The 72,089-nt window shown below is 42.0% G+C and overlaps 4 protein-coding genes and 1 long non-coding RNA gene across 8 annotated transcripts; all 5 read left to right on the top strand.

The window, feature by feature from the left end:
- The first annotated feature begins 16,898 nt into the window (after window positions 1–16,898).
- On the top strand, window positions 16,899–23,377 carry LOC309691106 (uncharacterized protein). Of its 4 annotated transcripts, XM_082508653.1 has the most exons (4): window positions 16,899–17,065; window positions 19,300–19,387; window positions 20,108–20,265; window positions 20,691–23,377. In XM_082508653.1, the coding sequence occupies exon 4, from the start codon at window positions 22,246–22,248 to the stop codon at window positions 23,233–23,235; it is 990 nt and encodes a 329-aa protein (XP_082364779.1). In that variant the 5' UTR covers window positions 16,899–17,065; window positions 19,300–19,387; window positions 20,108–20,265; window positions 20,691–22,245; the 3' UTR covers window positions 23,236–23,377. The 4 variants fall into 4 exon arrangements, with proteins under 4 accessions (XP_082364779.1, XP_082364778.1, XP_082364780.1 ...); XM_082508652.1 differs by lacking the exons at window positions 16,899–17,065; window positions 19,300–19,387 and having other exon boundaries at window positions 19,746–20,265; window positions 20,691–20,748; window positions 21,687–23,377; XM_082508654.1 differs by lacking the exons at window positions 16,899–17,065; window positions 19,300–19,387 and having other exon boundaries at window positions 19,746–20,265; window positions 20,694–23,377.
- A 152-nt stretch (window positions 23,378–23,529) lies between these two features.
- On the top strand, window positions 23,530–26,996 carry LOC309716804 (TBC1 domain family member 2A-like; the record flags this gene model as incomplete). The annotated part of the gene is made up of 7 exons (XM_082550846.1): window positions 23,530–23,568; window positions 24,652–24,852; window positions 24,963–25,150; window positions 25,238–25,358; window positions 25,443–25,628; window positions 26,253–26,374; window positions 26,704–26,996. 7 exons carry the CDS (start codon window positions 23,530–23,532, stop codon window positions 26,903–26,905), a joined length of 1,059 nt encoding a protein of 352 aa, XP_082406972.1. The 3' UTR covers window positions 26,906–26,996.
- An 11,957-nt stretch (window positions 26,997–38,953) lies between these two features.
- On the top strand, window positions 38,954–41,516 carry LOC309690202. The gene is made up of 3 exons (XR_014271661.1): window positions 38,954–39,244; window positions 40,303–40,390; window positions 41,111–41,516. It is a non-coding gene; the product is annotated as an uncharacterized lncRNA (long non-coding RNA).
- Window positions 41,517–41,694: 178 nt separating this feature from the next.
- Window positions 41,695–45,421, top strand: LOC309690193 (uncharacterized protein). Its single transcript, XM_082507120.1, has 2 exons — window positions 41,695–41,751; window positions 42,690–45,421. Exon 2 carries the CDS (start codon window positions 43,250–43,252, stop codon window positions 44,237–44,239), a length of 990 nt encoding a protein of 329 aa, XP_082363246.1. The 5' UTR covers window positions 41,695–41,751; window positions 42,690–43,249; the 3' UTR covers window positions 44,240–45,421.
- Window positions 45,422–61,934: 16,513 nt separating this feature from the next.
- On the top strand, window positions 61,935–65,822 carry LOC309716792 (TBC1 domain family member 2A-like; the record flags this gene model as incomplete). The annotated part of the gene is made up of 5 exons (XM_082550837.1): window positions 61,935–64,056; window positions 64,155–64,275; window positions 64,360–64,545; window positions 65,170–65,345; window positions 65,525–65,822. Exons 1-5 carry the CDS (start codon window positions 63,698–63,700, stop codon window positions 65,820–65,822), a joined length of 1,140 nt encoding a protein of 379 aa, XP_082406963.1. The 5' UTR covers window positions 61,935–63,697.
- Window positions 65,823–72,089: the final 6,267 nt, after the last annotated feature.

Below are 72,089 nucleotides of genomic sequence, written 5' to 3'. Positions count from 1 at the left end.
CCACTTTGCCTGAGGGTAAGAAGACAGTGGGGGGTAGATGGGTGTACGCAGTCAAAAACAATGTTGATGGATCTGAGAAGTACAAGGCACGTTATGTTGCTAAAGGATATAGTCAGAGGATAGGTGTGGATTATGAAGAAACATTTTCCCCTACTGCTAACCTGACTAGTATCAGAGTGTTGATGCAAAAGGCAGCACAAGAAAACATGCTTTTACACCAGATGGATGTTAAAGCTGCCTATCTTCATGCACCAATAGATTGTGAGGTATTCATGGAACAACCTGAGGGTTATGAGGTAAAATCCGACACAAATGAAAAACTGGTGTGCAAGTTGAAAAAGTCGCTATATGGGCTAAAACAATCAGGCCGGAATTGGAACAAGTTGTTGCATGAATATCTGAGTGAGAACGACTTTGTGCAAAACCCCGCTGACCATTGTGTTTACACAAAAATGACAGAAAATAAGAAGGTGATTCTGATTGTATGGGTAGATGACCTGATCATTGCTGCTAGTGATGAAAGTGAACTAACTGTTGTGAAGAAAATGCTTGCAGCAAAATTCAAAATGAAGGATTTGGGTAAACTGAGACATTTCATTGGTATAGATTTTGACCAGAGTGATAACTGTGTAAAAATGTCACAAAAACAATATGTGGAAAAAATACTTGAAAGATTCAACATGCAGGATTGTAAAGAAAGACAGACACCTTGTGAGCAAAAACTGAACTATGCTGATGATGCAGAAAAGATGAGTGATGTCAAAAGGTACAGAGAGGCAGTTGGTAGTCTGATCTATTTGGCTACATGCACAAGACCGGACTTGAGTTTTATAGTCAGTAAACTTTCACAGTACTTTACTGAGCCAACTGAAGACAAATGGACTACAGTAAAACATGTACTGAGTAGGGCTGGGCCATATTATACCGTTCACGGTAATACCGGTATAATGTTAGGCAACAATAGGAAAATGAAATATCGCGATAGAATATGAGTAAAACGCGCATGCGCAGTGCCTTTGTTTTCATACGCACATGGCCGATTGTTGAGTGAAACAGATGAACCAGAATTGGTTTGTAAAAATGGTGCAACTTCAGTGATGTGGAACTGGTTTGGTGTTTGTCCATCAGATACACGACAAAGCACATTTTTTTGCAGAACATGCAAGCGGCCGTCGTTATTGTCGTATTTGTCGGACTAAGATGCTCTTAAATCTGGGAGTAATCTGGGTCCTAAACTCCTTAATTCTTCAGTTCAAACGAACACTGCAGCATCACTGAGCGTTAAAAACTGTCTAAATTCTTTCATCTTTAATAAAACGATCAGCATTGCTGCTTTACCAGGTGTAACTATGAAGTTTAACTTCCAGGCATCCATTAAAACAAAATTTATTACATTTAACAGAGTTAGAAGTTAGCGGGAAGCTAGCGGAAGTTAGCTCGCTAGTTACCTAAGCATGATATTGCATGTTCTGACTGAGAGATTTCTGAAAAAAATCAAACGTACAGCTCTGCTATCACTTCCAACATAAATGAAGACAGGAAACTAAACAGCAGTGACGTTTGTAGGGTTACTGAAGTTGGGCTAGCTGGTATATAATGATGTGCTATGTAATCGCTAGCGACACAGCTATGTTAGCATAACATAAACAGGGAAGCTGGAGGACAAACACTAACACTTTTCCACTTATAAAAGTTAACGTTAAGGTTCCTCATGGTTAGAGACAAATGCAATCGCATGGCAGGGTGCTGTAAACGGACCAAACTTCAGTCAGGAGAACAACTGAGATAATCCATCCACAATACGAGGTTAGTCATTAATATACTGCAACAACATGGGAATAGAGCAGCTGCCAGAGAATTCAACATTAATGAATCAATGGTACAGAAGTGGAGGAAGCAAGAAGAATGAGTTTAATAAAGTTTGATTTATCTGACTGCTTTGTTTCGCTTGATGTGCGTTATAATCCCGTGCACCTTATGGTCCGAAAAATACGTATTGCATACTGCAGTTTAATTTTGCAAAGCACCTCTTTTTAACTTCAGTGGATATTATATATGGTTATGCTCAGGATATGTCAGCCCATTTCTACTGGAAATGCCTTTTGATTAAACTTTCAGCAAGGAATTTGTATTTGCACTGTTACATTTTTATAAAGCTTTAATGTACATAAAAACCAGCTTCTTATTTAAGTGAAAATAAATGGAAGGTTTTCTTTTTGCGCTAGTAATGTTGTGGAGTTGTATTTTGTCTCGCATCAATTATATCGTCAGTTATATCGTTATCGCAAATTTTCAAATATATATCGTGATAAATATTTTTGGCCATATCGCCCTGCTCTAGTACTGAGGTATCTGAAAGGGACAACCGAGAAAGAACTGTGTTACAGGAAATGTGACAACAAAGAACTGAGGTTGTGGGCATACAGCGATGCTGATTGGGCAGCTGATGTAACAGACAGACGGAGTACAACTGGTTATTGCATAAGCTTGTCTGTAGATGGTCCTTTAATCTCATGGAAAACCAAAAGACAACCTACTGTTGCATTATCTACCTGTGAAGCGGAGTACATGGCTTTAGCTGCGACCCTACAAGAAGTTTTGTACCTAATGCAACTGTTACAAGGTATTGATGGACAAAAATATGCACCGCCAAAAGTTCATGAAGATAATCAGGGTGCAATTGCGTTGGCGAAGAATCCTGTGACGAGACAGAGATGTAAACATGTTGACATAAAGTACAACTTTGTGAGATCAACTGTGAGTGCAGGAAAAATAACTCTGGATTATTGTTCAACAGAAGAGATGGTTGCAGATGTAATGACAAAGCCTGCAACAAAAGTTAAGCTGTTCAAGTTTGAGAAGTTTATGTTTGGGCATTAACATGGTATACGAACATGTATACAGTACTGAGGAAGAAACCTTTTGTTTGTTGTTTTTTTTGTTTACTTAAGAGCATCATAATATGAGAGCAAGTGGGGGTGTTGAAAGAAGAAGAGAAAATGCTCTCAATTATGGAGACAGTCAAATGGTTTATTTATGTTTGATGTGTGCTTTACATTTGTGTGGCTGTTAATAAAGTTAGCGCGCTCTAGGGGGCGTATGCGTTCATCAAAAAATGGCCGAAGGCTGATGTGTGATTATTCCTCCCAAAATGTCGTTGATGAAGTTAGCTATGCACGTTAGATTTTACTGCGCATTTTCATACCTCTGCCAACAGAGTGCTTTATCCGCACCTGAGCACAGGTGGCTCCTCCTCCTTCCTGTTGGGAATGCTGGCGAGCACTCAGTAATCCTGTTCTGTTTCCAGCTGTGTGAGAAGAGTCGGACAGCTCCTAATCCTGCCTCCAGGCAGGTCCAGCTGGACCTTCACCGAACCCTGACGACCAATCAGCACTTCTCCTCGCCGTCCAGCCCCGCCCTCCAGCCCCACCCTTCAGCCCTGCCCTCCAGCAGCTCCGCCGCATCCTTCTGGCCTTCTCCGGGCATAACCCTGCCATTGGCTACTGCCAGGTACTCAACAGGTCAGAACAAAAGTATAAATTTTATATCTGAGTTCTTATGTGGACCCGCCTTCCAGGCAGAACCTCACCTTCCATCAATGTCCACAGGTTAGCGGCCCTCGCTCTGCTGGTCCTCCAAAGTGACGAAGACGCCTTCTGGTGTCTGGTGGCAGTGGTGGAAGCCATCATGCCTCAGGACTACTACACCAAGAATCTGGTGGCCTCTCAGGTCAGCAGACACACTCACCTGCTTGCCTGCTGTGATCTGTTTTAGTGATCAGTGAGGCTGATCTCTGTGAGTCTTTGTGCTCAGGCGGACCAGCGCGTGCTGAAGGACTTCATGGCGGAGAAGCTTCCTCGCCTGGCATCTCACTTTGAGGATCACAACATTGACGTCTCTCTGGTCACCTTCAACTGGTTCCTGGTGGTTTTTGTGGAGAGTCTGCCCAGCGACATCCTGATGCCTCTGTGGGACGCCTTCCTGTATGAGGGTACCAAGGTACCATACACCCGAACACACCATGACAGAAATGCAGACAACACTTGAATGCACCACAGTAGTGTCCATGGAATAGGGCTGAACGATTATGGAAAATAATCTAATTGCGATTTTTTTGCCCCAATATTGCGATTGCGATGCGATATGCGATTATTTTTTAAGGTCTTTGTCTTCTGTATTATTAAACAAAGACAAGCAATACATCATATAGTATGGCCAATACTATATTACATTAATTTTAAACTGTTCTTTCCTGGAAGACAGACCTCTGTTATGATGACATGAGGTGATGCATGAATTGATGACTGACATTTTTATTTAACTTCTTCAATCACAACAGTATATTTGAACATACACAATAGTTTATTTTTAGCTTACAAACATCTGAGCATAAAGTGGTGACAAGGAACCCTGGTGTAAACATTAAAATGAAAGTCAGTACAATGTGCAGATTGCAGAAATATACATAAAAAAAATCAGTGGCTTTACCACACTCAGTTTTTCGACATCTGTGAACTACTAGACAGTCATTCAATTAAAAAATAATATTAAATAAATAAAACTAATAAATAAAAAATACACACATCTTACTGATCTCTGCAGTCAGTAACATTACACATAAAGTGCAAACATAATAGCAATTGTATAAACACACACACAAACACGCCTTTAAAGTTTAAAGGCGTGAAATTGGACGGTCTAGTTCTGATTAGCGTCACCGCTGTCTCGGTGGAGTTTAATAAACTCGGCCGTCTGCTTCTTGCTATCTAAAATATAACCAGACACTGGTGTAAATTCTCGACTGTCTCATACTTCTGTTTAATAAGTTTTCTGTTTGACGTTTAGTCAGCTGTGTGAAAACCAAGGAGGAACCCACCCGGGGGATTAATAAAGTTTTATTTTATCTAATCTAATAACTTTAATCTCAGCCAAACCGATTTACTCACGAACAAACAAAACACTGAAAAAAGCCCAACAATAACATTTTTAGGTTGTCTAAGTGACTTATATATTACGTTTAACCCGAGCAGCGAAACTCCGCGGTGATCTGAAAATGATGTGCTGGGAGTTGTGCCGTTCTCGGCCGCATCAGTAACCCTCGAGCTCCCGGCTAGCTGTCGAGCTGGTGGGTAGCAGACGCCTCTGAAAACGTCGAAGCACTTTTGCAAATATGGGATATCTTGATAAACCGAGCAGATATTTGATGTTTACACAACTACTTTCTCGCCTGAAAATATGTTAAAAGTTTATTTTGTGACCCAGAAAGATTAGTATGAGTAATTTTAAAACTTAGTAGCGGCCGCCATTGCTGGAAACTGGAGTTTGGCTGGGCCGCGCTATGAATTCTGGGATATGGTAGTAATTTGGACAGCCTTCGGCGCGTCGCTGTGACGTAATCGGTCTACAAATGCAGCCTCAGGAGGATGCAGCCCATGAATTTGGACATGTCCAGAGTATAATCGCAGCCTTTGCGGTTAGAAAATTGCACTTGATCATGTCGCGATATTATCGCAAATGCGATATATCGTTCAGCCCTACCATGGAAACAAAAATGATTTTGTTTTCACCTTTAGATGTCTTTATTTACATTTTAGGAGTAATAAGACATTGTTTACTAAGCATGGGGAACTGTCATGTGACATGAAATAGGAGTGGGAAAGCAGATCATTCTAGTAACGACCTCACAGTCTACCACAAGCAGCGTAAATCCAGACGATGAGCGGGACAATGGCTTTGGGCTTGTTTCTGCAATGTGACAAATGCAGCACAGCTTTTACATCGTTTGTCTCAGGAAATAAAATCACAGTTCAGACACAGAAATATATACCACACAGGGATAAATGCTGACAACAGCTTCAGCCACGTAGATCCAACCCAAAAGTTTAATTTAAACTTAAAGCTCAACTACCAAGTAAGTTAATATTATCTGGCAACTGAGGAACCAAGTGGCTTATTGGAAATCGATCAGAGCTGTAATGAGTAAAGGGCCCAACTGCACCACAACTGAAAGAGTAATTTTATGACTCACCTCCTCAAAGTTTCCAATTAATTGTGTGGCGTGAGTGTCCTGTTATGAAATGCGTGTCTGTGCTGCAGGTGATCTTCAGATACACTCTGGCTCTGTTCAAATACAAAGAGGACGACATCCTGAAGATTCACGACAGCGTGGAGATCTACCAGTACCTACGCTTCTTCACAAAGAGCGTCTCCAATGCCAGGTACGCACTCGCCTCCACCCGCCTTAATCTACGAGCTGTTACACTCTCAGAAGTGTAGCGGATGTAGCTGTTGAATCTTTGAGCTTCAAACCCTTTTTACTGAAATTTTGTGAGAAGTTTAAATTTCCCTGATCACAGTAACAACAATTTAAAGATTTTTAAGTATCTGCAGCTCTCGGATACATGTGGTCCAGTCAGTCCAGTATTTCCTGCTCAAACTGCAGTACCTGAAGTATCAAGCAGCATAAAACAGAAACACTCAAGCTGATCAGTTTCCAGTTCCTCTGTGTTGGTGATCGAGTCCTTTCCACCTGCGTGTGTCCATGCAGGAAGCTGACCAGCATCGCCTTCAACGACATGAACCCATTCCCCAGCCGGCTGCTGAGGAACCGGCGAGTGCTCCACCTGGAGCGCCTGCAGGCGGAGCTGCGTGAGCTGGAGGAGCAGCACAAGGAGTTCATCACCGAGAGCGTCGTACGGAAAGACAAAGAGCTCGACGTCATGGTGAGCGAGGACGACGAGGACCTCTGATCACACGGGACGCTTCAGCTGCTCACTTCGAGACGACGATGAGTTTTCCATGAGTTCAAGAGAATTTTACTAAACCGGCTGTTAACTGGTTTCCTTCACACCAAACACAGGATTGTGTCAGGTTCACCATCTCTACTAACACTACAAGGAAACAGACGCATACAGATTTAACTGCATCACATCTCTGAAACAAGCTTGCAGTAAACAAATGTGTACTGTGTTCACGTGTGTAATAAGTCAGGCTGCAGAAATGTGCAGATGTATTTCAGTGAATTCATTTGGATTAATATGTGATAGCTTATTTATTTCATTGCATCTTTTGCTTTATACCTAAAAATGCGTGACATTTCTAAATGTAGTCACATCCCTATGAAACATGGTTGATTATCAGCTGTAGTCACAGCTGGTGATAAAGTAATTAAAATGTCCAGCTATTCAAAAATAGGGCATTCTGCACAATGAGTACTTTTTGGTACTTGAAGTATATTTTGATGCTGATGCTTCAGGGCATTGTGCTGCATTGTCGAAGCTCTCTGGGCTTCCGGTTAGAACGACCTCACAGTGTTTTATTTTGATCTGGTGTAAAGTGCATTGTGCAGAAATGACAGCATGATAGTCACATGATAAAACTGACTTTTCTTTTTTTTTTTAATTTTACTGGGTGTGCATCTTGTTCAAATGTCTTTTTCAGCATTTGTACATAAATATTCTGTATATAAATATTTGATTTTCATTTATTTTACAGAGTCCTTTATTTTGTTTCACAAATATGACATTCATGTCAAATGACATCTGCAGACTTTATAATGACCAGCAGGGGGCAGTGTATTGCAGTCTATGAGAACATTTACTGAGACCTGTTTCATGCACTAGTTTCATGTCTCATTGAATCCAACATGATGTTGATTTTGTAAATTAAGGTCACATCTTCATCACATCTAATTTCAAAACACTGATCAATTTTTTTAAAAAATGAATTCCATACCAATTGCAGGAATAAAATAGGAATAAATAACAAACGAGAAATACATACAAAACAAGAGAAAGGCACACATGAGAGAACAGGTCACATGACAGCACAGCATTATCTACCCACAATTTGAACTAAATAACAGATAGCACAGGCAATGAAAACAAACGGAAATCAGAATAAATTTAAAAACTTTTATTGATGTTAACTTGAAGTGCTGAATTAGCCCTGTTGTCAGTTCAAATCACTTCAATCTATAGCGCACTTTAAGGTCTTTAGACCTTAAAAAGTAATACACTGCAAGGTAAGCTTGCAGCATCTTACTTTAAGGTCAACTGTGAAACTTTGTGGAAAGCCTGAGACAAGTTGATGAGTCAGTGAAGCGCACTTCCTTCTGATGACGGCTATACTGAGGTGAGTTTTTAAGCATATCCTGAACTTTATTCATTATTAGACTTCTGACACCTGGCAAATAAACTCTCATGCGATATGAGAACATAACAGCAAAAAGCCAGTAGCTGGTACATGAATGGATAAAAATTGGATCCCTCAGGGAGGCGCCACCACTTGATCTTCTCCACCGTCGTGGTTGGTGTTCTTCGTCGTCGTTGGCCAAGGTTGAGTCGGAGATCCATCACAAGTAGCCGATGTTGAGGGCCAATATTGGTTGATGGTATGACTTTTACGTTCGTGACTAGGCTGAGATGGGGTCTTCGGACTAGCCAGTAGTCGATTTGGGTGTCTCTGCCGCCGCTGGAGTACGTGATGAGGTGTGCCGGCTTCTTTTTGAAGAAGGTGTTGGTCACGGCAAGATCGTGGGCCTCTGCGTAGTCCAGTACCCGGCAACCCTCGTCGTTTCTGGTCCCAAATCCTTGGCCGCCATGGAATCGGTGATATCCGTCTCTCCCCTTGCCTACATGTCCGTTTAGGTCGCCGCCTACCGCCACGTGTTCCTCAGGGCTAATGGTTTGCAGGTGGTCGTCGAGGGCGCGCCAGAATTCTGTCTTCTCCTCGTCGGGGCAGTTGGTCTGTGGTGCATAGCAGGAGATAATCCGTAGGACGGTCGGGTCGGCGTCGATCTTCACTGACATGATGCGATCCGATATGCGGGTAACTTCGACCACGTTGTGCCGGAGCTTTATTATTAGACTTCTGACACCTGGCAAATAAACTCTCACGCGATATGAGAACATAACAGCAAAAAGCCAGTAGCTGGTACATGAATGGATAAAAATTGGATCCCTCTTAGATTGAATTGGTTGCCCTCTTATATTACGTTGTTTTGAACCTAACCGCATCCACTGAATTAATGCAGTTTTCAGGACAGTAAAAACAGAGAACTCTGATATACACAATTTCTGATTGCTGATAGTGTTTCTTAATGCAAAATGGGCTTCCATTTAAAATGCAATTGCTTTATGTTCGATCTTTAGTGAAGAAGGGTCATTTTTGATTCTGTGGACAAGGGATGCAAATGGAATGTGAAGGCAACAGGTAGTAGGGTGAATTAGGGTTTCGTGTGGTCTTCAGTGCATGAATTTTATTGCCACTTTATTTCAACTTTTTATTAATGTACTCAAAAGAAAAACAAGAACCACAAAGGAGATTCTTGTGATTCTTGTTTGTGCTATCTGTTTGTGAAAGAAAGCACATTTTACCACATCATACTGTGTTTGCTGCCATTTATTTTACTCGTCCTGCCTGAGTGTCTGGGCTGCGTTTGTCTGTGCACCTTTGTTCTGGCCTTCTGCTGATGGGTTTCACATGCTGGGCTTTCCCTCTTGGTCCACACCCAGCAGCCTGCTGCTGACCACACACAGCCTACAAACTGATCCATCCATGCATGCATGGCCTGGTTATTGTTGAGTTATCACCTCCAGCTCCTTGCTCATAACCAGGTAGATACTGGGCTGGGCCTGATCTCTGAGCTCAATAACAATGACAAAAATGCCAAACACTTTACTCTTCATGGTAAAAAATGTTTATAATACAGTAAAAACTGGATGTAGCCAAAATCAGTGTTTTATATACAGTGTAAGTGAACAACATTGCTACACTGCTGGTGTTTGATTGATAGAGGCTTTCTTTATAAGAACTATGATATCATTTCTTTTGCTGATTAACAGTTTTTATATAATTTTTATATCATATATAGCTTTCAAGAAGCCAAAGATCACTGGACGAAAAGACTACAGACCTGTGGCTCTGACATCTGGTCAGGAAGTCTTTTGAGCGCCTGGTTCTCTCCTATCTTAAGACCCTCACGGCCCCCCTCCTGGACCCCCTGCAGTTTGCATACAGAGCCAACAGGTCTGTAGACGATGCCATCAACATGGCCCTACACTTTGTCCTGCAGAATCTATGCTAGGATCCTGTTTGTGGACTTCAGCTCTACCTTCAACACCATCCTTTCAGACCTTCTTCAAGGATTGCTTTCCCAGATGAATGTGCCTGATCCCATCTGCCGGTGGATCACTGACTTCCTGATGGACAGGAAGCAACCAGTGAGGCTGGGGAAGAATGTCTTGGACTCCCGGACCATCAATGCGAGCTCCCCTCAGGGCTGTGTTCTTTCTTCTATGCCCTTCTCCCTGTACACCAACTGCCGCACCTCCAACCACCAGTCTGTCAAATTAATTAAGCTTGCAGATGACACCACCATTATTGGACTCCTCTCAGACGGGGATAAGTCTGCCTACAGGATGGAGGCTGAACATCTGGTGTCCTGATGCAGCCGCAACAACCAGGTGCTGAATAAGTGTTATTTTCATTTACCACTGGCCCAAGTACATTTTTATTGGCTTGTGAACAAAGCTGTAGTTTTTGTATTTTTAAATATTAACGCAATTTAATTGAGACATTATTTATATTATTTCACTTTCAATGTGAAAAATGCTGTAAAAACGTTGAAAATAATGGTCACCCCTGTTCGCTGCAATGTAAAATAGTACAACTGCTGTCAGCCTTCATTAAGTTGCATCATTTGAACATTTGCATATTTTTATTCAACTTCTGCAGGATGCTTTGATGAAAGACTCCCTTTTCCCAAGTAGAGGCTTTACTAGAGGTCACAGGAACAGCGCTGCTGTTTTGGATGCGGAAAAATGTTGTCTTTCACTCTACCTGAGCTCAGTGTTTCAGTAAGGGCTCCGCCTCATTGTAGCTGACGCTGAAATGTTTGTGTGGGTTGCCATGACAACACCAGAAGTGCATCTGAGATCGTGTCCAAATTCATGGGCTGCATCCTCCTGAGGACTCGGTGTTCTGACAAAACGTCTTACTTTGGCAAAACGTCCTACCGTAAGTAGTTCATGCGTTCTCGGCGGCTCTAGTGACCCTCGAATTCTCGGCTAGCTATCGAGGTGGTGGATAACATACGTCTCCCCCACAAGAGCACGAATCTACAACTTTTCTACTACTGGTTTTACAAGGCGTACACGGTAAAAACATTATGCTGTTATTTGTTAAGCACTTGTGCATCTTGTGAAAAGAAATAAGTGGCTGAGATGGATGTCATATGTGCTATTGATATTATTTTACTCGTTTCTAGTTTTCACGGTGCTCCATGATTGTGAGAGGAATAAAAAAGAATTGTGGACATCAGTACGAAGCATGGATTCTTTTGACCAGAGTAGATACACTGGTCCCTTGAATATACTAATCTTTTTGAGGTGGGTGACTGTTCCTGTGTATTTACAGAAACAATGGTTGTGATAACCTCAGCTGTTTCAGAGGGTGACTGTTCGTTGCTTTGCGCACTTTTAAATCTGTATACAATGGTTTGTTCCCTTTTTGTGTTCTGAGGTTTAAACAAAGATGTACTAGATGTATTATACCGGTCCCTCGAATCTACAAATCTTTTAGATGTGGATGACTGTTCATTTTCATCTGTGTTTACAGAAACACTGGGTGTTGGAACGTCAGTAGTTTCTTTTTGGCTGACAGACTCTGGAGCTGTACAAGAGGAATAAAGAGCTGCAATGCTTTTGTGAACCTGACCTGGGAAGGGAGAGAAATATATTTTTGTTTTGTTTTTGTTTGTCTTCTTGTTTTATTTGATTCCTTGTGGGATTTGGATCCAACAAGTAAAGTATGCATATTATGCACACACACAAACACACATGCAGCTATTACCATTTCTTGTATTCTTGAATAAAGACATTGATCTGACACATTTAAAATGCAGCCAATTGTTTTTATTGTTATATTATTAAGAAAAAAGAAAAGGTGGGGGGATGTAAAGAAGAGCTTAAAGGAAAGGGCTAGAGGAGAGAAAACCCCAACAATTAGCAGGGCATTTTTTTACTTGGACAAATTGTTAATAAAGTTTCCATATCTGTAACAATGATGACAGTATAATTGTTTATAAACAATTATATTTACAATTATATGTGTCCAGTATGTTGGCTCATTTTCTTTTACTTTTTGCATTTGAAAGTAAAAGTTGGGCTGATTTTGACACCATTACAAGAAGTGTTGTTAATGATTCTTTTTGAATTAAAATCAGGTTACCACAAATTGTTTTTTAATTTAATTTCATTTGAAATGTTTGTCAGTGGGTAAACAATTCGTAATGCAAAGTCAGAAACATCGAGTTATTCTTGTACTGCATGCTTGCAATAAATAAGTTGTCCTAACAGTCAGTCAAAGGAGCTTGAAAAGAAAAGCGTCTGGACTTCTTTGAGTTGAAGTGACTGATATATATATTTTTTATCTGTTTGTTTTGTTGGTTTTTGTTTTTTGCCCTTTATCACCATTCCTCTTCCCTGCTGTTTTTCTTTCCCTCTTTCTTTCTCCCCTTTCTTTCCCCCAGTCATGTCTGTCCTATGTGTAGCAAGTGAAAATAAAATAAACAATAAAAACAAAGGTGAATCAAATAGACCAATACGGCAAGGCCGGGATGGTCCATTTGGTAAAGTAAATCCGTTAGTTATATTTAACATAATGTTAAATGGCAACATTCTGTTTACAATGTTACCATTTCACATTATGTTAAATGGTAACATTCTGTTTACAATGTTACCATTTTACATTATGTTAAATGGTAACATTCTGTTTACAATGTTACCATTTTACATTATGTTAAATGGTAACATTCTGTTTACAATGTTACCATTTTACATTGTGTTAAATGGTAACATTCTGTTTACAATGTTACCATTTTACATTGTGTTAAATGGTAACATTCTGTTTACAATGTTACCATTTCACATTGTGTTAAATGGTAACATTATGTTTACAATGTTACCATTTACATTATGTTAAATTGTAACATTATGTTTACGATGTTACCATTTTACATTATGTTAAATTGTCAGTAGGCCTGGTACCGGAACCGGTACTGGACCCCCTTTTACTTTCAGCCATCAGAAGAGGGTACACTGTGGTCATAACAATACTCAGACTGTAGCATTTAAAGGTCCCAAAGTGTACCAGGAAAATATCCCCCGCACGATTACACCAGCAGCCTGAATTGTGAATGTGAGGGAGGATGGATCCATGCTTTCATGTTGTTCACTCCAGGCTGATATAAAAATGATATAACTAATACTACTTCTACTAATAATGACAATAACAACAAAATAATAATAATAATGTCAAAAATACCAGTAATAATAATAACAATAACAACATAAACAACAACATTACTACTAATAATAATAAAGATAAACAAATGTATTAAAAAATTAATAATGATAATAATAATAAAACTGATCATAACAGTAACAATATCAATCATAACAACAACAGTACTAACAACAATAATAACAATAACAATGAAGGTGTTGCTGCAGATCTGAGTCCCGACTCTGCTGCCTTTCTAGTGCGGCAAAGAAAGTAAGAAATAGAAAAAGAAAAACACAAATAAACTGAGTGTGAGGGTTTTTCTACAAGTTACACTGAATATTTGCACAGACATGCAGACTGTTTGCTGGGAGACGTCACCTGTCTTTTATAGAATAGCAGGTAAGCTGTTCTCTGCCGCTGCTCACACACAGACTCACACGTGGTCTGGCAGACCAACTCGTCATCGTACGTGAGCCGGCTGTCTGTAACGTCGTCTCTTCCGCTCATCTGGTGAACGCCGTCACAGACGTAATGTCCTGAGAGGAGAAGGCGCACTTATTAACGTCTCATAAACTTTCAAAGCTGACCTGCATTCAGCACGTGTCTGAAAGCACCCACTCACCGCTGTAAGCTGAGGAGCCCAAACGACTGATCACGCTGACCAACAAATAGCGAGCAGTTTACTGGGAGAGGGCAGCGGCACCACCCGTTAGCTTAGAAATGGGCTCCATCCATACTTGAAATGAAAGGTGTGCCTTTTCCCTTACCTCTTCAGTAAAGGCTGTGTCCTGGCTGATCACCAGCTGCTGTGTCAGAACAATGGGGCTGTTCTTCTTCTCCACGGTGAATGATGGAGTGAACGTAAACCACTTCAGCTGGAAGATCAGCACACTGAAAGAGATGAGACAAAGAGGAGAGGCTCAAAGGAAGACGCAAGGAGGACATGACATGAACAAAACTGACACCGACTGAACTGTGGTGGTTTGAGGCCTTTGGGGACCGATTTGAGGTTACTCACTTTGGCAGGTTCAAGAACAACAGCTCCTCTTTGATCTTCTTAGCTCCGCACTGGCATTCGTAGTCCAACAGGCCGCCCTGCAGCAGGGAGCAGGAGGAACAGGTGCATTAGAGTTAAACTCTTTTACAGATGAATTCACATATTCGTGGGAGCAAGCCTGTTCACAGAATAGAGTCTAAACGAGCTCTTACTTTCAGACTCCAGCCCCGCCCTTCAGCAGCTCCGCAGCATCCTGCTGGCTGGCACAACCTTGCCATTGGCTGCTGCCAGGGACTCAACAGGTTAGAACAAAAATATAAATATTATATCTGAGTTCTTATGTGGACCCGCCTTCCAGACACAATGTCACCTTCCATGAATGTCCACAGGTTAGCGGCCCTCGCTCTGCTGGTCCTCCAAAGTAAGAAAAAATGAGAAAAAATAAGGAGCAGACCAAGCAAAAGAGGGTATTTAAAGAGACAGTGCTCTTAAGGTTCATTTTTGGCGAGTTTTATTATCTAAATGTCATTGTGTCACTTTCTTATGAGGCTTCAGTGAACTGAAAAAGCTTCTGGGATGAGAAGCGAAACGTCTTCAAAAAAGTTAAAGAAGTCCGGTTGCTTTTTTCCCCCAAGCTCCTTAGAGTTCTCTGAAAATGGTCAGGTAGAAGGACTGGACTGAAAATGAGTAAAAAAGCAGCCAAAGCCCAAGGAAGTTGAAAGATTGGAAACTATTGCTGAGGTCATGTCAGTGTAAAAAGTTACCTAAGTCTGGCACCTTGGAAGCAAAACATAAAGAAATAAGGTGTAAGGCCAAATGTTTGGTCCTGCAGCCAACCGGACCATGAAATATAGAGCACAGGTGAACAAAGTGAGGCAGCAGTTTGCTGATTTCCACCTTGTGCCTTTCATGTTGATCAGCTTAGTAGTTTGCCAGCTTTCTAGCTGTTAAAGACTTTTGGCGAGAGGTTATTCATATTTGAACTCTAATTGAACCCCTCTTTTTTACTGTTTTTTTGTTTGTTTGTTTTTGGGGTTTTTTGTTGTCTTAGATGGCCTGACTCAGCAGGTGGGGGCAGTTTCTGAGTTCACCTTCGTTCAAACAGTGCAGAAATGGTTTCGCTATGCTCCAGACCGGATGGGTGGTGCAGGACGCCCGATATCCAGCCCCGTCATGGAGTAAACTAAAAACAGTAAATAATACATTTAACAAACAAGCAAGCTCTAAATTCAAGCGGAGAGACTGCAGACGTAGCCGCACCATTCCAGGGATTTTTGGTTAGCATGAGGGGTCTAGCCAGGACTCTTACTGGATACTTGGTGGGAATCGAACGTGCGACTCCAAAGATGTGTAGTATTACCACTACACTATCCAGCTGCGCTACACTATCCAACAAAAAAAGTTTTTAGAAAATTTGATAAAGTCTGATGCTTAATATTGTAGGGATATTAATATCCCTACAATATTAATACGGATTAATAACACAGAGAAGTCATACTTCTGTTATGACAGAATTAATTGGGTAAATTATATTTACAATTGTAACATTGTAAACTTAATGTTATGATTTTACATTATATGAAATTGTAACATGATGTAAAATCGTAACATTGTAAACTTAACGTTACAATTTTACATTATGTTGCAATTTAACATAATGTGAAATTGTAACATTGTAAACATAATGTTACAATTGGAACATCAGTCCATCTATCCATGCATCTTCATCCGCTTTATCCGAGGCCGGGTCGCGGGGGCAGCAGCCTAAGCAAAGAGGCCCAGACCCAACACGCTGTGTACTCACCTTTGCTAAGTACATGTGAGATCTTGAATAAAAAAAACAAAACAAAACACACTTTTCTTTTCTGTTTTATTGAAAGCACTTTACAGAAAGTGTAATTGTTTGTAATGAAGAAAGAAGTAGGTAGGTTTGCATGTGTAATTAGTGTGTTATTGCAGAAGAAGCTTAATGTGTAGTTTGCAAAAACAATGGGAAAAAAAGGTGGCCGAAGAAGAAAAGATAAATGTCCTTTTTTTTAAGTATTCCCTCGGCCGGTCGTTTGGCTTATGACATGTGGCGGGGACTCTGCTACAGAACTCCGCCAGTTCGAACCCCCCACGAACTCACTGCCACGGCCCTGCGCGGGGGGCGGGGAAACGCGCTCGCATTTCCTTTTTGCTTTTTCCTGCTTGAGCCAAGTCCTCCGCCCGCTCTTCATCTCTCTCATTACCCCTTATTACCTTACACTCATGCCTTTGCCTTTCACCACTTCAAAACGAAGCCTACTTCAATATTACCTTCATACGCTCTCTTTGCTTTTGGCTTTCCTCATGCTGTGTACTCACCTTTGCTAAGTACATGTGAACAGATCTTGAATAAAAAAAACAAAACAAAACACACTTTTCTTTTCTGTTTTATTGAAAGCACTTTACAGAAAGTGTAATTGTTTGTAATGAAGAAAGAAGTAGGTAGGTTTCCATGTGTAATTAGTGTGTGATAATGCTGCAGAAGAAGCTTAATGTGTACTTTGGAAAAACAATGGGGGAAAAAGCTGGCTGAAGAAGAAAAGATAAATGTCCTTTTTTTTCAAGCCTTCTCTGGCCAGCCGTTTCAGTGCCACGGCCCTCGCTTGGGGGGTGGGGAGACGTGCCCCCCAAGGAGACCTGCTAGATTGTTCAGAAGGTTGTTCTCATCCATCCAGATGGAGGATCACTAACAGGAGCGTGGAAGACTCCAGAATCCACTCTGGCTGGAATCCGGTGGATATGCAGTGTGTACAGGTACAGGACCATTTAAACGGACAGCATTTATAGAATGACTATTAAAAGTCAGCGAGTGTCAGTAATGTTAATGTGGTTATGTTAGTAATACACCGAGTGCTAATATAAGAGCTTTAAGATGCATTTGTAGATATTATTACGTGTTTTACCGTCTTTATGGTGCTAGCTTAAAGTTACGGTGTAAACGTTAGCTTATATTGGAGGAAAGCTGTTACTGGTTAAACGATGTTAGCACAGAAATATTAGCTTCTGTCATGACTGATGAAGTTACTAGTTAATAAAGTTTTCAGTAAAGTGATTAATCGCAGCCACAGGTTGACAGCAAATATCTCGATTAGCTTCAGTGCATCTGTAATAAATATGTGCAAGTTTCAGTGCTTTGTTTAAACTGTATGATACTTATACTGACCCAGGGTCAGTGTAAAATACAATCCTAGCTGTGTGAACAAAGCCACTGTAAATTTAATCCTGCATGACAAACCTCAGGATGCAGGTTAACAACAACAACAACAACAACCTTTATTTATAGAGCACATTAAAAGCCTAGGCATACCAAAGTGCTTTACAGAAAAACAATAAAATAATACAGTTAAGAGCATTAATATCAAATATAATAAGAACAGCAGACAAAGTTCACAGTAGAAAGCCACTAATAAAATGGACTGCAGCACATAGATTATAGCAGACCCAGTGCCGCATGATAGAGAACACCAAGAATGAAGGAATAGTAAAAAGTTAATGCAATAGGTCGCAGTTAACAGTCAGCATTTAACGGGTAGAAAAGGCAAGTTCAAAAAGATAAGTTTTAAGGCGTGCTTTAAAAGAAAAAATAGAATCAGACTCCCGAATGCCAATCGGGAGGCTGTTCCATAACTCAGGTGCAGCAAAGGCAAACGATCGATCGCCTCTAGATTTCAACCGAGATCTGGGCTGAACTAACAATAACTGCGAGGATGACCTTAAAGCCCTGGCAGGGACATAAGGGTTTAAAAGTTCCTTAAGATAGGTTGGTGCAGTATTATTGATAATTTTAAAAGTAAGCAGCAAAATTTTAAATTGAATACGGTATTTGATAGGCAGCCAATGCAGCTCAGCAAGAACCGGAGTAATATGGTCAAACTTCTTGGTTTTAGTTAGAATACGTGCCGCAGCATTCTGAACTGTCTGTAATCTATGTAGAAGGGTAGCATGGAGACCAGAATAGAGTGAGTTACAGTAATCTAGTCTTGATGTTACAAAAGCATGAATGAGCTTTTCTAAGTCATTATACGGGATATAGTGTCTGGCCCTGGAGATGAGACAAAGCTGATAAAAACTAGATCTGACAACAGCAGACACCTGTTTATCAAGTTTAAAGGAGCTGTCAAACAAGACACCCAGATTCCTGACAGTATCAGAGAAAGAACTAGTAAGAAAGCCAAAGGCATCTTGAAGTTTGGCGCGAAGGGCATTACTACCAAAAATCATGATTTCAGTCTTTTTTTCATTGAGAATAAGAGTATTTGCCAACAGCCATTTCTTGACCTCACTCATGCACTCACGAAAGTTATTTAAAGATAAAGCGAGATCATCATGTAACTCAAAATAAATCTGGATGTCATCCGCATAATAGTGAAAAGCAATGTGGTATTTCTCAAAGATAGCGCTTAAAGGAAGCATATACAGTGAGGTTATTATTACTCTTTCCTGCTGGCACACCTGAGAGTCAGCTAGAAACTTATAGTGACGTGGACATCATGCAAAGACTGCCAGACTCTGTAATACTGCAAATGATCAGTGACTCAGGTTAACACTAAACTTCAAACGGTACCTCTGTGTGCTGAACATCTAGGATTGAGTCAGGCTGCATTGACTGTGGGACTTTAATGTGTTAAAAGCAGGTTGAAGACGGCTCAGAAACATTTGAAGATTAAAATTTAGCATTATGGCTGCTGGTGGTTTGTAATATCTACTCAGCTGTATTTTTGTTACTAATTTATGTTTGTTGTTGTTTAACACAGATTTCAGAAGAGCAAATATGCTTAATAGTTTAACTAGATTTCATTTGTCAGTGTTTGACTGCTGAGTCACCGGAAGAACTCATTTCATTCATTCTCCATATGATGTTAATTTACAGAAATGTTTCACAGGAACTGATTTCTCCCAAAGGTTGAACTAGTGTGTTTCCATAGATTACCTCTGTATGAATGTACTTCTTAAATGAAGGCAAGTGTTTGTCCTTTTTTGTTCCTCAGGTACAGTACGTGATATCAAGGGCAGGTGGTCAACACTGGGGACAAGAAGCAGACATACTTCCAAGAGGGAGCTGCAGTGAGGTCAGAGGTCAGAATCTGAAACAGCTCAGGTTTATATTTTAGAGGTTATAAAAAATCAAAATGTATTTATAAAGAAACCTTTAAATAATAGTCATAATTATGATTATTATAAGAAATATCAAACATTTAAGTGGATTTTCTGTTACACATATTGTGTTAGCCCTGCGATAAACTGGCAGCCTGTCTTTGTCCTGTATCAGCTGGGATAGGCTTCATCCTCCCGCAACCTTGAATTGGATACATTTTATTCCAATTATGTAATCTGATCATTTACAAACTCAAGGTATCTAATCAAAATGTAAGTAATAATTATAAAATGGGAAAGCAGAAATAAGTGTGACATAAATGTAAATGTGTGAGCTGACATAGAGCTACATGCAGTCTGAAAAACCTTTGTTGTCAAGTTTGCAGGTATATCAGCACGAGACATTCTTACATAGAAGAGACATTAAAGTCTCTAACTCAGTGAAGCATTATTGGTCCCGTCTGTTTGGATAAATATAGTAAGTTGATGTATGTCCATTTATTGACACATTTTCTTAAGTGCTTATCCAGTTCAGGATCACAGTGGAGCTGCAGCTGGATATGTTCACTAAATAAACCTTACAAAAGTTAACAATAAACCTGCATCCATGTACGTTGTTGTCCACAGGATGAGAAAATCAAACTGGAACACTGTGGAACATGTTAATAAATGTTTGTGTGTTTATGCCTGTGTCTTTCACAGGAGGCGCTGGAAGGTTTCCCTAATAGTTCCTGGTGAATCAAAGCAGAACCATAAAGGTTGCTGGACTGCATGATGGCCTTACCCCTGAGCAGTCATCCTGTTAAAGGATGAACCAGTTAGAAGCTGTTTTCAAAGTAGCTGAGCAGATTTCATCTCAAGTAAGCGATTAACTGTTTGTTCATCTGTTCCGCCACTTAAAGAGCATTTAAGGACGTCTTTTGAGTGTCCAGTTGAATTAATTCTACTGGCTCTCATGGTCATTTGTTATTATAGTCATATTTTTCATGTTCGTCCAGCTATTTAGTAAATTCTATCTATTTAGTAATATCCGTCAGCTATAAAATGTAATATAAATATAAAAATATCTAAATATCTCCTGCCCTTTATGTTTTAATGATGTAAGTCTGTTATCGTGTTACATTAGCATTCCTCACATATCAATGAGATGCTGTACAGTACAATCCTACTGACACAGCAGAGGGATAACGACAGCTATTCAACATCGTTACACGACACATTCGAGCTGCATGACGCAGACAAAGTGACTAAATCATCTTTTTGTGGTTTATTGTCTTCAAACCAGCAGACAAAGCCGATGGCAGAAGATGTCGGAGAAGAACTTCAGGCCGTGGACTGAAAAGGTATTTTTTTCTTGTTATCAAAAGACATTTGGAGTGGCAGCTTCTACAACTGGTTGTGCTAAAGTAAAGCTTACAGTCTAAGAAATCACAGTGTTGATATTCAGCACAAAGAGAAAAGCTCACTTGTTTGAATTTATTTACAATCATAGTTTTATAAATTCTGACTGTAAACAGCTTTTACAGCTTTGATATTGTTTGACACTCGATATCAGGTGATAGGGTTTAATTTAAAGGTTTCTGTGTCCCAATGAGCCATTTACACTGATCAGTGTCAGTTTAACTGTAACACATTCATTATTTAGATTCAACAAAGAAATAACTGAATGTAAAAAATGGCAGCCCTCAGGCAGGTTTATAGAGATACATGCATGCATTATGAAATTTATGTATCCCAGATAATTGTTATTCATCTAGTCATGGCAGACCTACCTCTTCCTCCCAAGTTAACTGCAACCCAAAATAACTAGTGGGGCTATTTACACACTCACAACCAGTGTGGGGTAAAAAGAGCCACCAAAAAACTGTCAGCCACAGATGTGCTAGAAGAGTTAGAAGCTCTACTTATGGAGAAACTTTCTAAGTCTAACAGGGGACAGGAACTCCTGCCCAAGTAACATGATATAAGCCCACATACAGCCCAGCCATAAAGTGAACCAAGTTAAAGACAGCATGGGACCAAATGCATGTAACCAGCCTGCACCCACCTGACATTTCTTCCTCCTGAATTAAATGAATGAAGGGATGAAAGTTAAATGACTACAAACCTAAAGCCACTAGTTCCCACACTGGAGCTCCCTGACACTGTGTGTTAACTGTATTTAGCTTGTATCAACAGTTGTAACAGGCTAAGCCACCTGAGACACTGCATTGAATTTGTTCCTGTCTTACTGGTTTCAGCTGACTGGTTTCAACTCAGATATTCTGCTTTTTCCTTTCAGTAGATCAAAGCAGCTCGTGCTCCTTCTGCTTCCAATTTAGAAGAAGAAGAAGAAGGCGAAGGCTTCAGCGAAGTGGCGTTCATGGTCTCAGTGAACAGTCACGGTCACACACTGCATGTGGTTTTAAAAGCAACATGTCTGTTCACCACAACAATGGAGATGTGTAATATTAGTGCAGCTATGGTTTGTTCTTGAACATCAGTTCTGTTTTCTACTTTGATCACTCAGACCAAAAAAGTGTTGTTTTCAGATTCTTTCTTTTAAATCTATAAAGCACCTGTTCATTTTTTTTATTACAATTAGTTTCACATAAATGTTAGTGTTTCCTTTTATGATCTTTTAATGCTTACACTACACTGTACATGAAATCAAACCTAATAATGAGGCAGATAACATTCCTGTTACGATCCAGACTAGTGGTCTTACTGGGGCCGGTGAACAGGACTGTAAGCTTGCCATTGTGCCAGTTAAAGTAAAATCAAAGAGAGGTCAAAGAATAGTGGAAACGTATGCCTTTCTGGACCAAGGGAGTTCAGCATCCTTTTGTACAGTGGGTCTTATGGACAAGCTGAATATTGCTGGGAGGAGGACAAAGATTCTCCTGCGCACCATGGGACAGGAGAAAGTGGTGGACAGTTTCATTGTACCTGAACTTGAAGTTGCTGGATTGGACAGTGACATGTACTGTGATATGCCTAACCTCTTCACTCAGCATAAAATGCCTGTAGATATTGGTAACATCCCAAATCAACAGGACCTGGTTGACTGGCCACATTTGAAGCATGTTCATTTGCCAGAAATTAAGGCCAATGTTGAGCTTTTGATTGGCATGAATATGCCCAGAGCTCTAGAACCTTTGGAGGTCATCCGGAGTGTAGGTGATGGACCCTTTGCCATTAGGACTGTGCTCGGCTGGACTGTGAATGGGCCACTTAATCGAGAATGCTGTGGAAGGCCAGGATGTTTGGCAACAGTTACCGCCAACAGAGTTTCTGCTGTCACACTGGACAAGCTATGGAAACAGCAGTTCAAGATGGATTTTCCTGAGAGCAGCAATGATGAACAGATGGGGCTGTCAAAGGAAGACTTGAAGTTCCTGGAATTGGCCAGCAAGATGGTGACTTTGGGGGATTGGCACTACAGCATTGCCCTGCCACTAAAAGACCGAGACATAAGAATGCCTGACAACTGTGCAATTGAGCAACGAGCCTTAGGTTTGAAGAAAAGGTTCATCAGAGATAAAGACTTTCATAAAGACTACACTGCCTTCATGACAGATCTTATATCTAGAGGATATGCAAAGAGAGTCCCAGTCACAGAATTAGAGCGCCAGAAATGGGGAAGGATTAAACGTAACTTTGTTCCTGGAGATGTGGTCCTTATAGTGGATGATTCTGCACCTCGTGGTTCTTGGCTCATTGGGAGAGTCACCGGAGCTGCACCAGATGAAAGGGGGCTTGTGCGTCAGGTCTGGATTAAGACCCCAACCAGCCATGTGTGCAGACCCATCACAAAGATATGCCTTCTTCAGGAGGCCTCTGACCCATGACTATGACATTTTTGACACAGTGTGACATAACTAACTTTGAATTGACTTTAATGTTATGAGATGTACATCAGACTGACTATATTTAGGCTAAGTGCTGGTAACCTCTGGCCTATGACTGACTGACCATGTGCAGACAGAAGAAAAGAAGACAAGACATGAGAAAATAACTTTGGTGGACTTTTGAGTATGTTATGTTGTCTCACTGGGTGTCTGTGATATGATGAAGTGTGTGTTGTGAGTTATGGTGTTGGATGTGTAATTATTACTGTAAAAATGTAATAATTAGGGGCCGGAATGTTGTGGATAGGCGTAGCTTTGGGTCACGTGGTGTCAGTAATAGTGATTGCTATATCACCTGTTCACGGCCCGAGGGAAATTTTGTGAATGAGTGGGTGATGGGGGAAGTCGACTTTTGCTGACCGCTCAAGCGTCCCAAGGCGTTCCCAGGCCAGCCGAGAGATATAATCTCTCCAGCGTGTCCTGGGTCTGCCCCGGGGCCTGCTCCCGGTGGGACATGCCTGGAACACCTCACCCAGGAGGCGCCCAGGGGGCATCCTTGTCAGATGCCCGAACCACCTCAGCTGGCTCCTTTCGATGTGGAGCAGCAGCTGCTCTACTCTGAGCCCCTCCCGGACGGCCGAACTTCTCACCCTATCTCTAAGGGAGAGGCCAGCCACCCTTCGGAGGAAGCTCATTTCTGCCGCTTGTATACGCGATCTCGTTCTTTCGGTCACTACCCACAGCTCGTGGCCATAGGTGAGGGTAGGGATTGTAACATTGTAAACATAATACAATTTTACATTATGTTACTGTCAGAGTCGGACGGTGCCCCGACCGGTCGACCTGTGTGTGTGTGTTTTTTTGTTCTCCTCTCTCGCTCCGCTTTTTCTCCGCTGCGATTGTTACGCGGTCGCGTAGCAACGGGAGACCTCCGACCCGTAAGTGCTGCCGCTCTGAGCTGCCTACTAAGCCTGGACGCAATCGAGACGGAGAGACGGAAGGGGACACTTCACTGATTCTAGGGAGTTTTGTGGACACACAAGGGGAGACGGGGAGAGGAGCACTGAAGGGACTTGCACTGTGGATAACTGTGGATTGATTTTGGCTTCACTGTAAATAAAGACACTGTTCAACTTAAACGAGAAGTCCGCGTCTAGGTTCGCTAACTCACCACCCTTAACAGCTACAATTTAACATCATGTAAAATTGTAACATCATGTTTACAATGTTACAATTTGTAAATTGTAACATTGTAAACATAATGTTACAATTTTATATGATGTTAAACTGTAACATAATGTAAAATTGTAACATTATGTTTACAATGTTACAATTTTACATTATGTTAAATTGTAACATAATGCTTAACAGATAATGGTTATCCTCTTTTTATATCATACATCATTGTCTCTGTAGGAGGGTCTGGAGCACCCCCTGCTGAGCCGCTGGGCTCAGTACCTTGCAGGCAGGTCCGACGATGACTTCATCATCTCACCTGAGCTCAAAATTCTGGTGCGTGAAGGCGTCCCTCGGGAGTATCGGCAGAGAGTGTGGCGCTGTTTGGTCCGAGCCAGAACTTTGACAAGCCAAGAGTGCCACATGCAACGCTATCAGCAGGTACAGCTGTAGAGAGAGAGAGTGCTTTATCCGCACCTGAGCACAGGTGGCTCCTCCTTCTTCCTGTTGGGAATGCTGGCGAGCACTCAGTAATCCTGTTCTGTTTCCAGCTGTGTGAGAAGAGTCGGACAGCTCCTAATCCTGCCTCCAGGCAGGTCCAGCTGGACCTTCACCGAACCCTGACGACCAATCAGCACTTCTCCTCGCCGTCCAGCCCCGCCCTCCAGCAGCTCCGCCGCATCCTTCTGGCCTTCTCCGGGCATAACCCTGCCATTGGCTACTGCCAGGTACTCAACAGGTCAGAACAAAAGTATAAATTTTATATCTGAGTTCTTATGTGGACCCGCCTTCCAGGCAGAACCTCACCTTCCATCAATGTCCACAGGTTAGCGGCCCTCGCTCTGCTGGTCCTCCAAAGTGACGAAGACGCCTTCTGGTGTCTGGTGGCAGTGGTGGAAGCCATCATGCCTCAGGACTACTACACCAAGAATCTGGTGGCCTCTCAGGTCAGCAGACACACTCACCTGCTTGCCTGCTGTGATCTGTTTTAGTGATCAGTGAGGCTGATCTCTGTGAGTCTTTGTGCTCAGGCGGACCAGCGCGTGCTGAAGGACTTCATGGCGGAGAAGCTTCCTCGCCTGGCATCTCACTTTGAGGATCACAACATTGACGTCTCTCTGGTCACCTTCAACTGGTTCCTGGTGGTTTTTGTGGAGAGTCTGCCCAGCGACATCCTGATGCCTCTGTGGGACGCCTTCCTGTATGAGGGTACCAAGGTACCATACACCCGAACACACCATGACAGAAATGCAGACAACACTTGAATGCACCACAGTAGTGTCCATGGAAACAAAAATGATTTTGTTTTCACCTTTAGATGTCTTTATTTACATTTTAGGAGTAATAAGACATTGTTTACTAAGCATGGGGAACTGTCATGTGACATGAAATAGGAGTGGGAAAGCAGATCATTCTAGTAACGACCTCACAGTCTACCACAAGCAGCGTAAATCCAGACGATGAGCGGGACAATGGCTTTGGGCTTGTTTCTGCAATGTGACAAATGCAGCACAGCTTTTACATCGTTTGTCTCAGGAAATAAAATCACAGTTCAGACACAGAAATATATACCACACAGGGATAAATGCTGACAACAGCTTCAGCCACGTAGATCCAACCCAAAAGTTTAATTTAAACTTAAAGCTCAACTACCAAGTAAGTTAATATTATCTGGCAACTGAGGAACCAAGTGGCTTATTGGAAATCGATCAGAGCTGTAATGAGTAAAGGGCCCAACTGCACCACAACTGAAAGAGTAATTTTATGACTCACCTCCTCAAAGTTTCCAATTAATTGTGTGGCGTGAGTGTCCTGTTATGAAATGCGTGTCTGTGCTGCAGGTGATCTTCAGATACACTCTGGCTCTGTTCAAATACAAAGAGGACGACATCCTGAAGATTCACGACAGCGTGGAGATCTACCAGTACCTACGCTTCTTCACAAAGACCGTCTCCAATGCCAGGTACGCACTCGCCTCCACCCGCCTTAATCTACGAGCTGTTACACTCTCAGAAGTGTAGCGGATGTAGCTGTTGAATCTTTGAGCTTCAAACCCTTTTTACTGAAATTTTGTGAGAAGTTTAAATTTCCCTGATCACAGTAACAACGATTTAAAGATTTTTAAGTATCTGCAGCTCTCGGATACATGTGGTCCAGTTAGTCCAGTATTTCCTGCTCAAACTGCAGTACCTGAAGTATCAAGCAGCATAAAACAGAAACACTCAAGCTGATCAGTTTCCAGTTCCTCTGTGTTGGTGATCGAGTCCTTTCCACCTGCGTGTGTCCATGCAGGAAGCTGACCAGCATCGCCTTCAACGACATGAACCCATTCCCCAGCCGGCTGCTGAGGAACCGGCGAGTGCTCCACCTGGAGCGCCTGCAGGCGGAGCTGCGTGAGCTGGAGGAGCAGCACAAGGAGTTCATCACCGAGAGCGTCGTACGGAAAGACAAAGAGCTCGACGTCATGGTGAGCGAGGACGACGAGGACCTCTGATCACACGGGACGCTTCAGCTGCTCACTTCGAGACGACGATGAGTTTTCCATGAGTTCAAGAGAATTTTACTAAACCGGCTGTTAACTGGTTTCCTTCACACTAAACACAGGATTGTATCAGGTTCACCATCTCTACTAACACTACAAGGAAACAGACGCATACAGATTTAACTGCATCACATCTCTGAAACAAGCTTGCAGTAAACAAATGTGTACTGTGTTCACGTGTGTAATAAGTCAGGCTGCAGAAATGTGCAGATGTATTTCAGTGAATTCATTTGGATTAATATGTGATAGCTTATTTATTTCATTGCATCTTTTGCTTTATACCTAAAAATGCGTGACATTTCTAAATGTAGTCACATCCCTATGAAACATGGTTGATTATCAGCTGTAGTCACAGCTGGTGATAAAGTAATTAAATGTCCAGCTATTCAAAAATAGGGCATTCTGCACAATGAGTACTTTTTGGTACTTGAAGTATATTTTGATGCTGATGCTTCAGGGCATTGTGCTGCATTGTCGAAGCTCTCTGGGCTTCCGGTTAGAACGACCTCACAGTGTTTTATTTTGATCTGGTGTAAAGTGCATTGTGCAGAAATGACAGCATGATAGTCACATGATAAAACTGACTTTTCTTTTTTTTTTTAAATTTTACTGGGTGTGCATCTTGTTCAAATGTCTTTTTCAGCATTTGTACATAAATATTCTGTATATAAATATTTGATTTTCATTTATTTTACAGAGTCCTTTATTTTGTTTCACAAATATGACATTCATGTCAAATGACATCTGCAGACTTTATAATGACCAGCAGGGGGCAGTGTATTGCAGTCTATGAGAACATTTACTGAGACCTGTTTCATGCACTAGTTTCATGTCTCATTGAATCCAACATGATGTTGATTTTGTAAATTAAGGTCACATCTTCATCACATCTAATTTCAAAACACTGATCAATTTTTAAAAAAAATGAATTCCATACCAATTGCAGGAATAAAATAGGAATAAATAACAAACGAGAAATACATACAAAACAAGAGAAAGGCACACATGAGAGAACAGGTCACATGACAGCACAGCATTATCTACCCACAATTTGAACTAAATAACAGATAGCACAGGCAATGAAAACAAACGGAAATCAGAATAAATTTAAAAACGTTTATTGATGTTAACTTGAAGTGCTGAATTAGCCCTGTTGTCAGTTCAAATCACTTCAATCTATAGCGCACTTTAAGGTCTTTAGACCTTAAAAAGTAATACACTGCAAGGTAAGCTTGCAGCATCTTACTTTAAGGTCAACTGTGAAACTTTGTGGAAAGCCTGAGACAAGTTGATGAGTCAGTGAAGCGCACTTCCTTCTGATGACGGCTATACTGAGGTGAGTTTTTAAGCATATCCTGAACTTTATTCATTATTAGACTTCTGACACCTGGCAAATAAACTCTCACGCGATATGAGAACATAACAGCAAAAAGCCAGTAGCTGGTACATGAATGGATAAAAATTGGATCCCTCTTAGATTGAATTGGTTGCCCTCTTATATTACGTTGTTTTGAACCTAACCGCATCCACTGAATTAATGCAGTTTTCAGGACAGTAAAAACAGAGAACTCTGATATACACAATTTCTGATTGCTGATAGTGTTTCTTAATGCAAAATGGGCTTCCATTTAAAATGCAATTGCTTTATGTTCGATCTTTAGCGAAGAAGGGTCATTTTTGATTCTGTGGACAAGGGATGCAAATGGAATGTGAAGGCAACAGGTAGTAGGGTGAATTAGGGTTTCGTGTGGTCTTCGGTGCATGAATTTTATTGCCACTTTATTTCAACTTTTTATTAATGTACTCAAAAGAAAAACAAGAACCACAAAGGAGATTCTTGTGATTCTTGTTTGTGCTATCTGTTTGTGAAAGAAAGCACATTTTACCACATCATACTGTGTTTGCTGCCATTTATTTTACTCGTCCTGCCTGAGTGTCTGGGCTGCGTTTGTCTGTGCACCTTTGTTCTGGCCTTCTGCTGATGGGTTTCACATGCTGGGCTTTCCCTCTTGGTCCACACCCAGCAGCCTGCTGCTGACCACACACAGCCTACAAACTGATCCATCCATGCATCCATCCATGCATGCATGGCCTGGTTATTGTTGAGTTATCACCTCCAGCTCCTTGCTCATAACCAGGTAGATACTGGGCTGGGCCTGATCTCTGAGCTCAATAACAATGACAAAAATGCCAAACACTTTACTCTTCATGGTAAAAAATGTTTATAATACAGTAAAAACTGGATGTAGCCAAAATCAGTGTTTTATATACAGTGTAAGTGAACAACATTGCTACACTGCTGGTGTTTGATTGATAGAGGCTTTCTTTATAAGAACTATGATATCATTTCTTTTGCTGATTAACAGTTTTTATATAATTTTTATATCATATATAGCTTTCAAGAAGCCAAAGATCACTGGACGAAAAGACTACAGACCTGTGGCTCTGACATCTGGTCAGGAAGTCTTTTGAGCGCCTGGTTCTCTCCTATCTTAAGACCCTCACGGCCCCCCTCCTGGACCCCCTGCAGTTTGCATACAGAGCCAACAGGTCTGTAGACGATGCCATCAACATGGCCCTACACTTTGTCCTGCAGAATCTATGCTAGGATCCTGTTTGTGGACTTCAGCTCTACCTTCAACACCATCCTTTCAGACCTTCTTCAAGGATTGCTTTCCCAGATGAATGTGCCTGATCCCATCTGCCGGTGGATCACTGACTTCCTGACGGACAGGAAGCAACCAGTGAGGCTGGGGAAGAATGTCTTGGACTCCCGGACCATCAGCACGAGCTCCCCTCAGGGCTGTGTTCTTTCTTCTATGCCCTTCTCCCTGTACACCAACTGCCGCACCTCCAACCACCAGTCTGTCAAATTAATTAAGCTTGCAGATGAACAAAGTTGTAGTTTTTGTATTTTTAAATATTAAGATACGATAAGATAAGATAAGATAAGATAAGATAAGATAACCTTTATTAGTCCCACACGTGGGAAATTTGTTTTGTCACAGCAGGAAGTGGACAGTGCAAAAGTTATGAGGCAAAAATTAGAATACAATAAGAATAAATACAGTACACAACTGTACAGAATAGAATAAAATAAAATACTATATACAGTAGAATAAAATAAAATAAATATACAATAAGATAAAAATAGAATACAAATACAAATACTATATACAACTGAGTAAAAATACAACGATGACAGAAAGGATTATTGCACTTAGTATTATTGCATATGTATGGATGTGTGTGCTTGATCAGTTAAAGTCTTTATTATGGAGTCTGACAGCAGTGGGGAGGAAAGACCTGCGAAATCTCTCCGTCCCACACCGTGGGTGCCGCAGTCTCCCACTGAAGGAGCTGCTCAGTGCTGTCACAGTCTGCTGCATGGGGTGGGAGATGTTGTCCATCAGGGATGACAGCTTAGCCGCCGTTCTCCTGTCACTCACCACCTCCACTGGGTCCAGAGGGCATCCTAGAACAGAGCTGGCCCTTCGGATCACCCTGTTCAGTCTCTTCCTGTCCCCAGCAGAGATGCTGCCGCCCCAGCAGACCACACCATAAAAGATAGCAGAAGCCACAACAGAGTCATAGAATTTCTTCAGGAGTGGGCCCTCCACTCCAAACGACCTGAGTCTCCGCAGCAGGTACAGCCTGCTCTGCCCTTTCCTGTAGAGGGCGTCTGAGTTATGAGTCCAGTCCAGTCTATTGTTCAGATGAACACCAAGGTACCTGTAGCTGTCCACAGCCTCAATGTCCATACCTTGGATGTTCAGTGGTTGCAGTGGAGAATGCTTGTGCCTGCGGAAGTCTACCACCAGTTCCTTGGTTTTACTGGCGTTGATCTGGAGGTAGTTCAGCTGGCACCAGTCCACAAAGTCTTGGGTCAGACCTCTGTACTCCTTGTCGTCCCCATCAGTGATGAGGCCGACTATTGCAGAGTCATCAGAGAACTTCTGCAGGAAGCACTGGGTGGAATTGTGGGAGAAGTCTGCAGTGTAGATGGTGAAGAGGAACGGAGCCAGAACCGTTCCCTGTGGGGCCCCCGTACTGCAGACGACCCTGTCCGACACACAGCCCTGAGTCCTCACATACTGTGGTCGGTCGGTGAGGTAGTCCAGGATCCAGGTAGTGAGGTGATGGTCCACTCCAGAGTTCACCAGCTTGTCCTTTAGAACCGAGGGAAGAATGGTGTTGAAGGCACTGGAGAAATCAAAGAACATGATTCTCACAGTGCTTCCAGCGGTCTCCAGGTGAGCGAGGGAACGATGTAGGAGGTGAATGACGGCATCATCCGCTCCAATGCCAGGCTGGTAGGCAAACTGAAGTGGGTCCAGTGATGAGCTTATTAGGCGCCGAAGCTGAGCCAGGACCAACCGCTCCAGGGTCTTCATCAGGTGGGATGTCAGAGCCACCGGCCTGTAGCTGTTGAGGTCCTTGGGGCGTGAAGTCTTTGGCACTGGTACAACACAGGAGGTTTTCCAGAGCTGTGGAACTCTTCCCAACCTCAGGCTCAGGTTGAAGAGGTGCTCCATCACCCCACACAGTTGGTCCGCGCAGGACCTGACGACCCTCGAGCTGATGCCATCTGGACCCGCTGCCTTCTTGCCATTAATCCTCCTCAGTTCCCTCCTAACCTGGGTGGTTGAGAGAGACAGGCTGGAGCCTTGTGTTGAGTGTGTATTGGATGCTGTTGTTGGGGGTGGGGGGGAGTGAGCAGGGTGAATAGAGGAGGTGTGAAGTGTCTGAGGTGGAACAGCAGCAGTGGGGGTGGGTGAGTCTGCAGCCGATGTTGCAGACTGCCTCATGGCTGAGTCAAATCTGTTGAAGAAATGATTCAGTTCATTTGCCCATCTCACATCCCTCCCAGGCAGAGAGTTCTGCTGTTTGTGGCCCGAGATGGTTCTGAGGCCTCTCCAGACTTCACCAACGTTGTTTTGTTGAAGCTGGTTCTCCATCTTCTGCCTGTAGCTCTCCTTCCCATTCCTTATCAGTCCCCTCAGCTCTCTCTGCACCCTTTTCAACTCCTCTTTGTCTCTGGATTTGAAGGCCCTCCTCTTCTGCTTGAGGACAGCTTTAATTTCTGGGGTAATCCAAGGTTTGTTGTTGGAGAAACACCGTACAGTCCTGGTAGGTACAGTGTTATCCACACAGAAGTTTATATAGTCAGTAATGCATGTAGTAAGGCTGTCGATGTCCTCACCGTGGTCATCACAAATCACCTCCCACACAGTCGACTCAAAACAATCCTTAAGAGCCTCCTCGCTCTCCTCTGACCATCTCTGTACTGTGCGGGTGGCTGGTGGCTCCCTGCGCACTAAGGGCTCATACACAGGGACAAGGTGCACCAGGTTGTGATCAGATCTGCCCAGGGGAGGGAGAGGTGATGAACTGTATGCCTCTTCTGCATTGGCATACAGTAAGTCCAGTGTTTTATTGACTCTGGTTGGGCAGGTCACATACTGGGTGAAGGTGGGCAGTGTGGAGTCCAGTGAGGCATGATTGAAGTCCCCTGATATTATGAGAAGGGCTCTCGGTGATTGTGTTTGCAGTCTGCTGACCACAGAGTGGAGAGAGTCACAGGCTGCATCCGCGTTGGCCGAGGGGGGGACATACGCTGTTATCGCGATAACATGCGAGAACTCCCGGGGCAGGTAGTACAGACGCATGCTAACGGCTAACAGCTCAATGTCTCTGCTGCAGAGTTGCTCTTTTACAGTGATGTGCCCAGGGTTACACCATCTGTCGTTCACAAAAACTGCCAGTCCCCCTCCTTTCCTCTTACCGCTGTCTCTGGTCCTGTCCGCTCGCAGCAGCTGGAATCCCGGTAGTGTCACGCTCGTGTCCGGAGTTAGCGATGTTAGCCACGACTCCGTTAGCGCAATTTAATTGAGACATTATTTATATTATTTCACTTTCAATGTGAAAAATTCTGTAAAAACGTTGAAAATAATGCTCACCCCTGTTCGCTGCAATGTAAAATAGTACAACTGCTGTCAGCCTTCATTAAGTTGCATCATTTAAACATTTGCATATTTTTATTCAACTTCTGCAGGATGCTTTGATGAAAGACTCCCTTTTCCCAAGTAGAGGCTTTACTAGAGGTCACAGGAACAGCGCTGCTGTTTTGGATGCGGAAAAATGTTGTCTTTCACTCTACCTGAGCTCAGTGTCCCAGTAAGGGCTCCGCCTCATTGTCGCTGACGCTGAAATGTTTGTGTGGGTTGCCATGACAACACCAGAAGTGCATCTGAGATCGTGTCCAAATTCATGGGCTGCATCCTCCTGAGGACTCGGTGTTCTGACAAAACGTCTTACTTTGGCAAAACGTCCTACCGTAAGTAGTTCATGCGTTCTCGGCGGCTCTAGTGACCCTCGAACTCTCGGCTAGCTATCGAGGTGGTGGATAACATACGTCTCCCCCACAAGAGCACGAACCTACAACTTTTCTACTACTGGTTTTACAAGGCGTACACGGTAAAAACATTATGCTGTTATTTGTTAAGCACTTGTGCACCTTGTGAAAAGAAATAAGTGGCTGAGATGGATGTCATATGTGCTATTGATATTATTTTACTCGTTTCTAGTTTTCACGGTGCTCCATGATTGTGAGAGGAATAAAAAAGAATTGTGGACATCAGTACGAAGCATGGATTCTTTTGACCAGAGTAGATACACTGGTCCCTTGAATATACTAATCTTTTTGAGGTGGGTGACTGTTCCTGTGTATTTACAGAAACAATGGTTGTGATAACCTCAGCTGTTTCAGAGGGTGACTGTTCGTTGCTTTGCGCACTTTTAAATCTGTATACAATGGTTTGTTCCCTTTTTGTGTTCTGAGGTTTAAACAAAGATGTACTAGATGTATTATACCGGTCCCTCGAATCTACAAATCTTTTAGATGTGGATGACTGTTCATTTTCATCTGTGTTTACAGAAACACTGGGTGTTGGAACGTCAGTAGTTTCTTTTTGGCTGACAGACTCTGGAGCTGTACAAGAGGAATAAAGAGCTGCAATGCTTTTGTGAACCTGACCTGGGAAGGGAGAGAAATATATTTTTGTTTTGTTTTTGTTTGTCTTCTTGTTTTATTTGATTCCTTGTGGGATTTGGATCCAACAAGTAAAGTATGCATATTATGCACACACACAAACACACATGCAGCTATTACCATTTCTTGTATTCTTGAATAAAGACATTGATCTGACACATTTAAAATGCAGCCAATTGTTTTTATTGTTATATTATTAAGAAAAAAGAAAAGGTGGGGGGATGTAAAGAAGAGCTTAAAGGAAAGGGCTAGAGGAGAGAAAACCCCAACAATTAGCAGGGCATTTTTTTACTTGGACAAATTGTTAATAAAGTTTCCATATCTGTAACAATGATGACAGTATAATTGTTTATAAACAATTATATTTACAATTATATGTGTCCAGTATGTTGGCTCATTTTCTTTTACTTTTTGCATTTGAAAGTAAAAGTTGGGCTGATTTTGACACCATTACAAGAAGTGTTGTTAATGATTCTTTTTGAATTAAAATCAGGTTACCACAAATTGTTTTTGAATTTAATTTCATTTGAAATGTTTGTCAGTGGGTAAACAATTCGTAATGCAAAGTCAGAAACATCGAGTTATTCTTGTACTGCATGCTTGCAATAAATAAGTTGTCCTAACAGTCAGTCAAAGGAGCTTGAAAAGAAAAGCGTCTGGACTTCTTTGAGTTGAAGTGACTGATATATATATTTTTTATCTGTTTGTTTTGTTGGTTTTTGTTTTTTGCCCTTTATCACCATTCCTCTTCCCTGCTGTTTTTCTTTCCCTCTTTCTTTCTCCCCTTTCTTTCCCCCAGTCATGTCTGTCCTATGTGTAGCAAGTGAAAATAAAATAAACAATAAAAACAAAGGTGAATCAAATAGACCAATACGGCAAGGCCGGGATGGTCCATTTGGTAAAGTAAATCCGTTAGTTATATTTAACATAATGTTAAATGGCAACATTCTGTTTACAATGTTACCATTTCACATTATGTTAAATGGTAACATTCTGTTTACAATGTTACCATTTTACATTGTGTTAAATGGTAACATTCTGTTTACAATGTTACCATTTCACATTGTGTTAAATGGTAACATTCTGTTTACAATGTTACCATTTTAAATTATGTTAAATGGTAACATTCTGTTTACAATGTTACCATTTCACATTGTGTTAAATTGTAACATTATGTTTACGATGTTACCATTTTACATTATGTTAAATTGTCAGTAGGCCTGGTACCGGAACCGGTACTGGACCCCCTTTTACTTTCAGCCATCAGAAGAGGGTACACTGTGGTCATAACAATACTCAGACTGTAGCATTTAAAGGTCCCAAAGTGTACCAGGAAAATATCCCCCGCACGATTACACCAGCAGCCTGAATTGTGAATGTGAGGGAGGATGGATCCATGCTTTCATGTTGTTCACTCCAGGCTGATATAAAAATGATATAACTAATACTACTTCTACTAATAATGACAATAACAACAAAATAATAATAATAATGTCAAAAATACCAGTAATAATAATAACAATAACAACATAAACAACAACATTACTACTAATAATAATAAAGATAAACAAATGTATTAAAAAATTAATAATGATAATAATAATAATAAAACTGATCATAACAGTAACAATATCAATCATAACAACAACAGTACTAACAACAATAATAACAATAACAATGAAGGTGTTGCTGCAGATCTGAGTCCCGACTCTGCTGCCTTTCTAGTGCGGCAAAGAAAGTAAGAAATAGAAAAAGAAAAACACAAATAAACTGAGTGTGAGGGTTTTTCTACAAGTTACACTGAATATTTGCACAGACATGCTGACTGTTTGCTGGGAGACGTCACCTGTCTTTTATAGAATAGCAGGTAAGCTGTTCTCTGCCGCTGCTCACACACAGACTCACACGTGGTCTGGCAGACCAACTCGTCATCGTACGTGAGCCGGCTGTCTGTGACGTCGTCTCTTCCGCTCATCTGGTGAACGCCGTCACAGACGTAATGTCCTGAGAGGAGAAGGCGCACTTATTAACGTCTCATAAACTTTCAAAGCTGACCTGCATTCAGCACATGTGTCTGAAAGCACCCACTCACCGCTGTAAGCTGAGGAGCCCAAACGACTGATCACGCTGACCAACAAATAGCGAGCAGTTTACTGGGAGAGGGCAGCGGCACCACCCGTTAGCTTAGAAATGGGCTCCATCCATACTTGAAATGAACGGTGTGCCTTTTCCCTTACCTCTTCAGTAAAGGCTGTGTCCTGGCTGATCACCAGCTGCTGTGTCAGAACAATGGGGCTGTTCTTCTTCTCCACGGTGAACGATGGAGTGAACGTAAACCACTTCAGCTGGAGGATCAGCACACTGAAAGAGATGAGACAAAGAGGAGAGGCTCAAAGGAAGACGCAAGGAGGACATGACATGAACAAAACTGACACCGACTGAACTGTGGTGGTTTGAGGCCTTTGGGGACCGATTTGAGGTTACTCACTTTGGCAGGTTCAAGAACAGCAACTCCTCTTTGATCTTCTTAGCTCCGCACTGGCATTCGTAGTCCAACAGGCCGCCCTGCAGCAGGGAGCAGGAGGAACAGGTGCATTAGAGTTAAACTCTTTTACAGATGAATTCACATATTCGTGGGAGCAAGCCTGTTCACAGAATAGAGTCTAAACGAGCTCTTACTTTCAGACTCCAGCCCCGCCCTTCAGCAGCTCCGCAGCATCCTGCTGGCTGGCACACCCTTGCCATTGGCTGCTGCCAGGGACTCAACAGGTTAGAACAAAAATATAAATATTATATCTGAGTTCTTATGTGGACCCGCCTTCCAGACACAACCTCACCTTCCATGAATGTCCACAGGTTAGCGGCCCTCGCTCTGCTGGTCCTCCAAAGTAAGAAAAAATGAGAAAAAATAAGGAGCAGACCAAGCAAAAGAGGGTATTTAAAGAGACAGTGCTCTTAAGGTTCATTTTTGGCGAGTTTTATTATCTAAATGTCATTGTGTCACGTTCTTATGAGGCTGCAGTGAACTGAAAAAGCTTCTGGGATGAGAAGCGAAACGTCTTCAAAAAAGTTACAGAAGTCCGGTTGCTTTTTTCCCCCAAGCTCCTTAGAGTTCTCTGAAAATGGTCAGGTAGAAGGACTGGACTGAAAATGAGTAAAAAAGCAGCCAAAGCCCAAGGAAGTTGAAAGATTGGAAACTATTGCTGAGGTCATGTCAGTGTAAAAAGTTACCTACAAGTCTGGCACCTTGGAAGCAAAACATAAAGAAATAAGGTGTAAGGCCAAATGTTTGGTCCTGCAGCCAACCGGACCATGAAATATAGAGCACAGGTGAACAAAGTGAGGCAGCAGTTTGCTGATTTCCACCTTGTGCCTTTCATGTTGATCAGCTTAGTAGTTTGCCAGCTTTCTAGCTGTTAAAGACTTTTGGCGAGAGGTTATTCATATTTGAACTCTAATTGAACCCCTCTTTTTTACTGTTTTTTTGTTTGTTTGTTTTTGGGGTTTTTTGTTGTCTTAGATGGCCTGACTCAGCAGGTGGGGGCAGTTTCTGAGTTCACCTTCGTTCAAACAGTGCAGAAATGGTTTCGCTATGCTCCAGACCGGATGGGTGGTGCAGGACGCCCGATATCCAGCCCCGTCATGGAGTAAACTAAAAACAGTAAATAATACATTTAACAAACAAGCAAGCTCTAAATTCAAGCGGAGAGACTGCAGACGTAGCCGCACCATTCCAGGGATTTTTGGTTAGCATGAGGGGTCTAGCCAGGACCCTTACTGGATACTTGGTGGGAATCGAACGTGCGACTCCAAAGATGTGTAGTATTACCACTACACTATCCAGCTGCGCTACACTATCCAACAAAAAAAGTTTTTAGAAAATTTGATAAAGTCTGATGCTTAATATTGTAGGGATATTAATATCCCTACAATATTAATACGGATTAATAACACAGAGAAGTCATACTTCTGTTATGACAGAATTAATTGGGTAAATTATATTTACAATTGTAACATTGTAAACTTAACGTTATGATTTTACATTATATTAAATTGTAACATGATGTAAAATCGTAACATTGTAAACTTAACGTTACAATTTTACATTATGTTGCAATTTAACATAATGTGAAATTGTAACATTGTAAACATAATGTTACAATTGGAACATCAGTCCATCTATCCATGCATCTTCATCCGCTTTATCCGAGGCCGGGTCGCGGGGGCAGCAGCCTAAGCAAAGAGGCCCAGACCCAACACGCTGTGTACTCACCTTTGCTAAGTACATGTGAGATCTTGAATAAAAAAAACAAAACAAAACACACTTTTCTTTTCTGTTTTATTGAAAGCACTTTACAGAAAGTGTAATTGTTTGTAATGAAGAAAGAAGTAGGTAGGTTTCCATGTGTAATTAGTGTGTTATTGCAGAAGAAGCTTAATGTGTAGTTTGCAAAAACAATGGGGAAAAAAAGGTGGCCGAAGAAGAAAAGATAAATGTCCTTTTTTTTAAGTATTCCCTCGGCCGGTCGTTTGGCTTATGACGTGTGGCGAGGACTCTGCTACAGAACTCCGCCAGTTCGAACCCCCCACGAACTCACGGCCCTGCGCGGGGGGCGGGGAAACGCACTCGCATTTCCTTTTTGCTTTTTCCTGCTCGAGCCAAGTCCTCCGCCCGCTCTTCATCTCTCTCATTACCCCTTATTACCTTACACTCATGCCTTTGCCTTTCACCACTTCAAAACGAAGCCTACTTCAATATTACCTTCATACGCTCTCTTTGCTTTTGGCTTTCCTCATGCTGTGTACTCACCTTTGCTAAGTACATGTGAACAGATCTTGAATAAAAAAACAAAACAAAACACACTTTTCTTTTCTGTTTTATTGAAAGCACTTTACAGAAAGTGTAATTGTTTGTGATGAAGAAAGAAGTAGGTAGGTTTCCATGTGTAATTAGTGTGTTATTGCAGAAGAAGCTTAATGTGTACTTTGGAAAAACGATGAGAAAAAAAGGTGGCCGAAGAAGAAATGATAAATGTCCTTTTTTTTCAAGCCTTCTCTCAGCCGGCAGTTTCAGTGCCACGGCCCTCGCTTGGGGGGTGGGGAGACGTGCCCCCCAAGGAGACCTGCTAGATTGTTCAGAAGGTTGTTCTCATCCATCCAGATGGAGGATCACTAACAGGAGCGTGGAAGACTCCAGAATCCACTCTGGCTGGAATCCGGTGGATATGCAGTGTGTACAGGTACAGGACCATTTAAACGGACAGCATTTATAGAATGACTATTAAAAGTCAGCGAGTGTCAGTAATGTTAATGTGGTTATGTTAGTAATACACCGAGTGCTAATATAAGAGCTTTAAGATGCATTTGTAGATATTATTACGTGTTTTACCGTCTTTATGGTGCTAGCTTAAAGTTACGGTGTAAACGTTAGCTTATATTGGAGGAAAGCTGTTACTGGTTAAACGATGTTAGCACAGAAATATTAGCTTCTGTCATGACTGATGAAGTTACTAGTTAATAAAGTTTTCAGTAAAGTGATTAATCGCAGCCACAGGTTGACAGCAAATATCTCGATTAGCTTCAGTGCATCTGTAATAAATATGTGCAAGTTTCAGTGCTTCGTTTAAACTGTATGATACTTATACTGACCCAGGGTCAGTGTAAAATACAATCCTAGATGTGTGAACAAAGCCACTGTAAATTTAATCCTGCATGACAAACCTCAGGATGCAGATTATTATTACTCTTTCCTGCTGGCACACCTGAGAGTCAGCTAGAAACTTATAGTGACGTGGACATCATGCAAAGACTGCCAGACTCTGTAATACTGCAAATGATCAGTGACTCAGGTTAACACTAAACTTCAAACGGTACCTCTGTGTGCTGAACATCTAGGATTGAGTCAGGCTGCATTGACTGTGGGACTTTAATGTGTTAAAAGCAGGTTGAAGACGGCTCAGAAACATTTGAAGATTAAAATTTAGCATTATGGCTGCTGGTGGTTTGTAATATCTACTCAGCTGTATTTTTGTTACTAATTTATGTTTGTTGTTGTTTAACACAGATTTCAGAAGAGCAAATATGCTTAATAGTTTAACTAGATTTCATTTGTCAGTGTTTGACTGCTGAGTCACCGGAAGAACTCATTTCATTCATTCTCCATATGATGTTAATTTACAGAAATGTTTCACAGGAACTGATTTCTCCCAAAGGTTGAACTAGTGTGTTTCCATAGATTACCTCTGTATGAATGTACTTCTTAAATGAAGGCAAGTGTTTGTCCTTTTTTGTTCCTCAGGTACAGTACGTGATATCAAGGGCAGGTGGTCAACACTGGGGACAAGAAGCAGACATACTTCCAAGAGGGAGCTGCAGTGAGGTCAGAGGTCAGAATCTGAAACAGCTCAGGTTTATATTTTAGAGGTTATAAAAAATCAAAATGTATTTATAAAGAAACCTTTAAATAATAGTCATAATTATGATTATTATAAGAAATATCAAACATTTAAGTGGATTTTCTGTTACACATATTGTGTTAGCCCTGCGATAAACTGGCAGCCTGTCTTTGTCCTGTATCAGCTGGGATAGGCTTCATCCTCCCGCAACCTTGAATTGGATACATTTTATTCCAATTATGTAATCTGATCATTTACAAACTCAAGGTATCTAATCAAAATGTAAGTAATAATTATAAAATGGGAAAGCAGAAATAAGTGTGACATAAATGTAAATGTGTGAGCTGACATAGAGCTACATGCAGTCTGAAAAACCTTTGTTGTCAAGTTTGCAGGTATATCAGCACGAGACATTCTTACATAGAAGAGACATTAAAGTCTCTAACTCAGTGAAGCATTATTGGTCCCGTCTGTTTGGATAAATATAGTAAGTTGATGTATGTCCATTTATTGACACATTTTCTTAAGTGCTTATCCAGTTCAGGATCACAGTGGAGCTGCAGCTGGATATGTTCACTAAATAAACCTTACAAAAGTTAACAATAAACCTGCATCCATGTACGTTGTTGTCCACAGGATGAGAAAATCAAACTGGAACACTGTGGAACATGTTAATAAATGTTTGTGTGTTTATGCCTGTGTCTTTCACAGGAGGCGCTGGAAGGTTTCCCTAATAGTTCCTGGTGAATCAAAGCAGAACCATAAAGGTTGCTGGACTGCATGATGGCCTTACCCCTGAGCAGTTATCCTGTTAAAGGATGAACCAGTTAGAAGCTGTTTTCAAAGTAGCTGAGCAGATTTCATCTCAAGTAAGCGATTAACTGTTTGTTCATCTGTTCCGCCACTTAAAGAGCATTTAAGGACGTCTTTTGAGTGTCCAGTTGAATTAATTCTACTGGCTCTCATGGTCATTTGTTATTATAGTCATATTTTTCATGTTCATCCAGCTATTTAGTAAATTCTATCTATTTAGTAATATCCGTCAGCTATAAAATGTAATATAAATATAAAAATATCTAAATATCTCCTGCCCTTTATGTTTTAATGATGTAAGTCTGTTATCGGGTTACATTAGCATTCCTCACATATCAATGAGATGCTGTACAGTACAATCCTACTGACACAGCAGAGGGATAACGACAGCTATTCAACATCGTTACACGACACATTCGAGCTGCATGACGCAGACAAAGTGACTAAATCATCTTTTTGTGGTTTATTGTCTTCAAACCAGCAGACAAAGCCGATGGCAGAAGATGTCGGAGAAGAACTTCAGGCCGTGGACTGAAAAGGTATTTTTTTCTTGTTATCAAAAGACATTTGGAGTGGCAGCTTCTACAACTGGTTGTGCTAAAGTAAAGCTTACAGTCTAAGAAATCACAGTGTTGATATTCAGCACAAAGAGAAAAGCTCACTTGTTTGAATTTATTTACAATCATAGTTTTATAAATTCTGACTGTAAACAGCTTTTACAGCTTTGATATTGTTTGACACTCGATATCAGGTGATAGGGTTTAATTTAAAGGTTTCTGTGTCCCAATGAGCCATTTACACTGATCAGTGTCAGTTTAACTGTAACACATTCATTATTTAGATTCAACAAAGAAATAACTGAATGTAAAAAATGGCAGCCCTCAGGCAGGTTTATAGAGATACATGCATGCATTATGAAATTTATGTATCCCAGATAATTGTTATTCATCTAGTCATGGCAGACCTACCTCTTCCTCCCAAGTTAACTGCAACCCAAAATAACTAGTGGGGCTATTTACACACTCACAACCAGTGTGGGGTAAAAAGAGCCACCAAAAAACTGTCAGCCACAGATGTGCTAGAAGAGTTAGAAGCTCTACTTATGGAGAAACTTTCTAAGTCTAACAGGGGACAGGAACTCCTGCCCAAGTAACATGATATAAGCCCACATACAGCCCAGCCATAAAGTGAACCAAGTTAAAGACAGCATGGGACCAAATGCATGTAACCAGCCTGCACCCACCTGACATTTCTTCCTCCTGAATTAAATGAATGAAGGGATGAAAGTTAAATGACTACAAACCTAAAGCCACTAGTTCCCACACTGGAGCTCCCTGACACTGTGTGTTAACTGTATTTAGCTTGTATCAACAGTTGTAACAGGCTAAGCCACCTGAGACACTGCATTGAATTTGTTCCTGTCTTACTGGTTTCAGCTGACTGGTTTCAACTCAGATATTCTGCTTTTTCCTTTCAGTAGATCAAAGCAGCTCGTGCTCCTTCTGCTTCCAATTTAGAAGAAGAAGAAGAAGGCGAAGGCTTCAGCGAAGTGGCGTTCATGGTCTCAGTGAACAGTCACGGTCACACACTGCATGTGGTTTTAAAAGCAACATGTCTGTTCACCACAACAATGGAGATGTGTAATATTAGTGCAGCTATGGTTTGTTCTTGAACATCAGTTCTGTTTTCTACTTTGATCACTCAGACCAAAAAAGTGTTGTTTTCAGATTCTTTCTTTTAAATCTATAAAGCACCTGTTCATTTTTTTTTATTACAATTAGTTTCACATAAATGTTAGTGTTTCCTTTTATGATCTTTTAATGCTTACACTACACTGTACATGAAATCAAACCTAATAATGAGGCAGATAACATTCCTGTTACGATCCAGACTAGTGGTCTTACTGGGGCCGGTGAACAGGACTGTAAGCTTGCCATTGTGCCAGTTAAAGTAAAATCAAAGAGAGGTCAAAGAATAGTGGAAACGTATGCCTTTCTGGACCAAGGGAGTTCAGCATCCTTTTGTACAGCGGGTCTTATGGACAAGCTGAATATTGCTGGGAGGAGGACAAAGATTCTCCTGCGCACCATGGGACAGGAGAAAGTGGTGGACAGTTTCATTGTACCTGAACTTGAAGTTGCTGGATTGGACAGTGACATGTACTGTGATATGCCTAACCTCTTCACTCAGCATAAAATGCCTGTAGATATTGGTAACATCCCAAATCAACAGGACCTGGTTGACTGGCCACATTTGAAGCATGTTCATTTGCCAGAAATTAAGGCCAATGTTGAGCTTTTGATTGGCATGAATATGCCCAGAGCTCTAGAACCTTTGGAGGTCATCCGGAGTGTAGGTGATGGACCCTTTGCCATTAGGACTGTGCTCGGCTGGACTGTGAATGGGCCACTTAATCGAGAATGCTGTGGAAGGCCAGGATGTTTGGCAACAGTTACCGCCAACAGAGTTTCTGCTGTCACACTGGACAAGCTATGGAAACAGCAGTTCAAGATGGATTTTCCTGAGAGCAGCAATGATGAACAGATGGGGCTGTCAAAGGAAGACTTGAAGTTCCTGGAATTGGCCAGCAAGATGGTGACTTTGGGGGATTGGCACTACAGCATTGCCCTGCCACTAAAAGACCGAGACATAAGAATGCCTGACAACTGTGCAATTGAGCAACGAGCCTTAGGTTTGAAGAAAAGGTTCATCAGAGATAAAGACTTTCATAAAGACTACACTGCCTTCATGACAGATCTTATATCTAGAGGATATGCAAAGAGAGTCCCAGTCACAGAATTAGAGCGCCAGAAATGGGGAAGGATTAAACGTAACTTTGTTCCTGGAGATGTGGTCCTTATAGTGGATGATTCTGCACCTCGTGGTTCTTGGCTCATTGGGAGAGTCACCGGAGCTGCACCAGATGAAAGGGGGCTTGTGCGTCAGGTCTGGATTAAGACCCCAACCAGCCATGTGTGCAGACCCATCACAAAGATATGCCTTCTTCAGGAGGCCTCTGACCCATGACTATGACATTTTTGACACAGTGTGACATAACTAACTTTGAATTGACTTTAATGTTATGAGATGTACATCAGACTGACTATATTTAGGCTAAGTGCTGGTAACCTCTGGCCTATGACTGACTGACCATGTGCAGACAGAAGAAAAGAAGAGAAGACATGAGAAAATAACTTTGGTGGACTTTTGAGTATGTTATGTTGTCTCACTGGGTGTCTGTGATATGATGAAGTGTGTGTTGTGAGTTATGGTGTTGGATGTGTAATTATTACTGTAAAAATGTAATAATTAGGGGCCGGAATGTTGTGGATAGGCGTAGCTTTGGGTCACGTGGTGTCAGTAATAGTGATTGCTATATCACCTGTTCACGGCCCGAGGGAAATTTTGTGAATGAGTGGGTGATGGGGGAAGTCGACTTTTGCTGACCGCTCAAGCGTCCCAAGGCGTTCCCAGGCCAGCCGAGAGATATAATCTCTCCAGCGTGTCCTGGGTCTGCCCCGGGGCCTGCTCCCGGTGGGACATGCCTGGAACACCTCACCCAGGAGGCGCCCAGGGGGCATCCTTGTCAGATGCCCGAACCACCTCAGCTGGCTCCTTTCGATGTGGAGCAGCAGCTGCTCTACTCTGAGCCCCTCCCGGACGGCCGAACTTCTCACCCTATCTCTAAGGGAGAGGCCAGCCACCCTTCGGAGGAAGCTCATTTCTGCCGCTTGTATACGCGATCTCGTTCTTTCGGTCACTACCCACAGCTCGTGGCCATAGGTGAGGGTAGGGATTGTAACATTGTAAACATAATACAATTTTACATTATGTTACTGTCAGAGTCGGACGGTGCCCCGACCGGTCGACCTGTGTGTGTGTGTTTTTTTGTTCTCCTCTCTCGCTCCGCTTTTTCTCCGCTGCGATTGTTACCTCCGACCCGTAAGTGCTGCCACTCTGAGCTGCCTAATAAGCCTGGACGCGATCGAGACGGAGAGACGGAAGGGGACACTTCACTGATTCTAGGGAGTTTTGTGGACACACGAGGGGAGACGGGGAGAGGAGCACTGAAGGGACTTGCACTGTGGATAACTGTGGATTGATTTTGGCTTCACTGTAAATAAAGACACTGTTCAACTTAAACGAGAGGTCCGCGTCTAGGTTCGCTAACTCACCACCCTTAACAGCTACAATTTAACATCATGTAAAATTGTAACATCATGTTTACAATGTTACAATTTGTAAATTGTAACATTGTAAACATAATGTTACAATTTTATATGATGTTAAACTGTAACATAAAGTAAAATTGTAACATTATGTTTACAATGTTACAATTTTACATTATGTTAAATTGTTACATAATGTAAAATTGTAACATTATGTTTACAATGTTACAATTTGTAAATTGTAACATTGTAAACATAATGTTACAATTTTATATGATGTTAAACGGTAACATAATGTAAAATTGTAACATTATGTTTACAATGTTACAATTTGTAAATTGTAACATTGTAAACATAATGTTACAATTTTATATGATGTTAAACTGTAACATAATGTAAAATTGTAACATTATGTTTACAATGTTACAATTTTACATTATGTTAAATTGTAACATAATGCTTAACAGATAATGGTTATCCTCTTTTTATATCATACATCATTGTCTCTGTAGGAGGGTCTGGAGCACCCCCTGCTGAGCCGCTGGGCTCAGTACCTTGCAGGCAGGTCCGACGATGACTTCATCATCTCACCTGAGCTCAAAATTCTGGTGCGTGAAGGCGTCCCTCGGGAGTATCGGCAGAGAGTGTGGCGCTGTTTGGTCCGAGCCAGAACTTTGACAAGCCAAGAGTGCCACATGCAACGCTATCAGCAGGTACAGCTGTAGAGAGAGAGAGTGCTTTATCCGCACCTGAGCACAGGTGGCTCCTCCTCCTTCCTGTTGGGAATGCTGGCGAGCACTCAGTAATCCTGTTCTGTTTCCAGCTGTGTGAGAAGAGTCGGACAGCTCCTAATCCTGCCTCCAGGCAGGTCCAGCTGGACCTTCACCGAACCCTGACGACCAATCAGCACTTCTCCTCGCCGTCCAGCCCCGCCCTCCAGCCCCGCCCTCCAGCAGCTCCGCCGCATCCTTCTGGCCTTCTCCGGGCATAACCCTGCCATTGGCTACTGCCAGGTACTCAACAGGTCAGAACAAAAGTATAAATTTTATATCTGAGTTCTTATGTGGACCCGCCTTCCAGGCAGAACCTCACCTTCCATGAATGTCCACAGGTTAGCGGCCCTCGCTCTGCTGGTCCTCCAAAGTGACGAAGACGCCTTCTGGTGTCTGGTGGCAGTGGTGGAAGCCATCATGCCTCAGGACTACTACACCAAGAATCTGGTGGCCTCTCAGGTCAGCAGACACACTCACCTGCTTGCCTGCTGTGATCTGTTTTAGTGATCAGTGAGGCTGATCTCTGTGAGTCTTTGTGCTCAGGCGGACCAGCGCGTGCTGAAGGACTTCATGGCGGAGAAGCTTCCTCGCCTGGCATCTCACTTTGAGGATCACAACATTGACGTCTCTCTGGTCACCTTCAACTGGTTCCTGGTGGTTTTTGTGGAGAGTCTGCCCAGCGACATCCTGATGCCTCTGTGGGACGCCTTCCTGTATGAGGGTACCAAGGTACCATACACCCGAACACACCATGACAGAAATGCAGACAACACTTGAATGCACCACAGTAGTGTCCATGGAAACAAAAATGATTTTGTTTTGACCTTTAGATGTCTTTATTTACATTTTAGGAGTAATAAGACATTGTTTACTAAGCATGGGGAACTGTCATGTGACATGAAATAGGAGTGGGAAAGCAGATCATTCTAGTAACGACCTCACAGTCTACCACAAGCAGCGTAAATCCAGACGATGAGCGGGACAATGGCTTTGGGCTTGTTTCTGCAATGTGACAAATGCAGCACAGCTTTTACATCGTTTGTCTCAGGAAATAAAATCACAGTTCAGACACAGAAATATATACCACACAGGGATAAATGCTGACAACAGCTTCAGCCACGTAGATCCAACCCAAAAGTTTAATTTAAACTTAAAGCTCAACTACCAAGTAAGTTAATATTATCTGGCAACTGAGGAACCAAGTGGCTTATTGGAAATCGATCAGAGCTGTAATGAGTAAAGGGCCCAACTGCACCACAACTGAAAGAGTAATTTTATGACTCACCTCCTCAAAGTTTCCAATTAATTGTGTGGCGTGAGTGTCCTGTTATGAAATGCGTGTCTGTGCTGCAGGTGATCTTCAGATACACTCTGGCTCTGTTCAAATACAAAGAGGACGACATCCTGAAGATTCACGACAGCGTGGAGATCTACCAGTACCTACGCTTCTTCACAAAGACCGTCTCCAATGCCAGGTACGCACTCGCCTCCACCCGCCTTAATCTACGAGCTGTTACACTCTCAGAAGTGTAGCGGATGTAGCTGTTGAATCTTTGAGCTTCAAACCCTTTTTACTGAAATTTTGTGAGAAGTTTAAATTTCCCTGATCACAGTAACAACGATTTAAAGATTTTTAAGTATCTGCAGCTCTCGGATACATGTGGTCCAGTCAGTCCAGTATTTCCTGCTCAAACTGCAGTACCTGAAGTATCAAGCAGCATAAAACAGAAACACTCAAGCTGATCAGTTTCCAGTTCCTCTGTGTTGGTGATCGAGTCCTTTCCACCTGCGTGTGTCCATGCAGGAAGCTGACCAGCATCGCCTTCAACGACATGAACCCATTCCCCAGCCGGCTGCTGAGGAACCGGCGAGTGCTCCACCTGGAGCGCCTGCAGGCGGAGCTGCGTGAGCTGGAGGAGCAGCACAAGGAGTTCATCACCGAGAGCGTCGTACGAAAAGACAAAGAGCTCGACGTCATGGTGAGCGAGGACGACGAGGACCTCTGATCACACGGGACGCTTCAGCTGCTCACTTCGAGACGACGATGAGTTTTCCATGAGTTCAAGAGAATTTCACTAAACCGGCTGTTAACTGGTTTCCTTCACACCAAACACAGGATTGTGTCAGGTTCACCATCTCTACTAACACTACAAGGAAACAGACGCATACAGATTTAACTGCATCACATCTCTGAAACAAGCTTGCAGTAAACAAATGTGTACTGTGTTCACGTGTGTAATAAGTCAGGCTGCAGAAATGTGCAGATGTATTTCAGTGAATTCATTTGGATTAATATGTGATAGCTTATTTATTTCATTGCATCTTTTGCTTTATACCTAAAAATGCATGACATTTCTAAATGTAGTCACATCCCTATGAAACATGGTTGATTATCAGCTGTAGTCACAGCTGGTGATAAAGTAATTAAAATGTCCAGCTATTCAAAAATAGGGCATTCTGCACAATGAGTACTTTTTGGTACTTGAAGTATATTTTGATGCTGATGCTTCAGGGCATTGTGCTGCATTGTCGAAGCTCTCTGGGCTTCCGGTTAGAACGACCTCACAGTGTTTTATTTTGATCTGGTGTAAAGTGCATTGTGCAGAAATGACAGCATGATAGTCACATGATAAAACTGACTTTTCTTTTTTTTTTATTTTACTGGGTGTGCATCTTGTTCAAATGTCTTTTTCAGCATCTGTACATAAATATTCTGTATATAAATATTTGATTTTCATTTATTTTACAGAGTCCTTTATTTTGTTTCACAAATATGACATTCATGTCAAATGACATCTGCAGACTTTATAATGACCAGCAGGGGGCAGTGTATTGCAGTCTATCAGAACATTTACTGAGACCTGTTTCATGCACTAGTTTCATGTCTCATTGAATCCAACATGATGTTGATTTTGTAAATTAAGGTCACATGTTCATCACATCTAATTTCAAAACACTGATCAATTTAAAAAAAAAATGAATTCCATACCAATTGCAGGAATAAAATAGGAATAAATAACAAACGAGAAATACATACAAAACAAGAGAAAGGCACACATGAGAGAACAGGTCACATGACAGCACAGCATTATCTACCCACAATTTGAACTAAATAACAGATAGCACAGGCAATGAAAACAAACGGAAATCAGAATAAATTTAAAAACTTTTATTGATGTTAACTTGAAGTGCTGAATTAGCCCTGTTGTCAGTTCAAATCACTTCAATCTATAGCGCACTTTAAGGTCTTTAGACCTTAAAAAGTAATACACTGCAAGGTAAGCTTGCAGCATCTTACTTTAAGGTCAACTGTGAAACTTTGTGGAAAGCCTGAGACAAGTTGATGAGTCAGTGAAGCGCACTTCCTTCTGATGACGGCTATACTGAGGTGAGTTTTTAAGCATATCCTGAACTTTATTCATTATTAGACTTCTGACACCTGGCAAATAAACTCTCACGCGATATGAGAACATAACAGCAAAAAGCCAGTAGCTGGTACATGAATGGATAAAAATTGGATCCCTCAGGGAGGCGCCACCACTTGATCTTCTCCACCGTCGTGGTTGGTGTTCTTCGTCGTCGTTGGCCAAGGTTGAGTCGGAGATCCATCACAAGTAGCCGATGTTGAGGGCCAATATTGGTTGATGGTATGACTTTTACGTTCGTGACTAGTCTGAGATGGGGTCTTCGGACTAGCCAGTAGTCGATTTGGGTGTCTCTGCCGCCGCTGGAGTACGTGATGAGGTGTGCCGGCTTCTTTTTGAAGAAGGTGTTGGTCACGGCAAGATCGTGGGCCTCTGCGTAGTCCAGTACCCGGCAACCCTCGTCGTTTCTGGTCCCAAATCCTTGGCCGCCATGGAATCGGTGATATCCGTCTCTCCCCTTGCCTACATGTCCGTTTAGGTCGCCGCCTACCGCCACGTGTTCCTCAGGGCTAATGGTTTGCAGGTGGTCGTCGAGGGCGCGCCAGAATTCTGTCTTCTCCTCGTCGGGGCAGTTGGTCTGTGGTGCATAGCAGGAGATAATCCGTAGGACGGTCGGGTCGGCGTCGATCTTCACTGACATGATGCGATCCGATATGCGGGTAACTTCGACCACGTTGTGCCGGAGCTTTATTATTAGACTTCTGACACCTGGCAAATAAACTCTCACGCGATATGAGAACATAACAGCAAAAAGCCAGTAGCTGGTACATGAATGGATAAAAATTGGATCCCTCTTAGATTGAATTGGTTGCCCTCTTATATTACGTTGTTTTGAACCTAACCGCATCCACTGAATTAATGCAGTTTTCAGGACAGTAAAAACAGAGAACTCTGATATACACAATTTCTGATTGCTGATAGTGTTTCTTAATGCAAAATGGGCTTCCATTTAAAATGCAATTGCTTTATGTTCGATCTTTAGTGAAGAAGGGTCATTTTTGATTCTGTGGACAAGGGATGCAAATGGAATGTGAAGGCAACAGGTAGTAGGGTGAATTAGGGTTTCGTGTGGTCTTCAGTGCATGAATTTTATTGCCACTTTATTTCAACTTTTTATTAATGTACTCAAAAGAAAAACAAGAACCACAAAGGAGATTCTTGTGATTCTTGTTTGTGCTATCTGTTTGTGAAAGAAAGCACATTTTACCACATCATACTGTGTTTGCTGCCATTTATTTTACTCGTCCTGCCTGAGTGTCTGGGCTGCGTTTGTCTGTGCACCTTTGTTCTGGCCTTCTGCTGATGGGTTTCACATGCTGGGCTTTCCCTCTTGGTCCACACCCAGCAGCCTGCTGCTGACCACACACAGCCTACAAACTGATCCATCCATGCATCCATCCATGCATGCATGGCCTGGTTATTGTTGAGTTATCACCTCCAGCTCCTTGCTCATAACCAGGTAGATACTGGGCTGGGCCTGATCTCTGAGCTCAATAACAATGACAAAAATGCCAAACACTTTACTCTTCATGGTAAAAAATGTTTATAATACAGTAAAAACTGGATGTAGCCAAAATCAGTGTTTTATATACAGTGTAAGTGAACAACATTGCTACACTGCTGGTGTTTGATTGATAGAGGCTTTCTTTATAAGAACTATGATATCATTTCTTTTGCTGATTAACAGTTTTTATATAATTTTTATATCATATATAGCTTTCAAGAAGCCAAAGATCACTGGACGAAAAGACTACAGACCTGTGGCTCTGACATCTGGTCAGGAAGTCTTTTGAGCGCCTGGTTCTCTCCTATCTTAAGACCCTCACGGCCCCCCTCCTGGACCCCCTGCAGTTTGCATACAGAGCCAACAGGTCTGTAGACGATGCCATCAACATGGCCCTACACTTTGTCCTGCAGAATCTATGCTAGGATCCTGTTTGTGGACTTCAGCTCTACCTTCAACACCATCCTTTCAGACCTTCTTCAAGGATTGCTTTCCCAGATGAATGTGCCTGATCCCATCTGCCGGTGGATCACTGACTTCCTGACGGACAGGAAGCAACCAGTGAGGCTGGGGAAGAATGTCTTGGACTCCCGGACCATCAGCACGAGCTCCCCTCAGGGCTGTGTTCTTTCTTCTATGCCCTTCTCCCTGTACACCAACTGCCGCACCTCCAACCACCAGTCTGTCAAATTAATTAAGCTTGCAGATGACACCACCATTATTGGACTCCTCTCAGACGGGGATAAGTCTGCCTACAGGATGGAGGCTGAACATCTGGTGTCCTGATGCAGCCGCAACAACCAGGTGCTGAATAAGTGTTATTTTCATTTACCACTGGCCCAAGTACATTTTTATTGGCTTGTGAACAAAGCTGTAGTTTTTGTATTTTTAAATATTAACGCAATTTAATTGAGACATTATTTATATTATTTCACTTTCAATGTGAAAAATGCTGTAAAAACGTTGAAAATAATGGTCACCCCTGTTCGCTGCAATGTAAAATAGTACAACTGCTGTCAGCCTTCATTAAGTTGCATCATTTAAACATTTGCATATTTTTATTCAACTTCTGCAGGATGCTTTGATGAAAGACTCCCTTTTCCCAAGTAGAGGCTTTACTAGAGGTCACAGGAACAGCGCTGCTGTTTTGGATGCGGAAAAATGTTGTCTTTCACTCTACCTGAGCTCAGTGTCTCAGTAAGGGCTCCGCCTCATTGTAGCTGACGCTGAAATGTTTGTGTGGGTTGCCATGACAACACCAGAAGTACATCTGAGATCGTGTCCAAATTCATGGGCTGCATCCTCCTGAGGACTCGGTGTTCTGACAAAACGTCTTACTTTGGCAAAACTAAGTAGTTCATGCGTTCTCGGCGGCTCTAGTGACCCTCGAACTCTCGGCTAGCTATCGAGGTGGTGGATAACATACGTCTCCCCCACAAGAGCACGAACCTACAACTTTTCTACTACTGTTTTTACAAGGCGTACACGGTAAAAACATTATGCTGTTATTTGTTAAGCACTTGTGCATCTTGTGAAAAGAAATAAGTGGCTGAGATGGATGTCATATGTGCTATTGATATTATTTTACTCGTTTCTAGTTTTCACGGTGCTCCATGATTGTGAGAGGAATAAAAAAGAATTGTGGACATCAGTACGAAGCATGGATTCTTTTGACCAGAGTAGATACACTGGTCCCTTGAATATACTAATCTTTTTGAGGTGGGTGACTGTTCCTGTGTATTTACAGAAACAATGGTTGTGATAACCTCAGCTGTTTCAGAGGGTGACTGTTCGTTGCTTTGCGCACTTTTAAATCTGTATACAATGGTTTGTTCCCTTTTTGTGTTCTGAGGTTTAAACAAAGATGTACTAGATGTATTATACCGGTCCCTCGAATCTACAAATCTTTTAGATGTGGATGACTGTTCATTTTCATCTGGAATTGCCCACCCCTGTTCTACATGCTTCCGAGGGAAACCTCACACTGAAGATTGGCAAGATGGCGCCGGTGTGTGTGGCTGCTCGTCTGTCACTGCCAAGTTTGTTCCTGTTTATGTTATTTTTAATTTGTGTCATTCATGAAACAAAGTCTCTGCTGAGGTATGATCGCTAGACACTATTGGACCTCAAACCTGTGGTCCAAAATATTGTGTCCTTTGGAGCTGGTGGGCAGCAACCCCTGCCCCCATTTGCATCGGAAACCCCGGGTTACCTGTACCGGGTTCCCACGCTACCTTCCCGGCGAAAGCGTCCTCGTCGCCGGGGTAAACGAAGCGGTCGCCTGGTGAAGCTAAAGGTTTATCTAAAGAATTATTCTGCTGTTTTCCGACCAGTGCATGGATTCTTGCCAAGGCTGTTTGCGTCTCGGCGTTTTCTGGATCCTGTTGATACCTGTTTGGTGCCTGTGGTCGGCTTTGATGATGATGCTCCTCGGCCTCGCTGCCCATGCCCTCCCAGGCTAAACCTCCGCTGTCAACATTATCGGAATCTGAGATCGCTGCGGCGGGTTTCTGGACCTCCTGAACCCCGAGCGCCAACTCCAGCTCCAGCTAGGATTGGCCTGGTGAACGCCAGATCACTTTTAAACAAAACTTTTATTCTTCGGGACTTCTTCAGTTCCCGTGATCTGGATTTTCTGTGTGTGACTGAGACGTGGCTGAGTGTTGGTGAGTCCAGTGTTCTATCTGAACTTTTACCTGTGGATTGTTGCTATTTTAACTCGCCACGGACGTCAGGCAGAGGTGGAGGCACAGTGACTGTTTACAAAAAGGATTTTAAATGTAAGCAGTGTTTTCTACAGCCTTCGTTCTCCAGCTTTGAACTTACCTCATTTGAGGTGAGTCGTACAAACCCGATTTTCTGCTCTGTCATCTATCGCCCCCCGAAATACAATAAGAACTTCATAAACGACTTTTCTGATTTTTTAGCTGGGATTATGCCCAACTATGATAGTGTTCTTATTGTTGGAGATTTTAATATACATGTATGCTGTCCTGATAAGCCACTGGTAAAGGACTTTTTAAGCCTTATTGACTCTTTTAGCCTGGTACAGTCCGTACGTGGCCCTACACATGAGCACGGACACACACTGGACCTTGTTCTGTCATATGGTCTGCCTGTCACTGACTTGGAGATTTGTGACTGTGCACTCTCAGATCATATGCCTGTGTTATTCAACGTTGGTTTGACATATACCGCAGTTAAACCTGGCGCTGCTACTCGGTGCTGTCGGGTTATTAACCCCGCCACTGCTGCGCAGTTTTCTGCTGCTTTTAATCAGCTCGGCGGGCCTTCTGACTTTGTTTCCTCTGACACAGAAGACCTACATTCCTGGTTTAATTCTTGCTGTCAAAAAATCATGGACTCTGTGGCTCCTTTAAAAACCAGGCAGCTTAAGGCTAAACCTGAGCCTTGGTTTAATGAGAGCAGTCGTGCTGTTAAGAGGGAATGTCGTCGAGCAGAACGGAGGTGGAAAAAGGATAAACTGCATGTATCATTTCAAATTCTCAAAGACTGCTGGCATCGCTACCAGAACACTGTTAAAGAGGCAAAAAGGGAATATTTTGCAAATATTATTTCTTCCAACTGTCATAACCCACGTGTGTTATTTAGGACCATTGACACTGTTCTTAATACTCCTTTGAATGTCTGTTTGGAAGTTTCTCCTGAGATTTGCAATGATTTTCTGAACTTTTTTATTGAAAAGGTTGTCACCATCAGGGCTCTTATCACAGCTCCTGACTCTGACCCCTCTGTCTCTGTCCCTTGCGCTGCTGTTTTCACTCAGTTTGAGCTTGTGACGCTCTCCTCTTTAGAGGATGTGGTTCGCCATATTAAGCCCACAGGTTCCCCACGGGATCCTGTCCCTCCACAATTCTTTAAAGAAATTTTTCCTAGTATACAACAGTATGTCCTTGACATTATTAACAGCAGTCTGTCTTCTGGTGTGGTTCCTGCAAATTTCAAACATGCAGTAGTACAGCCACTGCTTAAGAAACCTGGCCTTGATCACACAGTTTTAGCGAACTATAGGCCTATTTCCAAGCTGCCTTTAGTCTCCAAGGTTTTAGAGAAAATTGTTTTTAGTCAACTGAAAGATTTTCTAGATGAAAATGGAATCTTTGAGGTTTTTCAGTCAGGTTTTAAAACCCTTCACAGCACAGAATCTGCATTACTAAGGGTTTTTAATGACATCCTTCTGGCATGTGATTCTGGTAACCATGTTGTTCTTGTCTTGCTTGACCTAACTGCTGCCTTTGACACAGTAGACCACAATATTTTAATTTCTCGATTACATGATGTAGTGGGTATTGGTGGCACTGCACTCAATTGGTTTAGGTCTTATTTGTCAGATAGAACTTTCTCTGTCAGCCTTCTCGGTTACGAATCGTCTTCTGCTCCTCTGTCATGTGGTGTCCCACAGGGCTCAATTTTAGGGCCACTGCTCTTTTCTCTGTATCTACTGCCTCTGGGTTCTATCCTTAGAAGGCATGGGATCTCATTTCACTGTTATGCCGATGACTGCCAAATTTATTTGACACTAAAACGCAAGGATGCCATCTCCATAAAACCTCTCTTGACATGTCTAGATGACATTAAAGCTTGGTTGGCTCGAAACTTTTTAAATTTTAATAAAAAGAAAACAGAAGTGTTGGTGTTTGGACCCAGTGGTCCCTGTGAGTCCTCCTCTGTTGTTTTAGGATCCCTGGAAGTCTATTTTAAATCTGTTGTTACTGACCTTGGTTTTAAGTTGGACAGTGATTTTAAATTGGACAACCAAATCAGAGCAGTGGTGAAGTCCAGTTTTTATCATTTAAGGCGACTGGCAAGACTAAAATCTTTTCTTTCGAGGCAGCACCTTGAAACAGTGATCCATGCTTTTATTTCTTCCCGCCTGGACTACTGTAACTCACTTTATGTGGGGGTCAGTCAGTTATTGCTCTCACGTCTGCAGCTGGTTCAAAATGCGGCTGCACGACTCCTAACAGGAACTCGAAAGAGAGAGCATATAACCCCCGTGCTGGCCTCTCTGCACTGGCTGCCTGGGTCTTTTAGAGTTAATTTTAAAATTCTTATGTTTGTTTTTAAATGTCTACACAGTCTTGCCCCGCCTTACCTCTCTGAGCTTCTTCATCCCCACATACCCTGTCGGTCTCTCAGGTCAGCTGACCAGCTGCTCCTGGAGGTACCGAGATCCAGGAGGAAGCTCAGAGGGGACAGGGCCTTCTCTATTGTGGCTCCAAAATTATGGAATAATTTGCCCATGCATGTTAGAGAGGCCCCTTCACTGTCCACTTTTAAATCACGTCTTAAAACCCACTTTTATTCCTTGGCTTTTAACCTCAGTGAGACTTAGTTTCTTTTTTAATGCAGTAGTTATTTAATTAATGATTTCACTCTTCTTTTATTTGTTTTTTATTTATATCTCATGTAATTTTATTTTACAGTTCCAATGTACAGCACTTTGTGTCAGCTGTGGTTGTTTTAAAGTGCTTTATAAATAAAGTTGATGATGATGATGATGATGTGTTTACAGAAACACTGGGTGTTGGAACCTCAGTAGTTTCTTTTTGGCTGACAGACTCTGGAGCTGTACAAGAGGAATAAAGAGCTGCAATGCTTTTGTGAACCTGACCTGGGAAGGGAGAGAAATATATTTTTGTTTTGTTTTTGTTTGTCTTCTTGTTTTATTTGATTCCTTGTGGGATTTGGATCCAACAAGTAAAGTATGCATATTATGCACACACACAAACACACATGCAGCTATTACCATTTCTTGTATTCTTGAATAAAGACATTGATCTGACACATTTAAAATGCAGCCAATTGTTTTTATTGTTATATTATTAAGAAAAAAGAAAAGGTGGGGGTGGGGGGATGTAAAGAAGAGCTTAAAGGAAAGGGCTAGAGGAGAGAAAACCCCAACAATTAGCAGGGCATTTTTTTACTTGGACAAATTGTTAATAAAGTTTCCATATCTGTAACAATGATGACAGTATAATTGTTTATAAACAATTATATTGACAATTATATGTGTCCAGTATGTTGGCTCATTTTCTTTTACTTTTTGCATTTGAAAATAAAAGTTGGGCTGATTTTGACACCATTACAAGAAGTGTTGTTAATGATTCTTTTTGAATTAAAATCAGGTTACCACAAATTGTTTTTGAATTTAATTTCATTTGAAATGTTTGTCAGTGGGTAAACAATTCGTAATGCAAAGTCAGAAACATCGAGTTATTCTTGTACTGCATGCTTGCAATAAATAAGTTGTCCTAACAGTCAGTCAAAGGAGCTTGGAAAGAAAAGCGTCTGGACTTCTTTGAGTTGAAGTGACTGATATATATATTTTTTGTCTGTTTGTTTTGTTGGTTTTTGTTTTTTTCCCTTTATCACCATTCCTCTTCCCTGCTGTTTTTCTTTCCCTCTTTCTTTCTCCCCTTTCTTTCCCCCAGTCATGTCTGTCCTATGTGTAGCAAGTGAAAATAAAATAAACAATAAAAACAAAGGTGAATCAAATAGACCAATACGGCAAGGCCGGGATGGTCCATTTGGTAAAGTAAATCCGTTAGTTATATTTAACATAATGTTAAATGGCAACATTCTGTTTACAATGTTACCATTTTACATTATGTTAAATGGTAACATTCTGTTTACAATGTTACCATTTCACATTATGTTAAATGGTAACATTCTGTTTACAATGTTACCATTTTACATTATGTTAAATGGTAACATTGTAAACAGAATGTTACCATTTCACATTGTGTTAAATGGTAACATTCTGTTTACAATGTTACCATTTTACATTGTGTTAAATGGTAACATTGTAAACAGAATGTTACCATTTCACATTGTGTTAAATGGTAACATTCTGTTTACAATGTTACCATTTTACATTATGTTAAATGGTAACATTCTGTTTACAATGTTACCATTTCACATTATGTTAAATGGTAACATTCTGTTTACAATGTTACCATTTTACATTGTGTTAAATGGTAACATTGTAAACAGAATGTTACCATTTCACATTGTGTTAAATGGTAACATTCTGTTTACAATGTTACCATTTAACATTGTGTTAAATGGTAACATTCTGTTTACAATGTTACCATTTACATTATGTTAAATTGTAACATTATGTTTACGATGTTACCATTTACATTATGTTAAATTGTAACATTATGTTTACAATGTTACCATTTTACCTTGTGTTAAATTGTAACATTATGTTTACGATGTTACCATTTACATTATGTTAAATGGTAACATTCTGTTTACAATGTTACCATTTCACATTATGTTAAATGGTAACATTCTGTTTACAATGTTACCATTTTACATTATGTTAAATGGTAACATTCTGTTTACAATGTTACCATTTTACATTGTGTTAAATGGTAACATTCTGTTTACAATGTTACCATTTTACATTATGTTAAATGGTAACATTCTGTTTACAATGTTACCATTTTACATTGTGTTAAATGGTAACATTCTGTTTACAATGTTACCATTTTACATTGTGTTAAATGGTAACATTCTGTTTACAATGTTACCATTTTACATTGTGTTAAATGGTAACATTCTGTTTACAATGTTACCATTTTACATTGTGTTAAATGGTAACATTCTGTTTACAATGTTACCATTTTACATTATGTTAAATGGTAACATTATGTTTACAATGTTACCATTTTACATTATGTTAAATGGTAACATTATGTTTACAATGTTACCATTTTACATTGTGTTAAATGGTAACATTCTGTTTACAATGTTACCATTTTACATTGTGTTAAATGGTAACATTCTGTTTACAATGTTACCATTTTACATTATGTTAAATGGTAACATTCTGTTTACAATGTTACCATTTTACATTATGTTAAATGGTAACATTCTGTTTACAATGTTACCATTTTACATTATGTTAAATGGTAACATTATGTTTACAATGCTACCATTTACATTATGCTAAATTGTAACATTATGTTTACGATGTTACCATTTTACATTATGTTAAATTGTCAGTAGGCCTGGTACCGGAACCGGTACTGGACCCCCTTTTACTTTCAGCCATCAGAAGAGGGTACACTGTGGTCATAACAATACTCAGACTGTAGCATTTAAAGGTCCCAAAGTGTACCAGGAAAATATCCCCCGCACGATTACACCAGCAGCCTGAATTGTGAATGTGAGGGAGGATGGATCCATGCTTTCATGTTGTTCACTCCAGGCTGATATAAAAATGATATAACTAATACTACTTCTACTAATAATGACAATAACAACAAAATAATAATAATAATGTCAAAAATACCAGTAATAATAATAACAATAACAACATAAACAACAACATTACTACTAATAATAATAAAGATAAACAAATGTATTAAAAAATTAATAATGATAATAATAATAATAAAACTGATCATAACAGTAACAATATCAATCATAACAACAACAGTACTAACAACAATAATAACAATAACAATGAAGGTGTTGCTGCAGATCTGAGTCCCGACTCTGCTGCCTTTCTAGTGCGGCAAAGAAAGTAAGAAATAGAAAAAGAAAAACACAAATAAACTGAGTGTGAGGGTTTTTCTACAAGTTACACTGAATATTTGCACAGACATGCTGACTGTTTGCTGGGAGACGTCACCTGTCTTTTATAGAATAGCAGGTAAGCTGTTCTCTGCCGCTGCTCACACACAGACTCACACGTGGTCTGGCAGACCAACTCGTCATCGTACGTGAGCCGGCTGTCTGTGACGTCGTCTCTTCCGCTCATCTGGTGAACGCCGTCACAGACGTAATGTCCTGAGAGGAGAAGGCGCACTTATTAACGTCTCATAAACTTTCAAAGCTGACCTGCATTCAGCACATGTGTCTGAAAGCACCCACTCACCGCTGTAAGCTGAGGAGCCCAAACGACTGATCACGCTGACCAACAAATAGCGAGCAGTTTACTGGGAGAGGGCAGCGGCACCACCCGTTAGCTTAGAAATGGGCTCCATCCATACTTGAAATGAACGGTGTGCCTTTTCCCTTACCTCTTCAGTAAAGGCTGTGTCCTGGCTGATCACCAGCTGCTGTGTCAGAACAATGGGGCTGTTCTTCTTCTCCACGGTGAACGATGGAGTGAACGTAAACCACTTCAGCTGGAGGATCAGCACACTGAAAGAGATGAGACAAAGAGGAGAGGCTCAAAGGAAGACGCAAGGAGGACATGACATGAACAAAACTGACACCGACTGAACTGTGGTGGTTTGAGGCCTTTGGGGACCGATTTGAGGTTACTCACTTTGGCAGGTTCAAGAACAACAGCTCCTCTTTGATCTTCTTAGCTCCGCACTGGCATTCTTAGTCCAACAGGCCGCCCTGCAGCAGGGAGCAGGAGGAACAGGTGCATTAGAGTTAAACTCTTTTACAGATGAATTCACATATTCGTGGGAGCAAGCCTGTTCACAGAATAGAGTCTAAACGAGCTCTTACTTTCAGACTCCAGCCCCGCCCTTCAGCAGCTCCGCAGCATCCTGCTGGCTGGCACAACCTTGCCATTGGCTGCTGCCAGGGACTCAACAGGTTAGAACAAAAATATAAATATTATATCTGAGTTCTTATGTGGACCCGCCTTCCAGACACAACGTCACCTTCCATGAATGTCCACAGGTTAGCGGCCATCGCTCTGCTGGTCCTCCAAAGTAAGAAAAAATGAGAAAAAACAAGGAGCAGACCAAGCAAAAGAGGGTATTTAAAGAGACAGTGTTCTTAAGGTGCATTTTTGGCGAGTTTTATTATCTAAATGTCATTGTGTCACTTTCTTATGAGGCTTCAGTGAACTGAAAAAGCTTCTGGGATGAGAAGCGAAACGTCTTCAAAAAAGTTAAAGAAGTCCGGTTGCTTTTTTCCCCCAAGCTCCTTAGAGTTCTCTGAAAATGGTCAGGTAGAAGGACTGGACTGAAAATGAGTAAAAAAGCAGCCAAAGCCCAAGGAAGTTGAAAGATTGGAAACTATTGCTGAGGTCATGTCAGTGTAAAAAGTTACCTACAAGTCTGGCACCTTGGAAGCAAAACATAAAGAAATAAGGTGTAAGGCCAAATGTTTGGTCCTGCAGCCAACCGGACCATGAAATATAGAGCACAGGTGAACAAAGTGAGGCAGCAGTTTGCTGATTTCCACCTTGTGCCTTTCATGTTGATCAGCTTAGTAGTTTGCCAGCTTTCTAGCTGTTAAAGACTTTTGGCGAGAGGTTATTCATATTTGAACTCTAATTGAACCAAGGCCTGGGTATTTAAGTGAATATGTTACTGATAAGGAGGATTGTGATCAAGTACTTACAAACATGGATTATTGTTACAGAGCAATGTGTAACATTCCCCAAACATTCAAGGAAGCAATAACTTCATCTAACTCAGAGAAATGGGTCAGTGCAATGGATGAAGAGATGCAATCACTAAGAGAAAATGACACATTTACCTTAACCACTTTGCCTGAGGGTAAGAAGACAGTGGGGGGTAGATGGGTGTACGCAGTCAAAAACAATGTTGATGGATCTGAGAAGTACAAGGCACGTTATGTTGCTAAAGGATATAGTCAGAGGATAGGTGTGGATTATGAAGAAACATTTTCCCCTACTGCTAACCTGACTAGTATCAGAGTGTTGATGCAAAAGGCAGCACAAGAAAACATGCTTTTACACCAGATGGATGTTAAAGCTGCCTATCTTCATGCACCAATAGATTGTGAGGTATTCATGGAACAACCTGAGGGTTATGAGGTAAAATCCGACACAAATGAAAAACTGGTGTGCAAGTTGAAAAAGTCGCTATATGGGCTAAATTTATTACATTTAACAGAGTTAGAAGTTAGCGGGAAGCTAGCGGAAGTTAGCTCGCTAGTTACCTAAGCATGATATTGCATGTTCTGACTGAGAGATTTCTGAAAAAAATCAAACGTACAGCTCTGCTATCACTTCCAACATAAATGAAGACAGGAAACTAAACAGCAGTGACGTTTGTAGGGTTACTGAAGTTGGGCTAGCTGGTATATAATGATGTGCTACGTAATCGCTAGCGACACAGCTATGTTAGCATAACATAAACAGTGCAGCTGGAGGACCAACACTAACACTTTTCCACTTATAAAAGTTAACGTTAAGGTTCCTCATGGTTAGAGACAAATGCAATCGCATGGCAGGATGCTGTAAACAGACCAAACTTCAGTCAGGAGAACAACTGAGATAATCCATCCACAATACGAGGTTAGTCATTAATATACTGCAACAACATGGGAATAGAGCAGCTGCCAGAGAATTCAACATTAATGAATCAATGGTACAGAAGTGGAGGAAGCAAGAAGAATGAGTTTAATAAAGTTTGATTTATCTGACTGCTTTGTTTCGCTTGATGTGCGTTATAATCCCGTGCACCTTATGGTCCGAAAAATACGTATTGCATACTGCAGTTTAATTTTGCAAAGCACCTCTTTTTAACTTCAGTGGATATTATATATGGTTATGCTCAGGATATGTCAGCCCATTTCTACTGGAAATGCCTTTTGATTAAACTTTCAGCAAGGAATTTGTATTTGCACTGTTACATTTTTATAAAGCTTTAATGTACATAAAAACCAGCTTCTTATTTAAGTGAAAATAAATGGAAGGTTTTCTTTTTGCGCTAGTAATGTTGTGGAGTTGTATTTTGTCTCGCATCAATTATATCGTCAGTTATATCGTTATCGCAAATTTTCAAATATATATCGTGATAAATATTTTTGGCCATATCGCCCTGCTCTAGTACTGAGGTATCTGAAAGGGACAACCGAGAAAGAACTGTGTTACAGGAAATGTGACAACAAAGAACTGAGGTTGTGGGCATACAGCGATGCTGATTGGGCAGCTGATGTAACAGACAGACGGAGTACAACTGGTTATTGCATAAGCTTGTCTGTAGATGGTCCTTTAATCTCATGGAAAACCAAAAGACAACCTACTGTTGCATTATCTACCTGTGAAGCGGAGTACATGGCTTTAGCTGCGACCCTACAAGAAGTTTTGTACCTAATGCAACTGTTACAAGGTATTGATGGACAAAAATATGCACCGCCAAAAGTTCATGAAGATAATCAGGGTGCAATTGCGTTGGCGAAGAATCCTGTGACGAGACAGAGATGTAAACATGTTGACATAAAGTACAACTTTGTGAGATCAACTGTGAGTGCAGGAAAAATAACTCTGGATTATTGTTCAACAGAAGAGATGGTTGCAGATGTAATGACAAAGCCTGCAACAAAAGTTAAGCTGTTCAAGTTTGAGAAGTTTATGTTTGGGCATTAACATGGTATACGAACATGTATACAGTACTGAGGAAGAAACCTTTTGTTTGTTGTTTTTTTTGTTTACTTAAGAGCATCATAATATGAGAGCAAGTGGGGGTGTTGAAATAAGAAGAGAAAATGCTCTCAATTATGGAGACAGTCAAATGGTTTATTTATGTTTGATGTGTGCTTTACATTTGTGTGGCTGTTAATAAAGTTAGCGCGCTCTAGGGGGCGTATGCGTTCATCAAAAAATGGCCGAAGGCTGATGTGTGATTATTCCTCCCAAAATGTCGTTGATGAAGTTAGCTATGCACGTTAGATTTTACTGCGCATTTTCATACCTCTGCCAACAGAGTGCTTTATCCGCACCTGAGCACAGGTGGCTCCTCCTCCTTCCTGTTGGGAATGCTGGCGAGCACTCAGTAATCCTGTTCTGTTTCCAGCTGTGTGAGAAGAGTCGGACAGCTCCTAATCCTGCCTCCAGGCAGGTCCAGCTGGACCTTCACCGAACCCTGACGACCAATCAGCACTTCTCCTCGCCGTCCAGCCCCGCCCTCCAGCCCCACCCTTCAGCCCTGCCCTCCAGCAGCTCCGCCGCATCCTTCTGGCCTTCTCCGGGCATAACCCTGCCATTGGCTACTGCCAGGTACTCAGCAGGTCAGAACAAAAGTATAAATTTTATATCTGAGTTCTTATGTGGACCCGCCTTCCAGGCAGAACCTCACCTTCCATGAATGTCCACAGGTTAGCGGCCCTCGCTCTGCTGGTCCTCCAAAGTGACGAAGACGCCTTCTGGTGTCTGGTGGCAGTGGTGGAAGCCATCATGCCTCAGGACTACTACACCAAGAATCTGGTGGCCTCTCAGGTCAGCAGACACACTCACCTGCTTGCCTGCTGTGATCTGTTTTAGTGATCAGTGAGGCTGATCTCTGTGAGTCTTTGTGCTCAGGCGGACCAGCGCGTGCTGAAGGACTTCATGGCGGAGAAGCTTCCTCGCCTGGCATCTCACTTTGAGGATCACAACATTGACGTCTCTCTGGTCACCTTCAACTGGTTCCTGGTGGTTTTTGTGGAGAGTCTGCCCAGCGACATCCTGATGCCTCTGTGGGACGCCTTCCTGTATGAGGGTACCAAGGTACCATACACCCGAACACACCATGACAGAAATGCAGACAACACTTGAATGCACCACAGTAGTGTCCATGGAAACAAAAATGATTTTGTTTTCACCTTTAGATGTCTTTATTTACATTTTAGGAGTAATAAGACATTGTTTACTAAGCATGGGGAACTGTCATGTGACATGAAATAGGAGTGGGAAAGCAGATCATTCTAGTAACGACCTCACAGTCTACCACAAGCAGCGTAAATCCAGACGATGAGCGGGACAATGGCTTTGGGCTTGTTTCTGCAATGTGACAAATGCAGCACAGCTTTTACATCGTTTGTCTCAGGAAATAAAATCACAGTTCAGACACAGAAATATATACCACACAGGGATAAATGCTGACAACAGCTTCAGCCACGTAGATCCAACCCAAAAGTTTAATTTAAACTTAAAGCTCAACTACCAAGTAAGTTAATATTATCTGGCAACTGAGGAACCAAGTGGCTTATTGGAAATCGATCAGAGCTGTAATGAGTAAAGGGCCCAACTGCACCACAACTGAAAGAGTAATTTTATGACTCACCTCCTCAAAGTTTCCAATTAATTGTGTGGCGTGAGTGTCCTGTTATGAAATGCGTGTCTGTGCTGCAGGTGATCTTCAGATACACTCTGGCTCTGTTCAAATACAAAGAGGACGACATCCTGAAGATTCACGACAGCGTGGAGATCTACCAGTACCTACGCTTCTTCACAAAGACCGTCTCCAATGCCAGGTACGCACTCGCCTCCACCCGCCTTAATCTACGAGCTGTTACACTCTCAGAAGTGTAGTGGATGTAGCTGTTGAATCTTTGAGCTTCAAACCCTTTTTACTGAAATTTTGTGAGAAGTTTAAATTTCCCTGATCACAGTAACAACGATTTAAAGATTTTTAAGTACCTGCAGCTCTCGGATACATGTGGTCCAGTCAGTCCAGTATTTCCTGCTCAAACTGCAGTACCTGAAGTATCAAGCAGCATAAAACAGAAACACTCAAGCTGATCAGTTTCCAGTTCCTCTGTGTTGGTGATCGAGTCCTTTCCACCTGCGTGTGTCCATGCAGGAAGCTGACCAGCATCGCCTTCAACGACATGAACCCATTCCCCAGCCGGCTGCTGAGGAACCGGCGAGTGCTCCACCTGGAGCGCCTGCAGGCGGAGCTGCGTGAGCTGCAGGAGCAGCACAAGGAGGTCATCACCGAGAGCGTCGTACGGAAAGACAAAGAGCTCGACGTCATGGTGAGCGAGGACGACGAGGACCTCTGATCACACGGGACGCTTCAGCTGCTCACTTCGAGACGACGATGAGTTTTCCATGAGTTCAAGAGAATTTTACTAAACCGGCTGTTAACTGGTTTCCTTCACACCAAACACAGGATTGTGTCAGGTTCACCATCTCTACTAACACTACAAGGAAACAGACGCATACAGATTTAACTGCATCACATCTCTGAAACAAGCTTGCAGTAAACAAATGTGTACTGTGTTCACGTGTGTAATAAGTCAGGCTGCAGAAATGTGCAGATGTATTTCAGTGAATTCATTTGGATTAATATGTGATAGCTTATTTATTTCATTGCATCTTTTGCTTTATACCTAAAAATGCATGACATTTCTAAATGTAGTCACATCCCTATGAAACATGGTTGATTATCAGCTGTAGTCACAGCTGGTGATAAAGTAATTAAAATGTCCAGCTATTCAAAAATAGGGCATTCTGCACAATGAGTACTTTTTGGTACTTGAAGTATATTTTGATGCTGATGCTTCAGGGCATTGTGCTGCATTGTCGAAGCTCTCTGGGCTTCCGGTTAGAACGACCTCACAGTGTTTTATTTTGATCTGGTGTAAAGTGCATTGTGCGGAAATGACAGCATGATAGTCACATGATAAAACTGACTTTTCTTTTTTATTTTTTATTTTACTGGGTGTGCATCTTGTTCAAATGTCTTTTTCTGCATTTGTACATAAATATTCTGTATATAAATATTTGATTTTCATTTATTTTACAGAGTCCTTTATTTTGTTTCACAAATATGACATTCATGTCAAATGACATCTGCAGACTTTATAATGACCAGCAGGGGGCAGTGTATTGCAGTCTATGAGAACATTTACTGAGACCTGTTTCATGCACTAGTTTCATGTCTCATTGAATCCAACATGATGTTGATTTTGTAAATTAAGGTCACATCTTCATCACATCTAATTTCAAAACACTGATCAATTTTTTTAAAAAATGAATTCCATACCAATTGCAGGAATAAAATAGGAATAAATAACAAACGAGAAATACATACAAAACAAGAGAAAGGCACACATGAGAGAACAGGTCACATGACAGCACAGCATTATCTACCCACAATTTGAACTAAATAACAGATAGCACAGGCAATGAAAACAAACGGAAATCAGAATAAATTTAAAAACTTTTATTGATGTTAACTTGAAGTGCTGAATTAGCCCTGTTGTCAGTTCAAATCACTTCAATCTATAGCGCACTTTAAGGTCTTTAGACCTTAAAAAGTAATACACTGCAAGGTAAGCTTGCAGCATCTTACTTTAAGGTCAACTGTGAAACTTTGTGGAAAGCCTGAGACAAGTTGATGAGTCAGTGAAGCGCACTTCCTTCTGATGACGGCTATACTGAGGTGAATTTTTAAGCATATCCTGAACTTTATTCATTATTAGACTTCTGACACCTGGCAAATAAACTCTCACGCGATATGAGAACATAACAGCAAAAAGCCAGTAGCTGGTACATGAATGGATAAAAATTGGATCCCTCAGGGAGGCGCCACCACTTGATCTTCTCCACCGTCGTGGTTGGTGTTCTTCGTCGTCGTTGGCCAAGGTTGAGTCGGAGATCCATCACAAGTAGCCGATGTTGAGGGCCAATATTGGTTGATGGTATGACTTTTACGTTCGTGACTAGGCTGAGATGGGGTCTTCGGACTAGCCAGTAGTCGATTTGGGTGTCTCTGCCGCTGCTGGAGTACGTGATGAGGTGTGCCGGCTTCTTTTTGAAGAAGGTGTTGGTCACGGCAAGATCGTGGGCCTCTGCGTAGTCCAGTACCCGGCAACCGTCGTCGTTTCTGGTCCCAAATCCTTGGCCGCCATGGAATCGGTGATATCCGTCTCTCCCCTTGCCTACATGTCCATTTAGGTCGCCGCCTACCGCCACGTGTTCCTCAGGGCTAATGGTTTGCAGGTGGTCGTCGAGGGCGCGCCAGAATTCTGTCTTCTCCTCGTCGGGGCAGTTGGTCTGTGGTGCATAGCAGGAGATAATCCGTAGGACGGTCGGGTTGGCGTCGATCTTCACTGACATGATGCGATCCGATATGCGGGTAACTTCGACCACGTTGTGCCGGAGCTTTATTATTAGACTTCTGACACCTGGCAAATAAACTCTCACGCGATATGAGAACATAACAGCAAAAAGCCAGTAGCTGGTACATGAATGGATAAAAATTGGATCCCTCTTAGATTGAATTGGTTGCCCTCTTATATTACGTTGTTTTGAACCTAACCGCATCCACTGAATTAATGCAGTTTTCAGGACAGTAAAAGCAGAGAACTCTGATATACACAATTTCTGATTGCTGATAGTGTTTCTTAATGCAAAATGGGCTTCCATTTAAAATGCAATTGCTTTATGTTCGATCTTTAGCGAAGAAGGGTCATTTTTGATTCTGTGGACAAGGGATGCAAATGGAATGTGAAGGCAACAGGTAGTAGGGTGAATTAGGGTTTCGTGTGGTCTTCAGTGCATGAATTTTATTGCCACTTTATTTCAACTTTTTATTAATGTACTCAAAAGAAAAACAAGAACCACAAAGGAGATTCTTGTGATTCTTGTTTGTGCTATCTGTTTGTGAAAGAAAGCACATTTTACCACATCATACTGTGTTTGCTGCCATTTATTTTACTCGTCCTGCCTGAGTGTCTGGGCTGCGTTTGTCTGTGCACCTTTGTTCTGGCCTTCTGCTGATGGGTTTCACATGCTGGGCTTTCCCTCTTGGTCCACACCCAGCAGCCTGCTGCTGACCACACACAGCCTACAAACTGATCCATCCATGCATCCATCCATGCATGCATGGCCTGGTTATTGTTGAGTTATCACCTGCAGCTCCTTGCTCATAACCAGGTAGATACTGGGCTGGGCCTGATCTCTGAGCTCAATAACAATGACAAAAATGCCAAACACTTTACTCTTCATGGTAAAAAATGTTTATAATACAGTAAAAACTGGATGTAGCCAAAATCAGTGTTTTATATACAGTGTAAGTGAACAACATTGCTACACTGCTGGTGTTTGATTGATAGAGGCTTTCTTTATAAGAACTATGATATCATTTCTTTTGCTGATTAACAGTTTTTATATAATTTTTATATCATATATAGCTTTCAAGAAGCCAAAGATCACTGGACGAAAAGACTACAGACCTGTGGCTCTGACATCTGGTCAGGAAGTCTTTTGAGCGCCTGGTTCTCTCCTATCTTAAGACCCTCACGGCCCCCCTCCTGGACCCCCTGCAGTTTGCATACAGAGCCAACAGGTCTGTAGACGATGCCATCAACATGGCCCTACACTTTGTCCTGCAGAATCTATGCTAGGATCCTGTTTGTGGACTTCAGCTCTACCTTCAACACCATCCTTTCAGACCTTCTTCAAGGATTGCTTTCCCAGATGAATGTGCCTGATCCCATCTGCCGGTGGATCACTGACTTCCTGACGGACAGGAAGCAACCAGTGAGGCTGGGGAAGAATGTCTTGGACTCCCGGACCATCAACGCGAGCTCCCCTCAGGGCTGTGTTCTTTCTTCTATGCCCTTCTCCCTGTACACCAACTGCCGCACCTCCAACCACCAGTCTGTCAAATTAATTAAGCTTGCAGATGAACAAAGCTGTAGTTTTTGTATTTTTAAATATTAAGATAAGATAAGATAAGATAAGATAAGATAAGATAAGATAAGATAACCTTTATTAGTCCCACACGTGGGAAATTTGTTTTGTCACAGCAGGAAGTGGACAGTGCAAAAGTTATGAGGCAAAAATTAGAATACAATAAGAATAAATACAGTACACAACTGTACAGAATAGAATAAAATAAAATACTATATACAGTAGAATAAAATAGAATAAATATACAATAAGATAAAAATAGAATACAAATACAAATACTATATACAACTGAGTAAAAATACAACGATGACAGAAAGGATTATTGCACTTAGTATTATTGCATATGTATGGATGTGTGTGCTTGATCAGTTAAAGTCTTTATTATGGAGTCTGACAGCAGTGGGGAGGAAAGACCTGCGAAATCTCTCCGTCCCACACCGTGGGTGCCGCAGTCTCCCACTGAAGGAGCTGCTCAGTGCTGTCACAGTCTGCTGCATGGGGTGGGAGATGTTGTCCATCAGGGATGACAGCTTAGCCGCCGTTCTCCTGTCACTCACCACCTCCACTGGGTCCAGAGGGCATCCTAGAACAGAGCTGGCCCTTCGGATCACCCTGTTCAGTCTCTTCCTGTCCCCAGCAGAGATGCTGCCGCCCCAGCAGACCACACCATAAAAGATAGCAGAAGCCACAACAGAGTCATAGAATTTCTTCAGGAGTGGGCCCTCCACTCCAAACGACCTGAGTCTCCGCAGCAGGTACAGCCTGCTCTGCCCTTTCCTGTAGAGGGCGTCTGAGTTATGAGTCCAGTCCAGTCTATTGTTCAGATGAACACCAAGGTACCTGTAGCTGTCCACAGCCTCAATGTCCATACCTTGGATGTTCAGTGGTTGCAGTGGAGAATGCTTGTGCCTGCGGAAGTCTACCACCAGTTCCTTGGTTTTACTGGCGTTGATCTGGAGGTAGTTCAGCTGGCACCAGTCCACAAAGTCTTGGGTCAGACCTCTGTACTCCTTGTCGTCCCCATCAGTGATGAGGCCGACTATTGCAGAGTCATCAGAGAACTTCTGCAGGAAGCACTGGGTGGAATTGTGGGAGAAGTCTGCAGTGTAGATGGTGAAGAGGAACGGAGCCAGAACCGTTCCCTGTGGGGCCCCCGTACTGCAGACGACCCTGTCCGACACACAGCCCTGAGTCCTCACATACTGTGGTCGGTCGGTGAGGTAGTCCAGGATCCAGGTAGTGAGGTGATGGTCCACTCCAGAGTTCACCAGCTTGTCCTTTAGAACCGAGGGAAGAATGGTGTTGAAGGCACTGGAGAAATCAAAGAACATGATTCTCACAGTGCTTCCAGCGGTCTCCAGGTGAGCGAGGGAACGATGTAGGAGGTGAATGACGGCATCATCCGCTCCAATGCCAGGCTGGTAGGCAAACTGAAGTGGGTCCAGTGATGAGCTTATTAGGCGCCGAAGCTGAGCCAGGACCAACCGCTCCAGGGTCTTCATCAGGTGGGATGTCAGAGCCACCGGCCTGTAGCTGTTGAGGTCCTTGGGGCGTGAAGTCTTTGGCACTGGTACAACACAGGAGGTTTTCCAGAGCTGTGGAACTCTTCCCAACCTCAGGCTCAGGTTGAAGAGGTGCTCCATCACCCCACACAGTTGGTCCGCGCAGGACCTGACGACCCTCGAGCTGATGCCATCTGGACCCACTGCCTTCTTGCCATTAATCCTCCTCAGTTCCCTCCTAACCTGGGTGGTTGAGAGAGACAGGCTGGAGCCTTGTGTTGAGTGTGTATTGGATGCTGTTGTTGGGGGTGGGGGGGAGTGAGCAGGGTGAATAGAGGAGGTGTGAAGTGTCTGAGGTGGAACAGCAGCAGTGGGGGTGGGTGAGTCTGCAGCTGATGTTGCAGACTGCCTCATGGCTGAGTCAAATCTGTTGAAGAAATGATTCAGTTCATTTGCCCATCTCACATCCCTCCCAGGCAGAGAGTTCTGCTGTTTGTGGCCTGAGATGGTTCTGAGGCCTCTCCAGACTTCACCAACGTTGTTTTGTTGAAGCTGGTTCTCCATCTTCTGCCTGTAGCTCTCCTTCCCATTCCTTATCAGTCCCCTCAGCTCTCTCTGCACCCTTTTCAACTCCTCTTTGTCTCTGGATTTGAAGGCCCTCCTCTTCTGCTTGAGGACAGCTTTAATTTCTGGGGTAATCCAAGGTTTGTTGTTGGAGAAACACCGTACAGTCCTGGTAGGTACAGTGTTATCCACACAGAAGTTTATATAGTCAGTAATGCATGTAGTAAGGCTGTCGATGTCCTCACCGTGGTCATCACAAATCACCTCCCACACAGTCGACTCAAAACAATCCTTAAGAGCCTCCTCGCTCTCCTCTGACCATCTCTGTACTGTGCGGGTGGCTGGTGGCTCCCTGCGCACTAAGGGCTCATACACAGGGACAAGGTGCACCAGGTTGTGATCAGATCTGCCCAGGGGAGGGAGAGGTGATGAACTGTATGCCTCTTCTGCATTGGCATACAGTAAGTCCAGTGTTTTATTGACTCTGGTTGGGCAGGTCACATACTGGGTGAAGGTGGGCAGTGTGGAGTCCAGTGAGGCATGATTGAAGTCCCCTGATAT

This window comes from Aulonocara stuartgranti (genome assembly GCF_965226115.1).
Source record: "Aulonocara stuartgranti genome assembly, chromosome: 2".
In the NCBI taxonomy this organism is placed as follows: Eukaryota; Metazoa; Chordata; class Actinopteri; order Cichliformes; family Cichlidae; genus Aulonocara; species Aulonocara stuartgranti.
Note: the sequence above shows the minus strand (reverse complement) of the source record. Positions and strands in the feature narration are given on the sequence as shown.

Bases quoted from the DNA above. Each gene is read 5' to 3' on its own strand.
- LOC309690193 (XM_082507120.1), top strand. From the start codon at position 43,250: ATGGACAAGCTGAATATTGCTGGGAGGAGGACAAAGATTCTCCTGCGC.
- LOC309691106 (XM_082508653.1), top strand. From the start codon at position 22,246: ATGGACAAGCTGAATATTGCTGGGAGGAGGACAAAGATTCTCCTGCGC.